General features: G+C 43.7%; 2 protein-coding genes across 2 annotated transcripts; one reads left to right on the top strand and one right to left on the bottom strand.

Moving 5' to 3' along the window:
- Positions 1–17,239: 17,239 nt before the first annotated feature.
- Positions 17,240–37,885, bottom strand: LOC139381698 (CDP-diacylglycerol--glycerol-3-phosphate 3-phosphatidyltransferase, mitochondrial-like). The gene is made up of 10 exons (XM_071125409.1): positions 37,538–37,885; positions 29,105–29,315; positions 28,452–28,626; positions 28,183–28,372; positions 27,884–28,062; positions 26,678–26,880; positions 26,217–26,508; positions 25,045–25,193; positions 24,545–24,683; positions 17,240–17,744 (listed from the first exon to the last, which is right to left on the bottom strand). Exons 1-9 carry the CDS (start codon positions 37,645–37,647, stop codon positions 24,564–24,566), a joined length of 1,629 nt encoding a protein of 542 aa, XP_070981510.1. The 5' UTR covers positions 37,648–37,885; the 3' UTR covers positions 17,240–17,744; positions 24,545–24,563.
- A 1,340-nt stretch (positions 37,886–39,225) lies between these two features.
- On the top strand, positions 39,226–49,551 carry LOC139381219 (suppressor of cytokine signaling 3-like). The gene is made up of 3 exons (XM_071124675.1): positions 39,226–39,450; positions 40,924–41,296; positions 45,991–49,551. Exons 2-3 carry the CDS (start codon positions 41,168–41,170, stop codon positions 46,579–46,581), a joined length of 720 nt encoding a protein of 239 aa, XP_070980776.1. The 5' UTR covers positions 39,226–39,450; positions 40,924–41,167; the 3' UTR covers positions 46,582–49,551.
- Positions 49,552–72,089: the final 22,538 nt, after the last annotated feature.

Genomic DNA, 72,089 nt, shown 5'->3' with positions numbered 1-72,089 from the left:
GATACTGACTGTTACTTTTGATTTTGAGCTCCCCTTTGTTCAGGGACACATTATTCCATTTATATTAGTCACGTCTGTGGAACTTGTTTAGTTTACGTCTCAGTTGTTGAATCTTATGTTCACACAAATATTTACACGTTAAGTTTGCTGAAAATAAACAGTTGACAGTGAGATGACGTTTCTGTTTTTGCTGAGTTTACTCACACACACACACACAAATATAGTGTTGTTTCATGAGCTGAAATAAAAGATCCCAGAAAGCTTATTTCTCTCAAATTTTGTGCACAAATTTGATTACATCCCTGTTCGTGAGCATTTCTCTGCCAAGATAATCCCCCTGACAGGTGTGACATATCAAGAAGCTGATTCCACAGAATTATGATTACACAGCTACACCTTGTGCTGTGGACAATAAAAGGCCACTTTAAAATGTGCAGTTTTGTCACACAACAAATACCACAGATGTCTCAAGTTTTGAGGGAGTGTGCAATTGGCATGCTGACTGCAAGAATGTCCGCCAGAGCTGTGGACAGAGAATTGAATGTTAATTTCTCTGCAATAAGCGACCTCAATTGTATTTTAGAGTTTCGCAGTACGTCCAATCGGCCTCACAACTGTAGACCACGCGTATGGCATTGTGTGGGCGAGCCGTTTGCAAGGTCAACATTGTGAACAAAGTTCACCAAAGTGCATTCGAAGGCAATCTGAATGCACAGAAATACTTTGACGAGATCCTGAGGCCAATTGTCGTGTCCTTCATCCACCGCCATCGCCTCATGTTTCAGCATGATAATGCACGCCCCATGTCGCAAGGATCTATACACAATTTCTGGAAGCTGAAAATGTCCCAGTTCTTCCATGGCTTGCATACTCACCAGACATGACACCCATTGAGCATGTTTAGGATGCTTTGGACCAAAGTGTACGACAGCATGTTCAAGTTCCCGGCAATATCCAGAAACTTCGCACATCCATTGAAGAGGAGTGGCACAACATTCCACAATCAACAGCCTGTGTCACGCTGCATGAGGCAAATGGTGGTCACACCAGAAATTGACTGGTTGCCTGATCCACGCCCCTTACCATTTTTAAAGGTATCTGTGACCAACAGATGCATCTGTATTCCCAGTCATCTGAAATCCATAGATTAGGGTATAACAAAGGTATTTCAATTGACTGATTTTCTTAAATGAACTGTAACTCAGTAAAATATCTTTTAAAATTGTTGCGTGTTGCATTTATATTTTTTATATACAGTGATATACAGTGAATTTGGAAAAGTATTCAGATCCCTTGACTTTCTCCAGATTTTGTTACCTTACAGCCTTATTCTAAAATTAATTACATTGTTTCCCCTCATCAATCTACACACAGTACCCCAGAATGATAAAGCAAAAACTAATTTTTAGACATTTGTGCATATGTCTGGAGGAAACCTGGCACCATGCCTACGGTGAAGTACAGAGTACAAAGTACAGAGAAATCTGGAGCAGGTTTTCATTGATTTCTCTGTACTTTGCTCCGTTAATCTTTCCCTCGATCCTGACTAGTCTCCCAGTCCCTGCCGTTAAAAAACACCCCACAGCATGATGCTGCCACCACCATGCTTTACTGTAGGGATGGTACGAGGTTTCCAACAGAGATTACGCTTGGCATTTAGGCCAAAGAGATCCATCTTGGTTTCATCAGACCAGATAATCTTGTTTCTCATGGTCAGAGTCCTTTAGGTGCCTTTTGACAAACTCCAAGCAGGCGGTCATATGCCTTTTATTGAAAAGTGGCTTTCGTCTGGCCACTCTACATAAAAGGTCAGATATTTGGAGGGTTGCAGAGATGGTTGTCCTTTGGGAAGCTTCCCCCATCTCAAAAGAGGAACTCTAGAGCTCTGTCAGAGTGACCATCGGGCTCTTGGTCACCTCCCTGACCAAGGCCCTTCTCCCCTGATTGCTCAGTTTGGCTGGGTGGCCAGTTCTAGGAAGAATCTTGGTGGTTCCAAACTTAATTTAAGAATGATGAAGGCCACTTGGTTCTTGGGGACCTTCAATGCTGAAGACATGTTTTGGTACCCTTCTCCACATCTGTGCCTTGACACAATCCTGTCTCGGAGCTCTACGGACACTTCCATTGACCTCATGGCTTGGTTTTTGCTCTGACATGCACTGTCAACTGTGGGACCTTAAATAGACAGGTGTGTGCCTTTCCAAATCATGTCCAATTAATTGAATTTACCACAGGTGGACTCCAATCAATTTGTAGAAATATCTCAAGGATGATCAATGAAAACAGGATGCACCCGAGCTCAATTTTGAGTCTCATAGCGAAGGGTATGACTTATGTAAATAAGGTATTTCTGTTATTATTTGTAATAAATTTGCAAACATTTCTGAAAACCTGCTTTCGTTTTGTCATTATGGGGTACTATGTGGAGATCGATGAGGGGAAAAACTATTTAAACAATTATAGAATAAGGTTGTAAAGTAACAAAATGTGAAAAGTCAAGGGGTCTGAATACTTTCCGAATGCACTGTATATTAGAGTACTGAGTCCGTTTGTTCTTCACGTTTGGCTGAGAAATCGACTGGAAAATGCGGTCACTACAACGCAAACTTTTTTCCAAATTAGCTCCATAATATCGACAGAAACATGGAAAACGTTGTTTAGAATCAATCCTCAAGGTGTTTTTCACATATCTACTCGATAATATATCCGTTGGGACAATTGGTTTCTCATTAGAAGCGATTGGAATAATGGCTACCTCAGTACTTTACGCAAGATTTTCTGCGGGAGCCATCATGTGACCACTTGCTCAATGTGGTCCCTTACGGCTATTCTTCAACATAAATGCGTAAAAAGATGTCACAATGCTGTAGACACCTTGGGGAATACGTAGAAAGCGTAAGCTCATTCGTAGCCCATTCACAGCCATATAAGGAGTCATTGGCATGAAGCGGTTTTAAAAAATGCGGCACTTCCTGATTGGATTTTTATCTGGGTTTCGCCTGTAACATCAGTCCTGTTGCACTCACAGACAATATCTTTGCAGTTTTGGAAACGTCAGAGTGTTTTCTATCCAAAGCTGTCAATTATATGCATAGTCGAGCATCTTGTCGTGACAAAATATCCCGTTTAAAATGGGAACGTTTTTTATCCAAAAATGAAAACACTGCCCCTTGAGTCGCAACAGGTTAAAGCACCCCCACATCATCACACTTCCTCCTCCATGCTTCACGGTGGGAACCACACATGCAGAGATCATCCGTTCACCTACTCTGCGTCTCACAAAGGCGTGGCAGTTGGAACCATAAATCTCAAATTTGGGCTAGTCAGACCAAAGGACAGATTTCCACCGGTCTAATGACCATTGCTCGTGTTTCTTGGCCCAAGCAAGTCTCTTCTTATTATTGGTGTCCTTTAGTAGTGGTTTCTTTGCAGCAATTCGACCATGAAGGCCTGATTCACACAGTCTCCTCTGGACAGTTGATGTTGAGATGTGTCTGTTACTTGAACTCTGACGCATTTATTTGGGTTGCAATTTCTGAGGCTGATAACTCTAATGAACTTATCCTCTGTAGCTGATGTAACTCTGGATCTTCCTTTCCTGTGGCGGTCCTCATGAGAGCCAGTTTCATCAAAGCGCTTGATGGTTTTTGCAACTGCACAACTTTCAAAGTTCTCAAAATGTTCCAAATTGACTGACCTTCATGTCTTAAAGTAATGATGGACTGCCGTTTCTCATTGCTTATTTGTCACTCGTTTCAGGAAACTAGGTGTATGTCGTGGGTCACTACTTCACAGGAGAGCCATTTGAACGTAAACGTTTTTTGTCAGAAATGCCTTCTGGAACATGTAAACTTTCATGTGCCTTAATAACTTCTTAAGGCTAGGGGGCAGTATTCTGAAGTTCGGATGACTGACGTGCCCAAAGTAAACTGCCTGTTACTCAGGCCCAGAAGCTAGGATATGATATAAGTATAATATAATTGGTAGCATTGGATAGAAAACACTCTGAAGTTCCTAAAACTGTCAAAATAATGTCTGTGAGTATAACAGAACTGATATGGCAGGCGAAAATCCGAGGAGAATCCATCCGTAATTTTTATTTTGAGGTCACAGGCCATTCCAATGCTTGTCTATGGGATATTCAAAGGAATTCCTCCCAGATTGGAGTTCCTATGGCTTACACTAGATGTCAGTATTTAGAAAGGGTTTCATTCTTGTTTTTTGAAAAATGAGCTAGTAGTTGTAGTTTTTCAAGGTGTCTCTCGTTAGGACTGTAGTCTTGTGGCGCACGTGGATGAGGGCGTGCACTTCGATATTTATCTCTGGTATTGAACATACTACGTTCCGGTTTTAAATTGTATCGTTTATTTACATATTAGGGTACCTGAGGATTGATTAGAAACGATGTTTGACTAGTTTGGACAAAGTTTACCGGTAACTTTTGGGATTCCTTTGTCTGCAAGTTGAATGAGTGGAAAGGGTGGATTACTGAATCAAACACACCAACTAAACTGACTTTCTTGGGATATAAAGAAGGACTTTATCAAACAAAACAACCATTTGTTGTGTAGCTGGGACCCTTGGGATTGCAAACAGAGGAAGATCTTCAAAGGTAAGTGATTTATTTTAATCGCCATTTCTGATTTTTGTGACGCCTCTGCTGGTTTGAAAAATGTTTTTAATGCTGGTGTATGCGGGGAGCTGTCAGATAATCGCATTGGTATGCTTTCGCTGTAAAGCCTTTTTGAAATCTGACAAAGCGGCTGGATTAACAAGAAGTTAAGCTTTGACACTTGTATTTTCATGAATGTTTAATACTGTGATTTTTGTATTTTGAATTTCGCGCTCTGCAATTTTACCAGATGTTGTCGAGGTGGGGTGCTAGCATCCCACCTAGCCCATTAATAACAGACTTGTATGACATCTGTAAATATGAATAAAATTGGTAAATGACTAGCCTAGTTGGTTTAGCCACAGAAAAGGTCAGCAACTTTCCCGCTAGCCATGATTGGCTGAGATAATGAGTGGGCTGGACATGCCGAGAGAGGAGTTCAGATTGGTCTGCCATATAGCAAGCTTCTGTCTATTTGAGCTTAAAACTAAGTTTTTGAGTGTCTGGAGTTTTGAAACCAGTGGAGTTAAGAGTATGATAGCTAAGGACATGGAGAAAACACGTGTCTCCGAATTACATCTTCATACTAAGGGCAACCATGGAATCTATGACAGGGAGAGGCATCCATCCATGATGTAAGAGAGTCTAGCTAGCTACATTCAGATATTACACATTTCTAATTTTGACAAAGTTATTTTAATTTAAAGTTAAAGTATACTGTTAGCTAGCTAACGTTAACTGGCTGGCTCGCTAGCTAACATTATGTTTATGATGTTATTATTCATATCTCAGAGCAATTTGCTTTGCTAGTTATAGGCTAATGTTAGCTAGCTAACATTGAGCCTGGGTGGTTAGCTACCTGCAAATTCATGCAGGGTAGTAACGTCATGAGTTGGGATTATGGTTCATTGTTTACCTAGCTAGCTAGCTACTACATGTCTTAACAAAATACTTCACTATGCAAGAAACCATTTCAATTGAATGTCACTGCAACAACTGTTGAAAGATGTAGCTGGTCAATTCGCCATCTACTCTGATTTCAGAGCACTTTCGTCAGTGTGCCAGAGCGCAGAATAACTGACAAATTTACTAACGCTCAACACCCGTTGGAAAAAGCGTAAATTGTGGCCAGCAGGACAGTTGCAGTCACCAACACTCTGGATAACATAAAAACAGCCTAACCAGCTCTGCTAGGGTGAGTAAAATGGTCAGTTAGCTGTTCTCTCATTTGTGTCTGGAAGTAGCGAGCAAGCTAGCCAACATTAGCCAGTTAGCTTGGGTGCTTGACTGTTCTTGTTGTTAGGACAGAACACTCAGATCAACCCTTAAAGAGATGGGTGGGTATAAAGATTTAGAGGGTGTGAACGATGCTGAATGGGCGTAGAGAAAGAAGAGCTCTCCAGTAGGTACTAAAACGTTCAAAAGGCCATTTCCTAAAAAGTTAGTTTACAAGTTTATCAACCTTCAAAGCACAATTACTTACCATTGTTCCTCAAATACAGTGTATAATATAACATTTTGTAGCTCTGTGTCTTTGCTTTTATCCAATGTACAAAACATAATTTCAAATTTCGCTACATAATTTTATTTTCTTACTTCACCTCTATTTAACCAGGTAGTCTAGTTGAGAACAAGTTCTCATTTACAACTGCGACTTGGCCAAGATAAAGAAAAGCAGTGCGACATAAACAACAACACAGAGTTACATATGGAATAAACAAGCGTACAGTCAATTACACAATAGAAAAAAAAGAAAGTTTATATACAGTGTTTGCAAATGGCTTGAGGAGGAAAGGCAATAAATAGGCCATAGAAGCGAAGTAATTACAATTTAGCAAATTAACACTAGAGTGATAGATGAGCAGATGGTGATGTGCAAGTAGAAATGCTGGTGTGCAAAAGAGCAGAAAAGTAAATAAAAACAATATGTGGATGAGGTTGGTAGATTGGGTGGGCTATTTACAGATGGGCTATGTACAGCTGCAGCGATCGGTTAGCTGCTCGGATAGTTGATGTTTAAAGTTGGTGAGGGAAATATAAGTCTCCAGCTTCAGCGATTTTTGCAATTCGTTCCAGTCATTGGCAGCAGAGAACTGGAAGGAAAGGCGTCCAAAGGAGGTGTTGGCTTTGGAGATGACCAGTGAGATATACCTTCTGGAGCGCGTGCTACGGGCGGGTGTTGTTATCGTGACCAGTGAGCTGAGATAAGGCAGAGCTTTACCTAGCATAGACGTATAGATGACCTGGAGCCAGTGGGTCTGGCGACGAATATGTAGCGAGGCCCAGCCGACTAGAGCATACAGGCATCGCAGTGGTGGGTGGAATAAGGGGCTTCAGTGACAAAACGGATAGCACTGTGATAGACTGCATCCAATTTGCTGAGTAGTGTTGGAGGCTATTGTATAGATGACATCACCAAAGTCGAGGATCGAAAGGATAGTCAGTTTTATGAGTGTATGTTTGGTGGCATGAGTGAAGGAGGCTTTGTTGTCGAAATAGGAAGCCGATTCTAGATTTGATTTTGGATTGGAAATGTTCAATATGAGTCTGTAAGGAGAGTTTACAGTCTAGCCAGACACCTAGGTATTTGTAGTTGTCCACATTTTCTAAGTCCAGAGGAGTCGGGCGGGCGGGTGTGGGCAGCGAACGGTTGAAAAGCATGCATTTGGTTTTACAAGCGTTTAAGAGCAGTTGGAGGATGGAAGGAGTGTTGTATGGCATTGAAGCTCATTTGGAGGTTAGTTAACAGTGTCCAAAGAAGGGCCAGATGTATACAGAATGGTGTTGTCTGCGTAGAGGTGGATCAGGGAATCACCCACAGCAAGAGCGACATCGTTGATATAGAGAGTCGGCCCGAGAAGTAAACCCTGTGGTACCCCCATAGAGACTGCCACAGGTTCGGACAACAGGCCCGCCGGAATTTTGACACACTGAACTCTGTCTGAGAAGTAGTTGGTGAACCAAGCGAGGCGGTCATTTGAGAAACCAAGGCTGTTGAGTCTGCCGATAAGAATACAATGATTGACAAAGTCGAAAGCCTTGGCCAGGTCGATGAAGACGGCTGCACAGTGCTGTCTTTAATTGATGGCGGTTATGTTATCATTTAGTACCTTGAGCGTGGCTGAGGTGCACCCGTGACCAGCTCGAAAACCAGATTACACCGCGGAGAAGGTACGGTGGGATTCGAAATGGTCAGTGATCGGTTTATTAACTTGGCTTTCGAAGACTTTAGAAAGGCATGGAAGGATGGATATAGGTCTATAAAAGTGTGGGTCTAGAGTGTCACCCCCTTTGAAGAGGGGGATGACCGCGGAAGCTTTCCAATCTTTAGGGATCTCGGACGATACGAAAGAGGTTGAACAGACGGGCAATAGGGGTTGCAACAATGGCGACGGATAATTTTAGAAAGAGAGGGTCTAGATTGTCGAGCCCAGCTGATTTGTACGGGTCCAGGTTTTGCAGCTCTTTCAGAACATCTGCTATCTGGAATTGGGTGAAGGAGAAGCTGGGGAGGCTTAGGCAAGTAGCTGCGTGGGATGCGGAGCTGTTGGCTGGGGTTGGGGTAGCCAGGAGGAAAGCATGGCCAACCGTAAAGAAATGCAATGAAATTCTCTATTATTGTGGATTTATCGGTGGTGACAGGGTTACCTAGCCTCTTACCTAACTTTTTGGAGTTAGAGCTACAGGATGCAAATTTCGGTTTGAAAAAGCTAGCCTTTGTTTTCCTGACTGACCGTGTACTGGTTCCTGACTTCCCTGAAAAGTTGCATATCGCGGGGACTATTCGATGCTAGTGCAGTCCACCACAGGATGTTTATGTGTTGGTCAAGGGCAGTCAGGTCTGGAGTGAAAGAATCTGTTCTTAGTTCTACATTTTTTGAAAGGGGCATGCTTATTTAACCTCTTCAACCTATGGGGGCGCTATTTCATTATTGGATAAAAAAAACGTGCCCGTTTTAAAGCGCAATATTTTGTCACAAAAAGATGCTTGACTATGCATACAGCTTTGGAAAGAAAACACTCTGACGTTTCCAAAACTGCAAAGATATTGTCTGTGAGTGCCACAGAACCAATGCTACAGGCGAAACCAAGATGACATTTCATACAGGAAGTGAGCCAGATTTTTGAGGCGATGTGTTCCAATGTCTCCTTATATGGCTGTGAATGCGCAAGGAATGAGCCTACACTTTCTGTCGTTTCCCCAAGGTGTTTGCAGCATTGTGACGTATGTGTAGGCATATCAATGGAAAATTGACCATAAGAGACTACATTTACCAGGTGTCCGCTCGGTGTCCTCCGTCGAAACTATTGCGTAATCTCCAGGTGCGTGCATTTTTCCATTTTGAACAGAGGAGAAACCAAACTGCCACGAGTGACTTATCATCGAATAGATATGTGAAAAACACCTTGAGGATTGATTCTAAACAACGTTTGCCATGTTTCTGTCGATATTATGGAGTTAATTTGGAAAAAAGTTTGCGTTGTAATGACTGAAATTTCGGGTTATTTTGGTAGCCAAACATGACGCAGAAAACGGACCGATTTCTCCTGCACAAATGATCTTTCAGGAAAAACTGAACATTTGCTATCTAACTGAGAGTCTCCTCATTGAAAACATCCGAAGTTCTTCAAAGGTAAATGATTTTATTTGAATGGTTTTCTGTTTTTTGTGAAAATGTTGCCTGCTGAATGCTAACGCTAAATGCTAACGCTAGCTATCAATAGCTATCAATACTGTTACACAAATGCTTGTTTTGCTATGGTTGAGAAGCATATTTTTGAAAATCTGAGATGACAGTGTTGTTAACAAAAGGCTAAGCTTGAGAGCTAGCATATTGATTTCATTTCATTTGCGATTTTCATGAATAGTTAACGTTGTGTTATGCTAATGAGCTTGTGGATAGATTTACACAATCCTGGATACAGGTTTTTTTCTTAGCTAAACGTGATGAACAAAACGGAGCGATTTCTCCTACACAAATAATATTTTTGGAAAAACTGAACATTTGCTATCTAACTGAGAGTCTCCTCATTGAAAACATCCAAAGTTCTTCAAAGGTAAATTATTTTATTTGAATGCTTTTCTTGTTTTTGTGAAAATGTTGCCTGCTGAATGCTAGGCTTAATGCTATGCTAGCTATCAATACTCTTACACAAATGCTTGTGTAGCTTGTGGAGCCAATATATTTATTTCATTTCATTTGCGATTTTCATGAATAGTTAACGTTGCGTTATGGTAATGAGCTTGAGGCTATGATTACGCTCCCGGATACGGGATTGCTCGACGCAAGAAGTTAAGCAGGGGTACACATCTGGCACTGTAGGATTTGAGTCCCTGGCGGCGTAGTGTGTTACTGATGGTAGGCTTTGTTACTTTGGTCCCAGCTCTCTGCAGGTCATTCACTAGGTCCCCCCGTGTGGTTCTGGGATTTTTGCTCACCGTTCTTGTGATCATTTTGACCCCACGGGGTGAGATCTTGCGTGGAGCCCCAGATCGAGGGAGATTATCAGTGGTCTTGTATGTATTCCATTTCCTAATAATTGCTCCCACAGTTGATTTCTTCAAACCAAGCTGCTTACCTATTGCAGATTCAGTCTTCCCAGCCTGGTGCAGGTCTACAATTTAGTTTCTGGTGTCCTTTGACAGCTCTTTGGTCTTGGCCATAGTGGAGTTTGGAATGTGACTGTTTGAGGTTGTGGACAGGTGTCTTTTATACTGATAACAAGTTAAAACAGGTGCCATTAATACAGGTAACGAGTGGAGGACAGAGGAGCATCTTAACCTGTTGCGACGACCAAACCCGGATCCGGGATTCTATTTATAGACCTAAGCTCATTACCATAACGCAACGTTAACTATTCATGAAAATCGCAAATGAAATGAAATAAATATGCTAGCTCTCAAGCTTAGCCTTTTGTTAACAACACTGTCATCTCAGATTTTCAAAATATGCTTTTCAACCATAGGAAAACAATCATTTGTGTAACAGTAGCTAGCTAGCGTAGCATTTAGCGTTAGCATTAGCGTTAGCATTAGCGTTAGCATTTAGCAGGCAACTATCACAAAAACAAGTAAAGCCTTCAAATAAAATAACTTACCTTTGAAGAACTTCTGATGTTTTCAATGAGGAGACTCTCAGTTAGATAGCAGATGCTCCGTTTTTCCAAAAAGATTCTTTGTGTATTAGAAATAGCTCCGTTTTGTACATCACATTTGGCTACCAAAAAAAAAAAAAAAAAAAAAAAAAAAAAACGAAAATTCAGCCCTCAAAACGCAAACTTTTTTCCAAATTAACTCCATAATATCAACTGAAACATGGCAAACGTGGTTTAGAATCAATCCTCAAGGTGTTTTTCCACATATCTCTTCAATGATATATCCTTCGTGGAAGCCTGGTTTCTCCTTGCTCTCAAATGGAAAAATAATTGCACCTGGCTTTACGCTCCAATTTCGACGCAGGGACACCAGGCGGACACTTGGAAAATGTAGTCTCTTATGGTCAATCTTCCAATGATATGCCTACAAATACGTCACAATGCTGCTAACACTTTGGGGGAACGACAGAAAGTGTAGGCTCATTCCTTGCGCAATCACAGCCATATAAGGAGACAATGGAAAACAGAGCTTCAGAAATTCTGCTCATTTCCTGGTTGATGCATCATCTTGGTTCCGCCTGTAGAATGAGTTCTGGGGCACTTACAGACAATATCTTTGCAGATTCTGAAACTTCAGAGTGTTTTCTTTCAAAAACTGTCAAGAATATGCATAGTCGAGCATCTTTTCGTGACAAAATATCGCGCTTAAAACGGGAACGTTTTTTATCCAAAAATGAAATAGCGCCCCTAGAGATCAAAGAGGTTAAAGAAGAAGTTACAGGTCTGTGAGAGCCAGAAATCTTGCTTGTTTGTAGGTGACCAAATACTTATTTTCCACCATAATTTGCAAATAAATTCATAAAAAATCCTACAATGTGATTTTCTGGATTTTTTTTCTACTTTTGTCTGTCATAGTTGAAACTACCTATGATGAAAATTACAGGCCTCTCTCATATTTGTAAGTGGGAGAACTTGCACAATTGGTGGCTGACTAAATACTTTTTTGCCCCACTGTATGGTGTCCAGGGGACAGCTGGGAGCTGAGGGAGGCCAATAACAGGCAGCAACAGTGAGAGACTTATTTCTGGAGAGATTCCTTTTTAGAAGGAAATTAGAAGCTCGAACTGTTATGGCATAGACCTGGAAAGTATGACAGAGTTTTGCAAGCTAACTCCTCCTCCTTTGGCAGTTCTATCTTAACGGAAAATGTTGTCGTTGGGGATGGAAATCTCAGAATTTTTGGTGGCCTTCCTAAGCCAGGATTCAGATACGGCAAGGGCATCAGGGTTGGTGGAGTAAAACAAAGTGAGTAAAACAAACTTAGGGAGGAGGCTTCTGATGTGAAAAACCTCCTAGAGCGGAGATCCCGCTAGCGGGATCAAATTCAACAACATCCGGTGAAATCAGAGCGCGCCAAATTCTAAATCGTAATATTAAACATTCATTAAACATCAAAATACAAGTGTCATACATGATTCTTCAGCTTAGAATCTTGGTAATCAAACTGCGTTGTTAGATTTCAAAAAGGATTTACGGCGAAAGTATAGCATTTGATTGTCTGAGGACAGCACCCCACAACAACATCCTTTTCAAACTAGCACAGGGGACACAAAATCACAAACTAGCAATAAAATAAATCTATCTGTAAATGCTATGTCTGTAGATCTCTGTGTTTCACTCTCTCTTTGTGTCTTAACCTCTCTTTTGTTTGAGCACCTCCATAGCACTTTGTCATCACCTGTGAGTATTGTTTTTGGTTATGGTGTTTGTGTTTGATTGCTGGTGGGAAAAGGGGAAACCAAGACAAGTCGCCCATGGGCATACACTACCCGTAGGTAGACTTTGTTAAATACACTAGTTAGAACTGGGCGGACCACCCACTGTATTTTTGGTTAGTTAGTTAGCTGTTGTTAAAATAGGCTAGTCTAGCTTAGGGTTTTTTTGGATGCTTATTGTTTATTTCCTTGGGTCCAGCTCAGCCCCTTTTCCTGCTCCCCCCATTACCGTGTGTTTTCAAATAAACCTTGAGTTTGACGGTAGATTTCAGTTGTCCTGGTTATTTCATTCACACTTTTACTTTGTCACTATTATAATTTGCACGAGTTATGTTACGGGTCTCATTACCATCCCCCTAGACTGTCGGGCCAAAAGGGATTCGTAACAGCCTGCTATATCAGTTCTGTTATAGTCAGACATTATTTTAACAGTTTTAGAAACTTTAGAGTGTTTTCTATCCAATTCTACCAATTATATGCATATCCTAGCTTCTGGCCTGAGTAACAGGCAGTTTACTTTAGGCACGTCAGACAGGCGGAAATTCAGGAAACTAGCATTACTCGCAGAGAGGTTAACATGCATGAAACCAAGTCTTTTTCAGTTACAGAAGTCAACAAATGAGAGTGCCTGGGGACACGCAGGGCGTGGGTTAACCTCCACATCACCTGCGGAACAGAGGAGGAGTAGGATGAGGGTATGGCTGAAGGCTATCAGAACTGGACGTCTAGTGTGTTGGGGACAGAGAATAAATTGAGCAGATTTCTGGGTCTAGTAGAATAGACTCAACTCATGATGCACAGACAGGGGTATGGTGGGGTGCGGGTACTGTGGAGGTAAGCCCAGGCACCGAGTGATGATAAGAGAGGTTGCATCTCTGGGATGGGCTAGTTATGCTGGGTGAAGTCACCGCATGTGTGGGAGGTGGGACAAAGGAGGTATCTGAGGCTAATGAGTGGGACTAGGGGCTCCGCAGTAAACTAAAACAATGATAACTATCCTAAACAACAGTGTACAAGGCATTTTGACATTTGAGAGAGACATAAAGCGAGGCATAAAGCAATCACAGGTGTTTATTTGGAGAGCTAGCTAAGACAACAGGTAAGACAACAGATAATCAAATCAAATGTATTTATATAGCCCTTCTTACATCAGCTGATATATCAAAGTGCTGTACAGAAACCCAGCCTAAAACCCCAAACAGCAAGCAATGCAGGTGTAGAAGCTCAGTGGCTAGGAAAAACTCTCTAGAAAGGCCAAAACCTAGGAAGAAACCTAGAGAGGAAACAGGCTATGAGGGGTGGCCAGTCCTCATCTGGCTGTGCTGGGTGGAGATTATAACAGAACATGGCCAAGATGTTAAAATGTTCATAAATGACCAGCATGGTCTAATAACAGTAATCACAGTGAACAGGTACGGGTGCCATAGCTGCAGGCAGAACAGTTTAAACTGGATCAGCAGCACGGCCAGGTGGAATGAGGAAAACAAGTAGTCATCATGCCAGGTAGTCCTGAGGCATGATCCTAGGGCCCGACACAAACTACTGCAGCATAAATACTGGAGGCTGAGACAGGAGGGGTCAGGAGAAAGTGGCCCCATCCTATGATACCCCCGGACAGGGCCAAACAGGCAGGATATAACCTCACCCACTTTGCCAAAGCACAGCCCCCACAACACTAGAGGGATATCTTCAACCACCAATTTACCATCCTGAGACAAGGCCAAGTATAGCCCACAAAGCTCTCCGCCACGGCACAACCCAAGGGGGAGGGGGTGCCAACCCAGACAGGAAGACCACGTCAGTGACTCAACCCGCTCAAGTGACGCACCCCTCCTAGGGACGGCATGGAAGAGCACCAGTAAGCCAGTGACTAAGCCCCTGTAATAGGGTTAGAGGCAGAGAATCCCAGTGGAAAGAGGGGAACCAGCCAGGCAGACAGCACGGGCGGTTCGTTGCTCCAGTGCGTTTCCGTTCACCTTCACACTCCTGGGCCAGACTACACTCAATCGTAGGACCTACTGAAGAGATGAGTCTTCAGTAAAGACTTAAAGGTTGAGACCGAGTCTGCGTCTCTCACATGGGTAGGCAGACCATTCCATAAAAAATGGAGGTCTATAGGAGAAAGCCCTGCCTCCAGCTGTCTGCCTAGAAATTCTAGGGACAATTAGGAGGCCTGCGTCTTGTTACCGTGGCGTACGTGTAGGTATGTACGGCAGGACCAAATCGGAAAGATAGGTAGGAGCAAGCCCATGTAACGCTTTGTAGGTTAGCAGTAAAACCTTGAAATGAGCCCTTGCCTTAACAGGAAGCCAGTGTAGGGAGTCTAGCACTGGAGTAATATTTTTGGTTCTAGTGACTGTTTGGCCATAATGACCACAGTTATGTTTGGAGGAAAAAGGGGAAGGCTTGCAAGCCGAAGAACACCACCCCAACCGTGAAGTGCAGGGGTGGCAGCATCATGTTGTGGGGGTGCTTTGCTGCAGGAAGGACTGGTGCACTTCACAAAATAGATGGCATCACGAGGAAAGAAAATTATGTGGATATATTGAAGAAACATCTCAAGACATCGGTCAGGAAGTTAAAACTTGGCTGAAAAATGGGTCTTCCAAATGGACAATGACCCCAAGCACACTTCCGAAGTTGTGGCAAAAGGGCTTAAGGACAACAAAGTCAAGGTCTTAGAGTGGCCTTCACAAAGCCCTGACCTCAATCCTATAGAACATTTATGGGCAGAACTGAAAAAGCTTGTGCAAGCAAGGAGGCTTACAAACCTGACTCAGTTACACCAGCTCTGTCAGGAGGAATGGGCCAAAATTCCCCCAACTTATTGTGGGAAGCTTGTGGAAGGCTACACGAAACATTTGACCTAAGTTAAACAATTTAAAGGCAATGCTACCAAATACTAATTGAGTGCATGTAAACTTCTGACCCACTGGGAATGTGATGAAAGAAATAAAGGCTGAAATAAATCACTCTACTATTATTCTGACATTTCACATTCTTAAAATAAAGTGGTGATCCTAACTGACCTAAAACAGGGAATCTTTACTAGGATTAAATGTCAGGAATTGTGAAAAACTGATGTATTTGGCTAAGGTGTATGTAAACTTCTGACTTCAACTGTATCTTATCTAGGATGTAATCAATTGTCCAACAGTTGCAAATGAGAGTTTCTATTGGACAAATTCAGGTATTTTCCGTTTAAGAAACGTTTTTCAAAAATAATCGGCTGAATGAATACACCCCTGATCACGAATAAACCGTTCACTTTCATAGTAGCCACGTTGTATTCCTTCTCGCCTCTATGCCCTCTCCTCCCCTCACCTTTTCCATTTGTTTGTTGACTTCAATTAACACATCAGCTGTATGTGACCAGGCGAAAAAACCTTTGCAAGTCAAGTCATAACCGCTACACACAGCCTACATAATTGTCCCCATATTAGCTAAAGTAACGTCCTAGTCAACATAGCTAATATAACTAATGTGTTAGTAAACCCACTACAATCATGCAGTAACGTTACAGTGTATAGTCAGTAAGCAGTTACACTGTTGAGACCTGGTGGCAATACATTAATAAAACCAAAAGCTTACCTTGACTTGGAAGAGTTCCAGTATTGTGTTGGATAGTCATAGCATCCCTCTGGATGTCGATTAAGGCAGTCCCCCGCACCTCTAAGATTCTGATGAGTTGGGTTAAATGCATTACACACATTTCAGTTGAAGGCATTCAGTTGTACAACTGACTAGGTTTCCCCTTTCTGTTTAAGCCAGCTGCATTTGCTAGCTAAGGTAAGTTAAATAAATAAAACATTTACACACTCTTGCTTCTCCATTTTTGAAATTAATTTGTTGTTAACTGTTCAACTATGGTCTTTGAGTCAACTACTCACATTTTATGCACTGCAGTACTAGGTAGCTGTAGCTTATGCTTTCAATACTAGATTCATTCTCTGATCCTTTGACTGGGTGGACATGTCAGTTCATGCTGCAAGAGCTCTGATAGAGGACGTCCTCCAACATGGTAGATGTCATAATTACTGGGTAAATCTATGGAAAGGGGGTGAGAACCAACGGACGGAAGCTAGCTGTCCTCTGGCTACACCATGGAGCTACTCTACAGAGTGCTGTTGAGGCTACTGTAGACCATTGCAAAACAGTGTGTTTTAATCAAATATTTGGTGGCATGAATATATTAGTATAGTTACCTAAAAAGAGAAAAAAATGCAATGTTTTACAATTTATGAAATTCAGAGGATGGTCCTCCCCTTTTTCCGATGGGCCGCCACAGCTCAAAACACATTCACTTTTAGGTTACAAAGATAGTCATACACCCACACATGGTCCAGTTCAGTTTATGGGGTGACTCAGTGTATGAGCTGGTTAGAGTAGTAAACACTAAAACTTCAGTTCGCCTCTCAATTGTCCTTCAAGGGAAAATCCACTTAAAAACTATCTTTAGGTATTTTTTCATTACTCCACTGTTGATATGGCCCCAAAATGTTTTGCATGTGAGCAGTCAAGTTTTCAAGAAGCAAAGTGTCACCAGCCACATCATGAAGAAAAATATATTTAAGTGGATTTTCACTTTAAGGCTCCTCCAGGGATCGCAACACTACACACACACACACACACACACACACACACACACACACACACACACACACACACACACACACACACACACACACATATTCAATTTCAGACACACCTGGCTATTTACAGTCACAGACTCATGTACCAGATTCCACTCTGTCAATACAGAACTAATGAGTTTATTGAATGTACAAAACATCCTGTGCTACAGTTCCTCCTGTTGGTCTATATGTAGCGAATGTTTATAGTTCAATTAAAACACATTGTAGTAAAAACTCAGTACTATATCTCAGGCATTGGTAAACTAAGGGATCTGTTTGTACAGCACTGTAGATACACACACACACAATGTGGCGATGTCACAGGGGATGGAGTGATGACAAATGTTTCTATGTTTAGAGTTCAACCCTTTATACAGTGTGTGTGTGTGTGTGCAGGGGCGCGCTGGGACACCCAGACGGGGATGATAGTGGATGCTCGTCTGAAGGAGCTGACACCCAACATGCCGATCTTCATCAAGGCGGTACCGGTCAAAACATCAGGAGACCAAGAATGGGTACGAGGAGTGTCCCATCAACAAGACCTGTATGAGGGGCCCCACCATCTGGACCTTCAACCTCAAGACCAAGGAGAAGCCTGCCAAGTGGGTATTGGCCGCAGTCTGCTTCCTGAGAGAGAGAAAAAAAAAGAAAAAAAAAGACTAAAGTACTTTTATCTGAAATACTTTAAAATAACAAAAACAATGTTTCTAAAAAAAAACATTAAAAAACCCTTGTCATCCATGTCTATTGGAGGGATGTGATGCTGATTACAGTGAGGTAAGAGGATGTGTGTGGGAGAAGGATGTGTCACAGTACATCTTATTCACGGTCCCACGGTTCCTACTCAATCATCAAGTTTGCGGACGACACTACAGTGGTAGGCTTGATTACCAACAACGACGAGACGGCCTAGAGGGAGGAGGTGAGGGCCCTCGAAGTGTGGTGTCAGGAAAATAACCTCACACTCAACGTCAACAAAACAAAAGGAGATGATTGTGGACTTAGGGAAACAGCAGAGGGAGCACCCCCCCTATCCACATCGACGGGACAGTAGTGGAGAGGGTAGTAAGTTAAGTTCCTCAGCGAACACATCACGGACAAACTGAAAATGGTCCACCAACACAGACAGCGTTGTGAAGAAGGCGCAGCAGCGCCTCTTCAACCTCAGGAGGCTGAAGAAATTTGGCTTGTCACCAAAAGCATTCACAAACTTCTACAGATGCACAATCGAGAGCATCCTGTCGGGCTGTATCACCGCCTGGTACGGCAACTGCTCCGCCCACAACCGTAAGGCTCTCCAGAGGGTAGTGAGGTCTGTACAATGCATCACTGGGGGCAAACTACATGCCCTCCAGGACACCTACATCACCCGATGTCACAGGAAGGCCATAAAGATCATCAAGGACAACAACCACCCGAGCCACTGCCTGTTCACCCTGCGATCATTCAGAAGGCGAGGTCAGTACTAGTGCATCAAAGCAGGGACCGAGAGACTGAAAAACAGCTTCTATCTCAAGGCCATCAGACTGTTAAACAGCCACCACTAACATTGAGTGGCTGCTGCCAACATACTGACTCAACTCCAGCTCACTTTAATAATGGAAATTGATGTAAAAAATGTATCACTAGCCACTTTAAACAATGCCACTTAATAATGTTTACATACCCTACATTACTCATCTCATATGTATATACTGTACTCTATCATCTACTGCATCTTGCCTATGCCGTTCTGTACCATCACTCATTCATATATCTTTATGTACATATTCTTTATCCCTTTACACTTGTGTGTATAAGGTAGTAGTTGTGGAATTCTTAGGTTAGATTACTCGTTGGTTGTTGCTGCATTGTCGGAAGTAGAAGCACAAGCATTTCGCTACACTCGCATTAACATCTGCTAACCATGTGTATGTGACAAATAAAATGTGATTTGATGTTGATTTAGGAAGCTCAGAGGGAAGCCTGTACCATTATGGCTAGCACACACACCTCAGTGATAACCCTTTGAATGGGAAAGTGAGGTTTGTTTATTGGCGAGCTTCCAGCCTACTGTTAGCACAGTGTAACAATAGATTTTCTTATCTTCAGGAGTTCTATCTTTAACGCCTCAGCTATTGTTAGAGTGAGGCTTGTTTTTTCCTCTGCCAGATCACCAGATAGCAGTTAAATACTTCAACCACAGACTTACAGTGCCTTCAGAAAGTTCACACCTGGACTTTTTCCACATTATGTTGTGTTACATACTGAATTTAAAATTGATTATTTTTTGTCACTGGCCTACACCCCCCCCCCCATAATATCGAAATATAATTATTGTTTGTCGTTTTACAAATTAATTAACAATGAAAACCTGAAATGTCTTGAGTCAATAAGTTTTCAACCCCTTTGTTATGTCAAGCCTAAATAAGTTCAGGAGTAAACATTTGCTTAACAAGTCACAGTGAGTTCACGGAACTTGTGTGTGCAATACGTGTTCAACAGGATTTTTGAATTACTACCTCATCTCTGTATCCCACACATTCAGCTAATTGTAAGGTCCCTCAGTCGAGCAAGGCATTTTGAACACAGCTTCAAACAACCAGGGAGATTTTCCAATGCTCCAGTTTCAACTGACCTGAGCCCTAGGATCATGCCCAAGGACTACCTGACATGATGACTCCTTGCTGTCCCCAGTCCACCTGACCGTGCTGTTGCTCCAGTTTCAACTGTTCTGCCTTATTATTATTCGACCATGCTGGTCATTTATGAACATTTGAACATCTTGGCCATGTTCTGTTATAATCTCCACCCGGCACAACCAGAAGAGGACTGGCCACCCCACATAGCCTGGTTCCTCTCTAGGTTTCTTCCTAGGTTTTGGCCTTTTTAGGGAGTTTTTTTCTAGCCACCGTGCTTCTACACCTGCATTGCTTGCTGTTTGGGGTTTTAGGCTGGGTTTCTGTACAGCACTTTGAGATATCAGCTGATGTACGAAGGGCTATATAAATAAATTTAATTTTATTTGAATGCCTCGCAAAGGGCAACCATTGGTAAATGGGTAAAAAAAGAAGAGACTTCGAATATCCCTTTGAGCATGGTGAAGTTATTAATTACACTTTGGATGGTATATCAATACACCCATTCACCACAAAGATTCAGATGTCCTTCCTAACTCAGTTGCCGGAGAGGAAGGAAACCGTTCAGGGATTTCACCATGAAGCCAATGGTGACTTTTAAAACAGAGTTTAATGGCTGTGATGGGATAAAACTGACGATAGATCAAAAAACGTAGTTACTTCACAATACTAACCTAATTGACAGAGTGAAATGAAGGAAGCCTGTACAGACTAAAAATATTAAAAAATATGCATCCTGTTTGCAACAAGGAACTAAAGTAAGACTCTAAAAAATGTGGAAAAGCAATTAACACTTAATATTCAGGACAAACAGATATGTTTGCAGCAAATCCAATACAATACCTTTATGCAGGACAATAACCTAAAACAAGGCCAAATCTACATTGGAGTTGCTTACACGACAGCGAGTGGCTGAGTTAGTTGACTTAAATCTACTTGAAAATCTATGGCAAGACCGGAAACAAATGATTTATTCAATTTTGAATTCCATCTGTAACACAAAAAAGTGGAATAAGTCTAGGGTAATGAATACTTCCTAAAGACACTGTTACCAGATACCACAGTGGGGTTGGGATTGCCAGGGACCTCACAATACTTGTGCCGACACGATATGTATCGCGATTCTCATGATTTTATATGCATTGCAAGCCCATACTGTGATTTTACTGCGATGCGATGTTCCAAACCATATGTCCGCTGCAGCTGGACAAGAGAGAGCCATGAGAAAACTAAAGTTTCGATTAGTTAAGATTTTTTTTTTTTTTTTTAAGTGCTGTATACAAAATTGGCACCCAATTAACAAAGATGGGAAACAAGCTATGAAGGAAAAATACTGGCGTTTTGGTGCAAGTACAGTCAGTAATGCAAAAATATTGTGATGTCAAAACGATACGATCAGTGCTAATTTGTACATCTGGAGGTCCCGGGTCACATAGTGAGTGCAAAACGGGCGCTGTTATCCAGGTGGCTCATGAGGAGACGTGACAAACACACACGTAGCAGAACAGCAGACAGCGTAAACAGCCAAGTAGAGGACTATCTATGGTGGTGAAATTGACAGCGAGCTACAAGGTCGGGATTAATTCAAAGCATTGTAGACATCACTGCAGAACACCCACCATTTGCATAAAATACTATTTTAATTGGTCACATTCACATATTCAGCAGATGTAGCGAAATGCTTGTCTCTGGTTGAGTTACCGCCGCTCTGATATCGCAAAAATGTTTTGGGCTAATAATGTGAGAAATAACCAATAAAAAAAATATATATAATAATAATAAAAAAAAGGTTGCTTAGGAGCTAGAAAACAGGGTGGCCATCTCAATTGGCTCCATCTTGAAACTGACCCATAGCCTATAGTTTGCCCACATACTTGTGTAAGCCCCACTGCAATAGTCAAGTCCGAATTTATTATTTGAAGACATCAATATTTTGATGTCACAGACACTGGGCAATGCATACAGAACACCTGCCATATGCATACAGTGCATTCGGAAACTATTCAGACCCCTTCACTTTACCCCACATTTTGTTACGTTACAGCCTTATTCTAAAAGGAATTAAATAGCCCCCCCCCCCAAATCTACACACAATACCCCACGACACAGCAAAAACAGAAACATTTTTGCAAATGTACTACAGTAACAATAAAATTCAGGAATATCACATTTACATATGTATGCAGGATCTTTACTCAGTACTTTGATGAAGCACCTTTGGCAGCAACTACAGCCTCGAGTCTTCTTGGATATAATGCTACAAGCTTGGCACACCTGTATTTGGGAAGTTTGTCCCATTCTTCTCTGCAGATCCTCTCAAGGTCTGTCAGGTTGGATGTGGAGCCTCGCTGCACAGCCATTTTCAGGTCTGGGATTGGGTTCAAGTCCGGGCTATGGCTGGGTGTCGTTGTCCTTTTGGAAGGTGAACCTTCACCCCAGTCTGAGGAGTGCTCTGGAGCAGGTTTTTAATCAAAGGATCTGTCCATTCATATTTCCCTCGATCCGGACTAGTCTCCCAGTCCCTGCCGCTGAAAAACACCACCCACAGCATGCTGCCACCACCATGCTTCATTGTCAGGATGATGCCAGGTTTCCTCCAGACATGAAGCTTGGCATTCAGGCCAAAGAGTTCAATCTTGGCTTCATCAGACCAGAGAATCTTGTTTCTCATGGTCTGAGAGTCTTTTAGGTACCTTTTGGCAAACTCCAAGCTGGCAGTCATGTGCCTTTTGCTGAGGAATAGCTTCCGTCTGGCCACGACCATAAAGGCCTGATTGGTGGCGTGCTGCAGAGATGGTTGTCCTTCTGGAAGATTCTCCCATCTCCACAGAGGAACTCTGGAGTTCTGACAGAGTGACGATCATGTTTTTGGTCACCTACCTGACCAAGGCCCTTTTCCCCCAATTGCTCAGTTTGGCTGGGAGGCAAGCTCTAGGAAAAGTCTTGGTGGTTCCAAACTTCTTCCATTTAAGAATAATGGAGGCCACTGTTCTTGGTGACTTTGAATGCTGCAGAAATGTTTTGGTACCCTTCCCCAGATCTGTACCTTCACACAATCCTGTCTCGGAGCTAAGTACAATTTCTTCGACCTTATGGTTTTCGCTCAGACATGCACTGTCAACTGTGGGACCATGTGCGTGTGCGTGCATACATACATAAAATCACATTTTATTTGTCACATACACATGGTTAGCAGATATTAATGTGAGTGTAGCGAAATGCTTGTGCTTCTAGTTCTGACAATGCAGTAATAACCAACGAGTAATCTAACTAACAATTCCAAAACTACTACCTTATACACACAAGTGTAAAGGGATAAAGAATATGTACATAAAGATATGTGAATGAGTGATGGTACAGAACGGCATAGGCAAGATGCAGTAGATGGTATCGAGTACAGTATATACATATGAGATGAGTATGTAAACAGTATGTACATACATACGCACGCACGCACACACGCACCTTTCCAAAACATGTTCAATCAAGTTGTAGAGACATCAAGGATGATCAATGGAAACACGATGCACCGGAGCTCAATTTTGAGTCTCATAGCAAAGGGTCTGAATTCTTAAGTAAATGTGATTTGTTTTTTATTTGTAATACAATATGGTTTTCACTTTGTCATTATGGGGTATTGTGTGTAGATGGATGTTTAATCTTAGAATAAGGCTGTAAAGTAACAAAATGCCAAACTGCAGTCAGTTCAAGACCCTGGTGAGGATGACGAGTATGCAGATGAGCTTCCCTGAGACATCTGACAGTTTGTGCAGAAATTCTTCGGTTGTGCAAACCCACAGTTTCATCAGCTGGTCTCAGACAATTCTGCAGGTGAAGAAGCCGGATGTGGAGGTCCTGGGCTGGAATGGCTTCAAGTGGCCTGTACATATGTGCATATGGAACATTCCTGGGATCTTTTATTTCAGCTAATGAAACATAGGACCAACAATTTCAATGTTACGTTTATATTTTTGTTAAGTGTAATTTAAGATACCAATGTAGCAGTAGACCAGATATCACACTATTGAAATATAACTTAAAATAAATCAATGTAGGCTACAGCAAAAAAAACACATGAGAATATATAGTCCTTCACCGGGATAATATGAAATGCATATTCAGAATAACTTCCCAGTAAAGAAGTTTGTGAATGAAAAATGTGTTCCTACCTTAGTTTCCAAAACCTCCCACAATGACTCTTTCCATGTCAAGTCCATGTAAATCCTGACAGTCAATTTCTTGCTCAAAGCCATGTGGCTGTGACATAAGGCAAATCTACACAAATCAGGTCACCCTCTTATCCTCCCTCTGACCCCACTCTCTCGTACACTGCATACGCCATCTGTCAAATCATCACCACAATGAGGGGGGATTTAACTAGTGGGAGGAGGGAAACACGCTGCCACATTCCTTTCTCACTCACTCTCGCACAGCTGAATGGGTCCAGATGCTAACTGCAGAATGTTGATGCACTCAGCGGAGGGATCAGAGGCCAGAGAGTTTCTCAGAGCCGGGACATTGAGGAGGGAGTGTCCTCTAGATGTACAATGGATAAAGGTCTGTGTGGTAAGGGCAGTGGGGGTAGGATTCAAGCAGGGGTAGCTCGGTTTAGTTTCTGAGGTTGATGTGGCTTAGGGCAGGGCTAGATTGGAAGCTAGGATTGGAGTTTGGGTTGAGGGCTGGTACACAAAGCAGTAACTGAGGACATTCTGCCATTCTAGACAGCGTCTACTTCTGTGCGTGACTAAGAGATGATCATTCAGTGGTTAGTACACTGTGTGCCTGTGCGCTCTTGTCTGCGTGTGTTACCTGTGTTAGGCGGTGTCTCTCAGAAGAAGTTCTTGATGAGGGGAGTAAGCAGTTTGACCCACAGTTTCACATGGCGGTCTGGCTGCTGGAACGTAGAGCTGGACACCTCTGTAGACCTCTGGTACAACATCTCCTGCTCCTGTGTGGGTGATAGAGAGACAGCGATCGAGATGTAGAGAAGCAGAAAGATAAATAATGTGTGTATGAAGGGGAGTGGCAGGTAAACCCAGCACATTAAAATTGAAGGCCATAGTATAGCCATACATCAGCTCCCACTGTCTCACATACAGGCATTAAGCACAAGTTGCTGAACAAGTTTCCCTCCAAGCTCGATCTCAGTCTGCATTGCATATGCCAGCTCAGTATAGCTTATTATACCAGGAACTATCAGACCAGTTGAATTTTGTAGACAGGCCTTTCGTTGAGAGCTGTATAAAGCAGAGACACAGTATCGAGCCATCAAGTCCGTTTAAATAAAGTTCTCAGTTTGAATGGCCTACCTCCTGCAGCTGGGCCTGTAGTACCTGGTTCTCTGTTACTATGGCGATCTGGGCCTCCAGGTCCCGGTGCACAGAGCGATAGCCAAAGTTAGGAGACCCAATCAGTGTCAGGCATGGCCGCACTTGCCCCCGTAGGTAGTACCACAACCCTGCGTGCACACACACACAAGAGAGAGAGAGAGATATTGGTGGAGGAAGGAAAGAGGGGAGTAGTTTCCCCACATCATTTGTTCTGCAGCTGGGGGTCAGGGTCTGCTCTACTCTAATGGTCATTGATTCTCTACCAGCTGGGTGCTGTGTGTGTTCTCCCCCACTGTTCTCGCTCCTGCAGTGCTTGCTGTGCTTACGGGAAACCGCCGGCCCGCCCTGCTTCATCTAATAAAAGGGACTTCTCTTCACTGTGTGTGTTCATTTCCCGCTCTCCCTCTCCCCTACATTATTTTCAAAGACAGGTCTTTTGAAGAATAAAAAACAACTTACCTAGCTACTAATGCATCACTAACATTTCAGTTAAGTCGAATATTATTTATTTTGTACACATTGCCTTTTTATTCCATAAGTATCAGCGAAAGAGAAGTGCATGTTGGCAGTAGTTTAGATATCATTTGTCAGATCATTGTTTATAAGCTGTTTCAAATGGGGATTTTGGTTCCTGTTTGCCACGCCCACAAATATAAAGAACACACTAAAGCACAGAAACCCCCGAAGTCCATCAAACCCAGAAATGACTGTGTGTGTTTTTTTGGCCCAGGGCTAAGGGTGAACGACTTGACAAGCACTCCCACAACATGTCTAGCTTACCACAGGGACAGAACAGCAGAGCCAGAGAATAAAACAGTAGAACGTGGTCCAGCTAATCTGTCTGTTAGGCTGGAATAGACACTTTGTGCGAGTCCCTAAGGGCACCCTATTCCCTAAATTGTGTACTACTTTTGACCAGGGCCCATAGAGCTATATAGGAAATAGGGTGCCATTGGGACGCACCCTCGGCTTCCCAGCAGCTCACTGTCTGACCGTGGCACATCATAGCAACAACAATCACATCAGTACCTGGCATAACTCACAGCCAAACAGAACTAATCACATTGGAGTAGAATCAATCTAGGCTCTCAGGCCAAGGGTTATATTGTGTGTGTAGTCTACTTTCTCTGCACTGTGTGCGTGTCACCCACCCTTGGCATGGAAGGTCCATTGTGCTCTGTGGTACTCGTGGAGGTGAACCCTCTCCTGCTGTCCCAGCTGACACACTTTGCTGTAGAACTGTCTGGCAATGTGGATGTAGGCGGCTGGGATCTCTCCGGCAATGCCCTTGGCGCCGAAAAACCCATTGACCTCCGGGGAGGCGGTGAGGATCCGGTAGTTGGCGCCCAGCTCGAGAACCAGCGACATGTAGGCCCCGGTCAGGTTGAAATACCCTGACGTCAGAAACACCGTCACACCGGGACCTGCATCAGTCAGCAAACGCTGCAAGGAAAATTGGTGAAGTTCAGATGTAGTGGCCACATTTACATTTTTAAGTCACAAATGAACAAAAAAGACAAAAACATTCCAAGATAACATGTGCAATGGGAGTTATTTGTCCGATATTAGTTGGTGAGGGTAGTGGTATCCAGGTGCATGTCTGTGTACCCACCTGTGTGACCTGCTCATCCACCTGTATTCCCAGAGGTTTCATCTGAACCAGAGGAAAAACCCAAGTATCCTCCTTCCCTCCTTCCTCCCCCTTGCTCTCCCGCACTAAACGTTCTGATTCGGCGATGTGTTGCCGCACGTGAGCAGTGTTGACCACTTCCATGATGTGTTGCCGAGCAGACGCCGAAAAATCATCCCTGTTGCCTAATGACAAAAGAATGCAGTGATGTAATAGAAGAGGAAACAGACCGACCTGGTTAAAGCTAGAATCCATTCTAGGACTTCTAAATTAATGATATATATATATATATATATATATATATATATACACACATATATATATACACACACACACACATACACACACACACATCAATTAATTCATAAAGAACATGACTTATAAATGCCTCATGACCTTAGTTGAACAAAAAACATGGTGAAAATATCATGGTCAGTCCTTGCAACCATAGCAATGTCTATGAATTTAAGGGTGTCAACTTTCTCCAGGCCCATCCCTAAGCTTTTTACCAAAACACATGAGGAGTGACCCCTTTATTACTGTTTCGATGAAGGATTCTAGCTTTAACCATACAGCGTAAACGTTAAACAACATCTTTCACACACAGTGTACAGTAGAGCAGGTGAGTGCATAAAGTACAGTAGGTCCTTTAGTTCTGGGCATGACAGCTGTGGGTCAATATCTGGACTACGCCTGGCGGCTGGGGCCACGCACAGACATGACTCAGAGAGTGAGGGAGGGGAGAAGGGTACCTGTAAGTTCAGCATTTGAGTTCATTCTAAAGACGTGCTTTTACTATAAAGTTAACGCTCCCTTTCAGCTGGGGAACTTCATTCACTAATGATTAGAGTGTGTGTGTCTTCCCACTCCGTATTGCTTACCAGCAACTCTGACATCACTGCTCTATTTCTGGTCTCCGTGCCAACTGCGGTCCAGTTCTGCAGACATGTCATTCAGCTCTCTCGCCTGCCTCCCACTCTCATTCACACACATGCCAGTTCGCCGATTTCACCGTGTGTCTGAACTGGAACCAGACTACATTTGCAGCCAATCTGATTCCATTAACCTTTCCAACACCACCACATTACACTATATTATGAGAGTGTGCGGGCAGAACTGAGCAAGGAGTTACACACTTAGGGTCTGTGTGTGTGTGTGTTACTTCTGTGTTATGTGTGCGTTTTATACCTCTGTAGGGGTGCACCATGCCGTACATCATGCTCACAGAGTTGTCGGTCTGTAGCTGTAACGACACGTCACCCACGGCGCCCACCAGATCAGAGAAGAAGTCGGCCACCTCCCCACAGTTCTCAAGGAGCACGTAGCGGTCCTGTCTGTTGGTGAAGTACGAGTCACTCAGGTTGGCCCTGCGGAAGGAGGGAGGAGACGGAGAGTGAAGGACAGAGAGACAAGGTTGAACGAGAGACGCCAAAAAAACATCAGCTACTGTATGGGAAAAAAAACAACTGTTTTTTGTGAGCGTGTACCCGCTGATGATGAGGTCGTCATCAAACAGGTAAGCTTTGATGTGCTGTACCCCGATGGTCTCGTTGAAGCGCTGTGGGACCAGGAGCCTGAGCAGCCCTCTCAGGTCAGGGGTATGGTACAAAGATACACGCATCTGACTGCTGTACTGCTTCAGCAACGGCAGCAACATGGTCCTAGAGTTAGTCTTACCTAGACCGACAGAGAGAAGGGTTACAGACAGACAACTTTGTAAGAGTAATATGGCATTCTCCCTCGCACACACTCCTACCTCGTGAGCCACGCGTGTAGTCAAGTAGAATGGAGACCTGCAGGTCGGGGTTGTCACCCTCCTGTGAACGCTCCAGAGCTTCCTGCATACAGTCTACCAGCTCCTGTTCCAGCGGCCCTGTACCCAGATACAGGGAGGCCATCACCACCCGCCTCTTAGCAGTCTTGATACGGGCCTGAACAGAAAAAAACAATACATTACAGGAAATTCAAGCATTACAGGAAAAAAACTAGAGTGCTTCATCAGGGGGCTTGAACTCCCTCCAAATAAAATTCAAAGACGTCAAACACACAGAACCTGATATTCTTCCAGCCTAGTCATTATTTCTCAATCAGGTGAGTCACATGCACTGTTTCCTAATGTTCCCACACAGCCAAATAAACAGCTTTTTTTTGTTTGTTGCTGTGCCCGAAAGGGTTGATGTCGGTGACTCAAGCATTATCAAACTCACACATCCTGTACGCAATTCAAACAAATAGTCAACCACGGAAAGAAACAAACACACACACGGTTGAGTGCCACTGTGGTATAAAGAGCACACTGTGTTGGAGGGAACAATCAATTATTTCCTTTCCTCATTTTTTGTTTATTACACCCTCTTTTTTAGCACATCACATGATTTAGAGAAAGCTTCCACCACACACACACCTTACCTTCATGGTGTGGTAGAATTGGTCAGGGGATGTGAGGATGTGGATGTGTGTGCCGGGCACCCTGAAGGCAGGCACGTGTTCTGCCATCCAGCGGAAGCGGGCACGGAGGCCATCGGTGCCCTGAACTTCAGCCGACCCAGGGGACCTGACGACAGGAAGGGGAGAGGGGTCTGCCTCCGCTAGGAGAGGGGCTAAGAGCAACACGGATGACCTGGAAGAGAGAGAGGTAGGGGGGTGGGGAGTGGTGATTGCCTCCCATTGTTAAAAAACAAATCCAACCCCCCCACCTCCATTATCACTGTGACTTATCACACTTACTGAAATCTTTTACAACAGAGGGCTCAGTCATATTGCTGATGTGTGTACGCGTGTCTAACCCCATCCCTAGGCCTAATGTTCAGTAACATACACGTCTTGTGATTCTCAACCAGGCACTAGGGTGCTTTGGTTCATACCAGTATGGCTGTTGTTGCTCGGTCTGTGACCGTCTTCAAAACGCAACTGACAGATAAAAGGATGGAGGACCCAATCTGACCTCTGAGGTTGTGACCCTCAGAGGTCATTTCACATGCAGTAATATCCCTGTATTTAATTCCTGAAGGATCTCACCCCAGCATTCACTAAGTGCATCCCAAATGACACCCTATACTAGGGTTGGGCGATGTCAACCTTTGTCCTATCATGATTGATGATGTACCCATAAAACATTGTGATATACTGATGGGTTCTGACTTATAAACTTGAAATATCCTTAAAATCAACTCACAGAGAGGGGAAAGCAGAACATGTTATTGTTGTTTACAGACAGATTATTTCACTATAACACAATTCCAGTGGGTCAGAAGTTCACATACACTAAGATGACTGTGCCTTTAAACAGCTTGGAAAATTCCAGAAAATGATGTCATGGCTTTAGAAGCATCTGATAGGCTAACTGACAAAATTTGAGTCAATTGAAAGTGTACCTATGGATGTATTTCAAGGCCTACCTTCAAACTCTGTGCCTCTTTGCTTGACATCATGGGGAAATCAAAAGAAATCAGCCAAGACCTCAGAAGAAAAAGAAATAGTAGACCTCCACAAGTCTGGTTCATCCTTGGGAGCAATTTCCAAATGCCTGAAGGTACCACGTTCATCTGTACAAACAATAGTAAGCAAGTATAAACACCATGGGACCACGCAGCCGTCATACCGCTCAATAAGGAGACACGTTCTGTCTCTATGAACGTACTTTGGTGTGAAAAGTGCAAATCAATCCCAGAACAACAGCAAAGGACCTTGTGAAGATGCTGGAGGAAACAGGTACAAAATTATCTTTATCCACAGTAAAACGAGTCCTATATCGACATAACCTGAAAGGCCACTCAGCAAGGAAGAAGCCACTGCTCTGAAACCGCCATAAAAAAGCCCAACTACGGTTTGCAACTGCACATGGGGACAAAGATCGTACTTTTTGGAGAAATGTCCCCAGGTCTGATGAAACAAAAATAGAACTGTTTGGCCATAATGACCATCATTATGTTTGGAGGAAAAAGGGGGAGTCTTGCAAGCCAAAGAACACCATCCGAACCATGAAGCACAGGGGGTGGCAGCATCATGTTGTGGGGGTGCTTTGCTGCAGGAGGGACTGGTGCACTTCACAAAATATGGCATCACGAGGAGGGAAAATTATGTGGATAAATTGAAGCAACATCTCAAGAAATCAGTCAGGAAGTTAAAGCTTGGTTGCAAATGGATCTTCCAAATGGACAATGACCCAAAGCATACTTCCAAAGTTGTGGCAAAATGGCTTAAGGACAACTCAGTCAAGGTATTGCAGTGGCCATCATTTTGTGGGCAGAACTGAAAAGGTGTGTGTGAGCAAGGAGGCCAACAAACCTGACTCAGTTACAGCAGCTCTGTCAGGATGAATGGGCCAAAATTCACCCAACTTATTGTGGGAAGCTTGTGGAAGGCTACCTGAAACATTTGACCTAAGTTAAACAATTTAAAGGCAATGCTACCAATTACTAATCTAGTGTATGTAAACTTCTGACCCATTGGGAATGTGATGAAAGCTGAATTAAATCACTATTATTCTGACATTTCACATTCTTAAAATAAAGTGGTGATCTTAACTAACATAAGACAGGGCATTTTTACTTGGATTAAATGTCAGGAATTGTGAAAAACTGAGTTTAAATGCATTTGGCAAAGGTGTATGTAAACTTCAGACTTCAACTGTAAGTCTTTGTCTTATGCAGCTGTGTGACCCTGTTGGTGAATAAACTTGGTTCGAGCTTTACTAGTCATACGTGAGTTTTTACTCTGATTATTTAGAACCTAACAATACAATGATGTCGCCCCTATGAGGCCACTCCCCCAAATATATATATATATATATATATATATATATATTTAAAATCAGCTAAAAATGACCGTTGGGCTATAGTGCGAATTCAAACGCAACTAGACAAATCATGATGAAAGATATTGTTGAAAGAATGGCAGAGGCTAACTGCAGGCGATGGCAAATCTTCTCCAATACTCCTTTCTGGTGGAGAAGCAGAGCAGGTGTGTGTGTGCACGCACATGATGGAGCAGTGAAGAGGAATGGGCCATCTTACTGAAGTGAGCTAGGTTATAGGCCTACATCATGGGCTGGATAAAAACAGTCTACAGTCTTCAGAACCGGATAATAATTGCTTTTTTTTTTTTAAAAGAAAAATGTATAATATTGTTCGTACTATCCCTCATAAAGCTGTGATTGAGAATAGTCTAGGCTTAAGCCATTTGTTCATTTTGAAAGCCACAACAACTAGGACACCTTCATAGGCTAGAATATAACTTTAACTTGTCTTTCATGATAGGCCTAGGAGGAGGATAGATTGACAATTTGGTTTTCAAACTCGCATTGAGGGATTTTTCCGGCTATGGATATTGTTTGCTTATAAATTAGTCCTCTGGCTACCTTAAGGTTTTAGGCTATTCAAATACCTGAGGTGAAACATTCATTGTTTGATCGGGAAAAAGCCATGCATAAAAACAATGAAGCATAGCCTTCCGTCATATTCATAGCCTATCAAATGGAGAGACAAGGGAATATAGGCTTCTTTAAAAATAAAAAACAGGTAAACAAGCTATTTAAGGAGTGTCCGTTATAAAAATAAGTTTAAGCTATTGCCTAATATCTGACAGATCAATTTTTCTGACAGGACATTTTACACTCCTTTGGTGGAATTCCATCTGGCCTAGATTCCACTCTTGCATTCTGTAGGCTATAGAAAAAGGTATCTCTTCAAATAAGCTAGAGCAAATAAGAATAGGCAAATTATGTTGAATGTCACTTGTGTACTGTACTGCAATACTTTTTTTACTGCGCTGCACCAGTCAAGTTCAAATAGGCTTAACCATAGTCTGTCACATCAATAATAGCTGACAACCATTGTTGATGCTATCGTAATATTGCCCAACCCTACGCAGTGTCACCCTTTACCCTATGGGTCATGGTCAAAAGTAGTGCACTATTAAGGGAATATAGTTCCATTTGGGATGCAGGCCCAGAGTTCAATCAGGACAGAGAGTTGGGCAGGAACAATAGCAGGGGGGGAAATTACAGTGTGGGTTCAACCCACAAACCCATAGGAGACAAAACAATCAACATAAACACCAAAACAGCCGAGTCACACAGATGTGGCTCCACTGTTGTTCTGAACCAATAGCTATAAAGCCTACGGGTTGAACCATCCTTTTATGGAAAAGCAAGGAGGGGGGGTTCCTTATGAAGTACTATCTTTATTATGGTGGTCCAACAACTCGGTGTCCTATCCATATAGGCTAAGTATACAATACTAGACCCCTGTTTTACCACTGGACAAAGGTTGGATGGGTGTAAGTACACTGGAATACAGTGTCTATAGAGAGAACACACTAGATTCACTCTTCGTAGAACAGTGGGAATATCATGAGGAAAGATCTTAGAGAGCTGAGATATGTGCTGGGGAAATGTATGAAAAAAAAAGTGCAATAGGGGTACACCGGTGACAGCTAGAAGAAAGCCAGTTTAGTTGTGAGTACGCCATTGTATGCGTTTGTACCGGGGGTTCATTTAGATCATGTGTCTTCCATCCAAACAGTTTCATATTACTGCTAACAGGCAACACAATCCTCCTCTCTTCCCTCCTTTACCCCACAGTCAGGAGGGCATTGGCAGACAAATGTGTCATTCATTCCCATCAAAAGGAAGAAAACGGACTAAAACATGGAGTGACCACTTGAACAATAATGCTAATTTTTGTTTTTCTCTTCTAAACGTTTTGCTACGTGTGCCCAAATTAATACGACCATGAATAACACAGTTGAAGTCGGAAGTTCACATACACCTTGCCAAATACATTTAAACTCAGTTTCACAATTCCTGACACTTAATCCTAGTAAAAATTCCCTGTCTTTAGTCAGTTAGGATTGCCACTTTGTCAGAATAATAAAGTCAGCAAAAAAAGAAACGTCCTCTCACTGTCAGCTGCATTTATTTTCAGCAAACTTAATGTGTTAACATCTGTATGAATATAACAAGATTCAACAACTGAGATAAACTGAACAAGTTCCACAGACATGTGACTAACATATATGGAATAAAGTGTCCCTGAACAGGGGGGGGGGGGGGGGGGGGGGGGTCAAAATCAAAAGTAACAGTCAGTATCAGGTGTGGCCACCAGCTGCATTAAGTACTGCAGTGTACCTCCTCCTCATGGACTGCACCAGATTTGCCAGTTCTTGCTGTGAGATGTTACCCCACTCTTCCACCAAGGTACCTGCAAGTTCCTGGACATTTCTGGCCCTAGCCCTCACCCTTCGATCCAACAGGTCCCAGACGTGCTCAATGGGATTGAGATCCGGGCTCGTCACTGGCCATGGCAGAAGACTGACATTCCTGTCTTGCAGGAAATCACGCACAGAACGAGCAGTATGGCTAATGGCATTGTCATGCTGGAGGGTCATGTCAGGATGAGCCTGCAGGAAGGGTACCACATGAGGGAGGAGGGTGTCTTCCCTGTAACGCACAGCATTGAGATTGCCTGCAATGACAACAAGCTCAGTCCGATGATGCTGTAACGCACCGCCCCAGACCATGACGGACCATCCACCTCCATCCCACTCCAGAGTACAGGCCTCGGTGTAATGCTCATTCCTTCGACAATGAACGCAAATCCGATCATCACCCCTGGTGAGAGACAAAACAAAAAAAAGTCAAGAGCACTTTTTGCCTGTCCTGTCTGGCCCAGCGACGGTGGGTTTGTGCCCATAGGCGACGTTGTTGCTGGTGATGTCTGGTGAGGACCTGCATTACAACAGGCCTACAAGCCCTCAGCCCAGCCTCTCTCAGCCTATTGTGGACAGTCTGAGCACTGATGGAGGGATTGTGCGCTCCTGGTGTAACTCGGGCAGTTGTTGTTGTTGCCATCCTGTGCCTGTCCCCCAGTTGTGATGTTCGGATGTACCGATCCTGTGAAGGTGTTGTTACACATGGTCTGCCACTGCGAGGACGATCAGCTGTCCATCCTGTAGCGCTGTCTTAGGCGTCTCACAATACGGGACATTGCAATTTGTTGCTCTGGTCACATCTGCAGTCCTCATGCCTCCTTGCAGCATGCCGAAGGCACGTTCACACAGATGAGCAGGGACCCTGGGCATCTTTCTTTTGGTGTTTTTCAGAGTCAGTAGAAAGGCCTCTTAGGTGTCCTAAGTATTCATAACCTAATTGCCTACCGTCTGTAAGCTGTTAGGTGTCTTAACGACAGTTCCACAGGTGCATGTTAATTAATTGTTTATGGTTCATTGAACAAGCATAGGAAACAGTGTTTAAACCCTTTACAATGAAGATCTGTGAAGTTATTTGGATTTTTACGAATTATCGTTGAATGACAGGGTCCTGAAAAAGGGCTGTTTCTTTTTTTGCTGAGTTTAGTAGAGAGAATGATTTCAGCTTTTATTTCTTTCATCACATTCTCAGTGGGTCAGAAGTTTACATACACTCAATTAGTAGTTGGTAGCATTGCCTTTAAATTGTTTAACTTGGGTCAAACGTGTCAGGTAGCCTTCCACAAGCTTCCTACAATAAGTTGGGTGAATTTTGGCCCATTCCTCTTGACAGAGCTGGTGTAACCAAGTCAGGTTTGTCGACCTCCTTGCTCGCACACACTTTTTCAGTTCTGCCCACAAAATTTCTACAGGCTTGAGGTCAGGGCTTTGTGACAGCCACTCCAATACCTGGACTTTGTTGTCCTTAAGCCATTTTGCCACAACTTCGAAAGTATGCTTGGGGGTCATTGTTCATTTGGAAGAGCCATTTGCGACCAAGCTTTAACTTCCCGACTGATGTCTTGAGATGTTGCTTCAACATATCCACAACATTTCTTCTTCCTCATGAGCCATCTATTTTGTGTAGTGCACCAGTCCCTCCTGCAGCAACACACCCCTACAACATGATGCTGCCACCCCCGTGCTTCACGGTTGGGATGATGTTCTTCGGCTTGCAAGCCTCCCCCTTTTTCCTCCAAACATAACGATGGTCATTATGGCCAAACAGTTCTATTTTTATTTCATCAGACCAGAGGACATTTCTCCAAAAAGTACAATCTTTGTCCCCATGTGCAGTTGCAAACTGGCTTTTTTAATGGCGGTTTTGGAGCAGTGGCTTCTTCCTTGCTGAGTGGCCATTCAGGTTTTTACTGTGGATATAGATACTTTTGTACCAGTTCCCTCCAGCATCTTCACAAGGTCCTTTGCTGTTGTTCTAGGATTGATGAGCACTTTTCACACCAAAGTACGTTAATCTCTAGGAGACAGAACGTGTCTCCTTCCTGTGCGTTATGACGGCTGCGTGGTTCCATGGTGTTTATACTTGCGTTCTATTGTTTGTACAGATAAACGTGGTACCTTCAGGCATTTGGAAATTGCTCCCAAGGATGAACCAGACTTGTGGAGGTCTACAATATTTTTTCTGAAGTCTTGGCTGATTTCTTTTGATTTTCCCATGATGCCAAGCAAAGAGGCACTGAGTTTGAAGGTAGGCCTTGAAATACATCCACAGGTACACCTTCAATTGACATAATTTTTCGGAATTTTCCAAGCTGTTTAAAAGGCACAGTCAACTTTAGTGTATGTAAACTTCTGACCCACTGGAATTGTGATACAGTGAATTATAAGTGAAATAATATGTCTATAAACAGTTGTTGGAAAAAATACTTATGCCATGCACAAAGTAGATATCCTAACCGACTTGCCAAAACTATGGTTTGTTAACAAGAAATTTGTGGAGTGGTTTAAAAATGAGTTTTAATGGACTCCAACCGAAGTGTATGTACACTTCCAACTTCAACTGGACATGCAAGTGCCTCCATCATCTGTCGCTCAGCTGCAGTGAATAGAGATGTGATAGTGTGTAGCCAAATCAAGCCTCTAGGGTGTCATGAATATTGAGATAAAACTGTTCTGTCTATGGCCATAAGCGTGCTATACTGGTCCTTGAAAACTATATAAATACCACATATTATTATTATTAAGAGTCACATGTAGCCTAGCTAGTCTAGGTGCCATGATAGCCACCTCAGGTTATAGGAATGACGATAAAGCTCAGTTATGTCCCAAATCGCACTCTAGGCACTACTTGCCCTGGTCAAAAGTAGTACACTAAATAGGGAATTTGGTGCCATTTGGGATGCTACCCTAGGCTGGATGAGGAGTCGTTTTGACCGCCCAGGGTTGATCTCACTCCTGCATGACAGTCTACAACCCTGACCTTGGTACTCACAGCTATGCCTAGGCCAGACAGACTGTCTGCGAGACATTATGGTATTAGCTACTTAAGATGATGTAAAACTGACACATACTATATGAGGTTGTGGACAGACATCAAACAGTCGTTGTTACTTTAGGTTTTCAGGAAACCACAAAAAGACCTTAGATATGTCCTTATTCGAAGAATTTCTGAGTCACTCTTACTCTACACGCAAAGACTTGACAACACAAGGAGGAAGAGGCGAATTCACAGATAAGGGCTAAAGAAACTGGAAAGGAAGTCTCATATCGCGCAATATCTAGCCTACAGAGAATATTTTGCAAAGTTTATATCTACTGGCTGAACTTGACTTGCTCGTGCGTTTATTATGTAACCTTGACTTGAGCATGTAGCTATGTTGTAAGATGTAAACTATTTGCACACAACAGTAATGACAATCAGATCAACGAATGCAACATAAAAAAATGTTTCAATAATATTTGACGCAAGATATCAAATTGACATTGCGAAAAAAAAACATCAGGAAACACTGTGCACGTAAAGACAGGCAGTACGCACACGTCGCTGGCAAGACATGAGAGCTCTGTCATTACGTCTGACGAAGGAAAAGTGTCTGTCTTTTTTTATCCATGTCTACAACAGTCGTATATTACCCTCTCCTCCGATCCCGTGTGCGGAACAATCGGTCTGATATTCGGGTGAAAACCCCGGTGAGGACCGGTGAGTACACAAGCTTCCTCCACGACATGGGAGCCGCCATCATGACAGCCGTTTCAATCAACCCAACTTTATCAGCAAATTGAAACGAAACAAGGACATCCGCACCTCACATGCACAAAATGTTCTGCACACAACGTTCAACGTCTGTGCATCGGGGTACAGCTGGATTATATATCCAAATTTAGTTGAGGGCAGAATCTGGATTAAAGAAATCTATGTATCCACATTATTTCAGCGTAACCGAATGCGCCACACACACACAGTACATTACTTATTTGTCTGTATTAATAAATACAATTCCAGTTCTCGTGGGACCTCTAGCGGTCGAGTTCTGAACTACAGAGCCAGGTGGTTTTGTCCGGGACCTGACTTTGAGGGTACTTTATGGGCACCTTGAAATCGCACCTCTACTATCGGCTACACATTTAGCTATCAGGGGTAGATCAATATTCTAAGGCGACAAATATTTACTTGCCTGATAGCCTACCTAATTCAAGTGGCCTTACAGGCAGAAGGCTTTGGAAATTGCAAAGATAAACTACCCTAACTCGGGTTCCTTATAGCAATGTTTCCCAAACTCGGTCATGGGCCCCTCTGGGTGCAAGTTTTTTGTTTTGTTGCCCTAGCACTACACTGCTGATTCAAATAACCAACTCATCATCATGCTTTGGTTATTTGAATTAGCTGTGATGTTCTAGGGCAAAAAACAAAACGTGCACCCAGGGGTGCCCATGACCGAGTTTGGAAAACCCTACTTTCTAACCTGTACCCTCACGCATTGAGTACCTTGTATATAGCCTCGGTATTATTTTGTGTTACTTTTATTTGTTTACTTTAGTGTATTTAGTAAATAATTTCTTAACTACATTTTTTAAACTGCATTATAAGTAAGCATTTCACGGTAAGGTCCAGGCTGTATCACAACCGGCCGTGATTGGGATGGCTCACAATTGGCCCAGCGTCGTCCGGAGTTTGACCGGTGTCGGCCGTCATTGTAAATAAGAATTTGTTCTTAACTGACTTGCCTAGTTAAATAAATAAAAGGTATACACCGTTTGTATTGATCTGGATTTGATTTTTGGAGTACATTATACCCTACAGAAGGGACAGGCTATACAACTTACCATACGAGGTCCGGAACCTGTTGTTTTTCTGTTCTACATGATTAGTTGCACCCACCTGGTGTCCCATATATAAATCAGTACCTTAGACGGTAACAATGAAAAAACGCAGTGTGACTGGCGTCGATTCCAGAGTTGAGTTTGAGGGGCCTACATTATACTGTGGAAGCTTGAGTTTAAATTGTGTGTTGTGTAACACTTTGTTTATAAGTGCAGTAGGCTAGTCGTCAGTCATGCTTGAATTGTGGTTTTTATCAAGGGTAGTCTAAGCAAACGGCTTCAACTGTTTCACCTTGTCAGAGGAGTGGATGGGAAGGGAGGACTCACCAGCCAATAACTACGGGAATCTTCCCGTAAAAGGTCACGCACTGATTATTTATTGGCAATCTGCCAAAGCGCGCGCATGTGTGTGTGTTTACTGGAAGAACCTCAGAGCTGAGGAGGTGGAGCCTTCGCTCTACTCGTTGACCGCGGTAACACAGCTACCTCCGTTTGCTAGAGAGAGAGAGAGAGAGAGTGAGAGAGAGAGAGAGAGAGTGAGAGAGAGAGAGAGAGAGAGGACACCGACGTCTTTACCGATACATTCCTCTGTCGGTTAGAAGAGGCCGTCTATTCAGAGTTAATGACAAAGTTAATAAATGATTTAACACATAGACATTCGGGGACTTTGGATATTTTCTCCCTGGAGAGGAACGCTGGAGCCCGGGACAGGAACAATCTCCAAGGTAAATAAACTGGCTCCATACCCGGGGCATAGAGTGCTGCTGTTGCTGTACATGGTGCATAAAATAGCATACTGCATATGTGTGTAACAGTGCACATGTTAAGCAAGACGTTGCAATTGCGCAAAAACATGATTATCATAACGGCGATATGAGAAGCCATTTGTGCCTCCAAAAATATCACAGGGAACCAGCTCTACTACAGGCAGCTTAATGGCGCAATGCAGAACAGGACTTTGCTTTTGGGATGTATTCTACTCATTCTCTTTAGTCCAGATAGACAGTGCTATGTTGTACACTCTTGGAAGGAAATATGCCTCAAATAACCTTTTGGTGTTCAACAGATTGCCACATACCTTTTTTTCCAGGTCAAAACTGTTCCTTGAGGAACCTCTCTGAAAAAGTTATTCAAGGAACCCCTGTGTAAAGCATATAACAGTAACCTTTTTGTGATGCAAGGGGTTCAATTTTGAACCTATTCAATAATATATTGTAGTGGCAATAGCCTATCAGAATATTGGAGGCATGACTTTTAGTTATTCTTGTTCCCCCTGTAAGAGTAAATGTTATTCATGTTCATCATGTTAACCCTTTGCTATATTGAAACATTAAAGGTTGTTCCAAGAACCCCTCAACAAACCGAAGGTGCAAATATGAACCCATTGACTGCAATGGCTCCTTGAGGAACTCCAGGTTTCCTCGAGTCAGCCTACACTCTTGGCTGGTAGGGGCCCCAGCTCAGCTCAGACAGACACCATGTTTAGCAGCTGCAGAGCGGGCAGTTATGGCTTCTCTTGCCGATTCAACTAACAACTAGCATCGGTACTTGGTGAATGGAGATCTATTCAATATGGAGCTGGGCCCATTACGTCTTGCTCCAAATGCACTGATCAGCAGCACAGTGAGACGGCCAGACCCACCCACCCGGGGGTAGCCTATTTACCACGAAACCCAAAAGCACTGATCAGCAGCACAGTGAGACGGCCAGACCCACCCACCCGGGGGTAGCCTATTTACCATGAAACCCAAAAGCACTGATCAGCAGCACAGTGAGACGGCCAGACCCACCCACCCGGGGATAGCCTATTTACCATGAAACCGGAGAACCATAGAGCTCTGCTGGTGAAAGCAGCAGGCTGCATGGGAATGAGGTTATTTATTCAGAATGAACCTGGACTCATTCATAATAACCCCTGTGTGTGTGAACACAGTTATTTGGACCTTAACGTCAGAGATGATAATGACCTGACTGACAACAGGGATCAAGGTTCAAACCTCTATCTGAATGTTTGTCGGTGTGTAGCTATGTGTGTTTTTGTGAATGTGTTTTATATACAGACGATTTACTCCACCATGTGTTGGCCTCCATATAGAATCAGTGGAAAAAGACTACTTCACACCTTTGAAGTGTTCACGAGAAAATGTATGATAACACATTTCTGCCCCCTGCTCTCTCTCTCGCCTTTCTCTCTGCAGCTGTCTGCAGTGGGTGGTCTCTCTGAGGTCCTCTTTGGACTGCTCCTCAGTGTCATCGCTCTGGGAAACGTGTGTGCACCCCTCTCCCCCCCTCCTTCCTCACGCCCTCACCCTTTCCCCACATCGCAAACCCTCTTCATACCTTCTTCTCTCTCTCCCTCCTGCCCCCTACTCTCCCTCGCCCCTCCCTGCTCTGGAACCCCCACCCCTCGGTCAACGAGCCGAGCGTGGGGGTCAGGGCGCCATGGTAACCCACAGCAGGCGCGACCCCCCCACCATGAGCAGCATGACCCCCCCAGATCCCAGAGGTCAGGGGTCTCGTGTGCACCCCCTGCGCTATAAACCCTTCAGCTCACATGCACACTACCAACAGGTCAGTTAAATACGTCATGACTGTGTCAGTCAGCTCCACATGTACTCGAGGTAAACTAGCTAGCCTTTTACTGAATGCAAACCCATTATTCCTCCCCCAGTCTCTTGGTTTGTCCAATTGTTGTCTTTACAACATAGTATAATATGGTTCCTCTTGTTGATAAATCAATCCACTTTTATTGGTCGCATACACATATTTAGCAGATGTTATTGCGGGTGTAGCGAAATGCTTGTGTTCCTAGCTCCAGCAGTGAAGTAATATCTAACAATACAGACATCTAAAAAGTTAAAAATATAATTAATAAATATAGAAACATTAGGATACATATACATTGTCCTCGGAAAGTATTCAGACCCCTTGACTTATTCCACATTTTATGTTACAGACTTATTCTAAAATTGATTAAATAAAACAATTTCCTCAGCAATCTACACACAACACCCCATAATGACAAAGCAAAAACAGGTTTTTAGAATCTTTAGAAAAACAGAAATTACTTTGCTATGAGACTCGAAATTGAGCTCAGGTGCATACTGTTTCTATTGATCGTCCTTGAGATGCTTCTACAACTTCATTGGAATCCACCTGTGGTAAATTAAATTGATTGGACATGATTTGGAAAGGCGCACACCTGTACATATAAGGTCCCACAGTTGCATGTCGGAGCAAAAACCAAGCCATGAGGTCGAAGGAATTGTCCATAGAGCTCTGAGACAGGATTATGTTGAAGCACAGATCTGGGGAAGGGTACCAAAACATTTCTGCAGCAATAAAGGTCCCTAAGAACAGTGACCTTCATCATTCTTAAATTGAAGAAGTTTGGAACCACCAAGACACTTCCTAGAGCTTGCCTCCCAGCCAAACTGAACAATTGGGGGAAAGGGGCCTTGGTCAGGGAGGTGACCACCAACCCAATGGTCACTCTGACAGAGCTCTAGAGTTCCTCTGTGGAGATGGGAGAACCTTCCAGAAGGACAACCTTTCTCTGCAGCACTCCACCAATTAGACGTTTATGGTAGAGTGGCCAGATGGAAGCCACTCCTCAGTATTTTATTATTTATTTTATTTAACCTTTATTTAACTAGGCTAGTCAGTTAAGAACTAATTCTTGTTTACAGTGACGGCCTACCAAAAGGCCTCCTGTGGGGACGGGGACCTGGGATTAAAAATATATGACAAAACACACATCACAACAAGAGAGACAACACTACATAAAGAGAGACCTAAGACGACAACATGGCAAGGCAGCAACACATGACAACCCAGCATTGTAGCAACACAACATAACAACAACATGGTACCAGCACAAAACATGGTACAAACATTATTGGGCACAGACAACAGCACAAAGGGCAATAAGGTAGAGACAACAATACATCACACAAAGCAGCCACAACTGTCAGTAAGAGTGTCCATGATTGAGTCTTTGAATGAAGAGATGGAGACAATGGTCCAGTTTGAGTGTTTGGAGCTTGTTCCAGTCGCTAGCTGCAGCGAACTGAAAAGAGGAGCGACCCAGAAATGTGTGTGCTTTGGGGACCTTTAACAGAATGTGACTGGCGGAACGGGTGTTGTATGTGGAGGATGAGGGTTGCAGTAGATATTGCAGATAAAGGGGAGTGAGGCCTAAGAGGGTCTTTCAAATAAGCATCAACCAGTGGGCCTTGCAATGGGTATACAGAGAGGACCAGTTTACAGAGCAGTGTTGAGTGCAGTGATGTGTCCTATAAGGAGCATTGGTGACAAATCTGATGGCCTAATGGTAGTCATACCTTGTGGATTGGTAATAATCTAAGAAAGATGTAGGGAGTCCCATTGCTTTAGGACTTGGGTCAGGTGGTTTAAGCATGTCCCAGTTTAGGTCACCAAGCAGGCCTAATTCAAACTTAAAATAAGGGGCCAGGAGAGTGCTTAGGGCAGGTAGGGTACAGGCCGGTGCTGATGGAGGACGATGGCACCCAGCAACAGTCAACAAAGAGCTATTTGAAAGTTTTTAATGCTTAAAACTAGCAAATCAAATTGTTTGGGGACAGACTTGGTGGAGACAACCGAGCACTGAAGGTGATTCTTGGTAAAGATTTCCATTTCTCCACCTTTGGAAGATCTGTCTTGCCGAAAAAGGTTATTACCAGAAAAGTTAACATCAGTATTCAAAACACACTTCCTTAATTAACCACGTCTCAGTAATGACAAACACATCTGGATTGGAGCTGTGAACCCACACTTTCAATTGATCAATTTTAGGTAATAAGCTTCTAGTGTTAACGTGCAGAAAATCCAGGCTTTTACGAGAGCAGAAATTAGTGAAGCAGATATCTGAGCACAAGTCAGAATTGGGACTAGCAACAGTAGATGGGTCCAGGATGTACATGCACATTTCCAGATATCATCAACAGTAATACAATCAAGGCACAGCATAGTGAAAGGCACATGACAGCATGCTTTGAGTTTGCTAAAAGGCTTCTAAGAAACAAGATTCTCTGGTTTGATGAAACCAAGATTGAACTCTTTGGCCTGAATGCCAAGCGGAATGTCTGGAGGAACCCTGGCACCATCCCTACGGTGAAGCATGGTGGTGGCAGCATCATGCTGTGGTTACGTTTTTCAGCGGCAGGAATTGGGAGACTGGTCAGGATGGAGGGAAAGATGAGCGGAGCAAAGTACAGAGAGATCCTTGATGAAAACATGCTCCAGAGCACTCAGACTGGGGTGCTAAGGTTCACCTTCCAATAGGACAATGACCCTAAGCACAAAGCCAAGACAACGCAGGAGTGGCTTTGTACAAGTCTCAATGTCCTTGAGTGGCCCAGCCAGAGCCTGGACTTGTACCCGATCAAACATCTCTGGAGAGACCTGAAAATAGCTGTTCAGGTCTCTCCAGAGATGGATCTGCAGTGAAGAATGGGAGAAACTCTCCACATACAGGTGTGCTAAGCTTGTAGGGTCATACCCAAGAAGAATCTAAGCTGTAATCGCTGCCAAATGTGCTTCAACAAAGTACTGAGTAAAGGGTCGTAATACTTATGTAAATGTTATTTCATTTTTTTTTTATTTGCAAAAATGTCTGAACCTGTGGAAAAAGTCAAGGAGTCTGAATACTTTCTGAATGTACTGTGTGTGTGTATGATGGGATGTACAGACATTATGGAGAGAGTATGGTTAGAGTATGTAGTATATCTGAAGAATAGTATATGTACAGCAATAGTTAAATAGGATAGGCCTTGACTAAAATACATTATAGACGTATGAATTGGGTAAAAAATTGTATGTAAACATTTATTAAAGTGACCAGTGTTCTATGCCTATAGGGCAGCAGTCTCTAAGGTGCAGGTTTGAGAAACCGGAGGGTAGCCGGCTAGTGACAGTGACTAAAGTTCAGGGCAGGGTACTGGGCAGAGGCCGGCTAGTAGTGACTATTTAGCGATCTGATGGCCTTGAGTGAGAAGCTGTTTTTCAGTCTCTCTGTACCAGCTTTGATGCACCTATACTGACTTCACCTTCTGGATGGTAGCGGGGTGAATGAGTGGCTGAGGTTCTTGACGATCTTCGTGGCCTTCCTGTGACACCGGATGCTGTAGATGTCCTAGAGGGCAGGCAGTGTGCCCCTGGTGATGCCAACATTGGGCAGACCTCACCAACCTCTGGACTGTGCAGTTGCCATCCCAGACAGTGATACAGCTCGACAGGATGCTCTCAATGGTGCATCTGTTAAAGTTTGTGAGGGTCTTAGGGGCCAAGATGAATTTCTTCAGCCACCTGAGGTTGAAGAGGGGCTGTTGCACCTCTTCACCACACTGTCTGTGTGGGTGGACCATTTCAGTTTGTCAGTGATGTGTACTCTGAGGAAACTTGAAGCTTTTCACCTTCTCCACAGTGGACCTGTCAATGTGGATGGGAGCGTGCTCCCTCTGGTGTCTCCTGAAGTCCACGATCAGCTCCTTTGTCTTTTTAACGTTGAGGAAGAGGTTATTTTCTGGCACCACTCAGCCAGATGCCTCACCACCTCTCTGCCGGCTGTCTCGACATTGTTGGTAATCAGGACGACCACTGTTGTTGTGTTCAAACTTGATGATTGAGTTGGAGACGTCCGTGACCACTCTGTCATGGGTGAACCGGGAGTGCAGTGAGGGTTGCGCACACACCCTTGTGGAGCCCCCGTGTTGAGGATCAGCGTAGTGGTGTTGTTGCCTACCTTCACCTCCTGGGGGCAGCCCGCCATGAAGCCCAGGACACTAATTTAGTTTATTGGGTACAGGAACAATGGTGGACATCTTGAAGCAAGTGGGGACAGCAGATAGGAAGAGATTGAATATACGACAGTGTATGTATACGACAGTGTATGTATCGTAGTTATTGTCATCAACTATTTTTAAGCAATAAAGCACGAGTGGGTGGGGTATATGGCCAATATACCGTAGCTTAGGGCTGTTCTTATGCACGAGGCAATGTGGAGTGCCTGGATACAGCCCTTAGCCATGGTATATTGGCCATATACCACAAACCCCTGAGGTGCCTTATTGCTATTATAAATTGCTTACCAATGTAATTAGAGCAGTAAAAAGAAAGGTTTTGTCCCGTGGTATACCTGTGGTATACAGTCTGATATACCATGGCTTTCAGCCAATCAGCATTCAGAGCTCGAACCACCCAGTTTATAATATACAGTAAGTAACCTATTCTTCTCCTTGCTCCAGGTGCTGTGTGCGGTGCGTAAGCTACAAGAGAGTGGGTTCTACTGGGGTGCGGTGGGGGGTCGTGAGGCTAGTTCTCTGCTCCGCTCCCAGCCCCCCGGGACCTTCCTGGTTCGAGACTCATCCGACCACCACTACTTCTTCACACTGTCGGTCCAGACGGCCCGCGGGACCAAGAACCTCCGTATCCACAGCCAGGGGGGAAGCTTTTACCTGCAACCCGACTCGTGCTGCACACACATGCCCCCGCGCTTCGACTGTGTGCTCAAACTGATTGGACACTACATGGGGAAGGAGGGGCGAGGTGGAGAAGCAGCAGGGGGAGGGGAGGCTGGGGTAAGGGCGGGGGGAGGCACGGCTGCGGCGGCAGGGGAGACTGTGGGGTCGGGGACTGGGAGTGTGTATCTGATACACTCAGGGGGAGAGAAGGTTCCGTTGGAGCTGCGTCGACCCCTCCCCTCCTCCCTCTCCTCCCTCCAACACCTGTGTAGGAGGACCCTGAACGGACACCTCGGGGGCTCTGCCAGCCCCGACACACACCAGCTCCCTCACACACTCAGGAACTTCTTGGAGGAGTACGATGCCCCTATCTAACACACACATACACACAAAAACACACACACTCACACAGTTCAGGTTTGGGGTTTTCCCCTCTAACGGTTGAGGATAGGATTTGGAAAGGGTAAGCTGTTCCAAATCGATGCCACTGCTTTCTTACCAAGGGGAGCCTAACATAGGTAACCATTGATACTCCTCCACTCCTGGACAGACCGTTAATGGGAGTTAAGATGAGACTGGGGGGGGTTAAAAGTCGTTGCCCTCTCAGCCAGTGACCCAATCTCCCAGCGGGTGCTGTGATTGGGTAGTGATTGTGATTGGGTAAAGATTGATAGGTCGATAATGCAGACCGTGGACACGCCACACATGCATGCAAACACACACACAGTGACGTATGTGGCTTTAGGAGTATAGCCAGAAGGTTGTTTGGGGTTTGTTGTGCTGCTGTGGCTGAGGTATAGCTCCTTCTATTGATCAATAGAGGCTTTCATCTCCTCCCTTTTTTCTCCTGTTTGACATGTAGAATGGGCTCAATGGACTGTGAGAGGGAGGGAAAGGAAGCGAGAGACAAGGAGAGAGGCGTAATGAGAGTGTGTGGAGAACAGCAGTGTGTCAAACGAAGGGGCCAAAAGCAGAGTGAAAGTGTTTGTGGTGTCGTACACATTTCCACTGCTGTATGCCAACTAGCATAGCCTCATAGGAGGGTGTGGGGGATCATGGCTGAAGACAGCCACGAGCCTCACAAACATACACATACACAAGACACCACTTACAGTGCTGTGAAAAAGTATTTCAAATTTTCTCCACTTTTGCATATTTTTTTATTTTTTTCTCCCCAATTTCATGGTATCCAATTGTTTTTTTAGTAGCTACTGTCTTGTCTCATCGCTACCACTCCCGTACGGGCTCGGGAGAGACGAAGGTTGAAAGTCATGCGTCCTCCGATACACAACCCAACCAAGCCGCACTGCTTCTTAATACAGCGCATCCAATCCGGAAGCCACCCGTACCAATGTGTCAGAGGAAACACTGTGCACCTGGCAACCTTGGCTAGCGCGCACTGCGCCCGGCCCACCACAGGAGTCGCTGGTGCGTGATGAGAAAAGGATATCCCTAACGGCCAAGACCTCCCGAACCCGGGCGACGCTAGGCCAATTGTGCGTCGCCCCACGGACCTCCTGGTCGCGGTCGGTTACGACAGAGCCTGGGCGCGTACCCAGAGTCTCTGGTGGCACAGCTGGCCCTTAACCACTGCGCCACCCGGGAGGCCTACTTTTGCATATTTTTGATACTGAATTATCAGATCTTCAACCCAAACCTAATATTAAATACAGGGAACCTGAGTGAACAAATAACAGTTATATACTTATTTCATAAACACAGTTAGGCAACACCCAATGCCCCTGTGTGTGAAAGTAATTTCCCCCTTACACTCAATAACTGGTTGTGCCATCTTTAGCTACAATGACTGCAACCAAATGCTTCCTGTAGTTGTTGATCCGTCTCTCATGTCGCTGTGGAGGAATTTTGGCCCACTCATGCATGCAGAACTGCTTTTAAGTCAGCGACATTTGTGGGTTTTCAACCATGAACTGTTCGTTTCAAGTCCTGTCACAACATCTCAATTGGGAATAGGTCCGTACTTTGACAATGCTTCAAATTTGTTTCTTTTTAGACATTTTAATGTAGACATTGTTTGTTTTGCATCATTGTCTAGCTGCGTGACCCAGCTGCGCTTCAGCTCACAGACGGATGGCCTGACATTCTCCTGTAGATTTCTCTGATACAGAGTAGACTTCATGGTTCTGTCTATTAAGGCAAGTGGTCCAGGTCCTGAGGCAGCTGAGTCATGCAGCAAGACAATGATCCAAAACACACAATCATGTCTACATGAAAATGGTTAAAAAGCAACACATTTTAAGTTTTGGAATGGCCTCAAAGTCCAGACCTAATCCAAATTGAGATGTTGTTGGAGGACTTGAAACAAGCAGTTTATGCATGAAAACCCACAAATGTGGCTGAGTTAAATCAGTTCTCCATGCAAGAGTGGGCCTAAATTCCTCCACAGCGATGTTGGAAAAAATATGCAAAAATAGAGAATCCAAAATGGGGCAAATTATTTTTCACAGCACTGTAACTGCAACTTTGGTAGCTCTTCTGTTAGAATGTGATGGAGAATCCTCTGTGTCTTTGTCTTTCTTCCCATCTCTCCATCCATCTACTCGGATGTATGATAACACTAACACCGCTTGCTTGCTTATTTATATAAATAGATAGATCTCTCCCTCACTCAACCCCAAAGCTAACAGTGGATATTATTTTAGTTCCTGGCAGGCAGGAACAACATGTGTCCCAAATGCCACCTTATTCCCTTTAAAGTGCACTAGCCCTGGTCAAAAGTTGTGCACTGTATATATAATTGGGTGCCATTTGGGACACATTCAGAAACAAAAACTGAAGCCGAACATAGTCAGTAGTCCGGGGGGGGGGGGGGGGGGGGGGGGGGGGGGTGAGTGCTGAAGACGAGTATGGCTGAGGCTGGATGAGGGGGGGACATGCAAGGATGATTGGGGGAGAAGCGGTAAGAGTGAGTGAGGGATGAGGAGGATGAGTAGGCAAGATTGTTTTCACACTGGGCCACAGAGACAACAAATCCTTCATTTGAAGATGATGATGATGTTGTGTTTAGATAAATCTATGTCTTCCTGATAGGAGCCTAGTTAGTAGAAGAGCAACGGTTGTCATTTTTAACATCTATTATCGTAATATCAACCTAATGTGTAGCACCAGCTCAGCTACATGTGTGTGTCAGAAGTATTTGTCTTTTATAAAGACTGCTCATAACCTCGCCACTAGACTGGCAGACAGTGCAAGCCCAACTATCTGGAACAACAAAAAACGAAAAGCATTTCAGAAGAGAAATTAAAGATTGAACTTTGCACATATTTATATTTCTAAGATATTTCAACAATGTATATTAAAGAGTACTATTTTTACAAAATTTAACTGATTCTCCTTGTGCCTTCATTTGTCTGTTGGATACACACATTTCTGTCTCTGCTTTTTGAGTATCACACTTACACGGTGTAATCAGAAAACAAGTGCTATGGTTTAAACACATACAATGAGGTTTCCTGTACTGAGAATGCACACAGATGAATAAACACAATCACACTTACACAGAACATCTCGCAGCTTTCTCACACCATAAATGAAAAAACACACCTACACAGTTTCATTTCTACATTGTGGTTTCTACCTCAAGTTTTTTAACTCGAAGGTACAGCTGCTTTAGAGCTCTCATGCAACTAGCTAAACTCACACAACCACACGCCTGCATGCACACACACACAAACAAACCCTCACACACACCTTTACCGATACTGCCTCCCCTTCTCCATGAACCGATTAGATTACATAATTTACCATTTGTTTATGTTTTTCTACTTCACAAACGTAACACAAAACAAAATGCCATGTAGGGGCAGCGATAGCTTAGCTTTAGGCTGTATGGTAGACGCGCATCACTCTAACAAACACAGATTCCAAAACCAAATTACTTTTTTCCACAGGTTTCCAGTGTGTACAGGTATCCACAGATCTTCAAGTAAGTAACAATACAAAAGGTAAGTATCTTCAGGTATGCACAATTATTTCCACAGAGATAACAATTAGGATGTGGTAAGAAAACCGTATGACAACAGCTGAAAAGTGTCCGTTACAACTAGAGATCTAAAATGTAAATAAACCCACAAGCCCAAATAGAGTGGACATGAGCCACTGCATGGTCTCTTAAGACAGTATCCCATAACAAAAAACAATGAGACTTTTTTAATTTTTTTTATTTAATTTGTATTTATTTTTTTACCCCTTTTTCTCCCCAATTTCGTGGTATCCAATTGTTTAGTAGCTACTATCTTGTGTCATCGCTACAACTCCCGTACAGGCTCGGGAGAGATGAAGGTTGAAAGTCATGCGTCCTCCGATACACAACCCAACCAAGCCGCACTGCTTCTTAACACAGTGCGCATCCAACCCGGAAGCCAGCCGCACCAATGTGTCGGAGGAAACACCGTATACCTGGCAACCTTGGTTAGCGCGCACTGCACCCGGCCCACCACAGGAGTCACTGGTGCGCGATGAGACAAGGATATCCCTACCGGCCAACCCCTCCCTAACCCGGACGACACTAGGCCAATTGTGCGTCGCCCCACGGACCTCCCGGTTGCGGCCGGTTACGACAGAGCCTGGGCGCGAACCCAGAGTTAAACAATTTAACATGAAGTAAACCAAGACATTTATTTTATACTAATGTTGACAATCCTAAATTGGCTCCCACATTACCGGCACCTAATTGATATCTTAAACATGAAACAATTACTCAAAACTACATACAGAGCCATGTTTGTGATGTTCTTCATTACGGCTGTACTATCCGTCCACAAAACGGAATCTTCAAGCTGCAGCTCTCTTTTCAGAATCTTGTCCATGCGTCCTGCCATGGTGGCTGCTGTGAGCTCCATAAGGGGAATTATGGAATGTTTGAGCAGAGCAACTCTAGCCTTCACAATGATGAAGGCACAATGTACTTCATCGTGCCTGTTCCGTTGCAGCAGGTAGCTCACTGTACCGTAGCCTTCTTCACTTGCATCTGAGAAGTGAAACAGCTGAACGAACGGTGACTCTCCAAAGCCTGAGGGTTTAAAGCACTGACCAACTCAAGTCTTTCTATTGATGGAGCACCTTCATCCGGTCGACCATTCGTGAGCAAGCTGATCTGGCACGAAGTCATCACAGCCTAGGTTCAGTCTGCACAGCTCTTGCAGGATCTTCTTCACTGGCAGAACCACTGGAGCCATGATCCCCAATGGATTGTAGATCAAGCTCACGATGGATCCCTCTTCTGGTGAGGGTCTTGGATGACAACTCTGAACTTGAAGGTGTCAGACTGGACATTCAGTCACTGTAGTAGCTGACGTGTATAGTGTTGAATCATCCGCATACTTAGACACACTGGCTTTACTCAAAGATTGAAAAAGGTAAGGGGCCTAGACAGTTGCCCTGGGGAATTCCTGATTTTACTTGGATTATGTTGGATGGCTTCCATTAAAGAACACCCTTTGTGTTCTGTTAGACATGTAACTATTTATACACAATATAGTAGGGGTGTAAAACCATAACATACGTTTTTTCAGCAGCAGGTTATGATTGCTAATGTAAAAAGCTGCACTGAAGTCTAACAAAAGAGACCCCACAATCTTTTTATCATCAATTTCTCCCAGCCAATCATCAGTCATTTGTGTAAATGCTGTGCTTGTTGAATGTCCTACCCTATAAGTGTGCTGAACAGCTGTTGTCAATTTGTTTATTGTAAAATAGCATTGTATCTGGTCAAACACCCTTTTTTCCAAAGGTGTACTAATGGTTGGTAACAAGACTCAGTTATTTGAGTCAGTTAAGGGGGCTTTACTATTCCTAGGTAGCGGAATTACTTTTGCTTCCCTCCAGGCCTGGGGGCACACACGTTCTATTAGGCTAATTTGAAAATATGTCAAATAGGAGTGGCAATATCATCTGCTATAATTCATTTTCCATCCAAGTTGTCAGACCCCAGTGGCTTGTCATTGTTGATAGACAAAAAAAAATTCACCTCTTCCACACTCACTTTTCAAAATTACAATGCTTGTTTTTCATAATTTGGTTAGATATCCTTGGATGTCAGCTATGTGAAATGTAAAACAATAAAAATAAAAGGATGCCACCTCAAGCCTATAATCCTCAGCAAGCAAACAATTTCCATATTGGAACTCCAGTTTGACCCGAAACAAAGTGTAGTACATACAACTCCTACAGCTCCTATTTCTCCAGACAAAGAGGGCTCCATTGCAAAACTCATCTGGGAATAACTTTGTTAGCTTGATGGCTAACTGAAGTTCACAAGCGAAGGGAAAAAGTGAGAGGTGGAGAGCGCGTAGATGCGAGAAGGAATTCTACACCGATCAAAGGCTGCTATTAAAGTGAACTGTGTTTACGTGTGATCAGGGGTGTATTCATTCTTCCGATTCTGTTGAAACATCACTTTTGTTTGCAACTGTTGGACTAATGATTACACCCTTGAAGAAACCTCATGACTGATGTAGGGAAAACATGAGAATCATGTAGTAGCCTAAACTTACTGAGCAAGGTGAATGGAATATGAATGACAGTCATTCAATATGCTGTAATAGAATAAGGCCATGCTCATAAAAAAAATGTCCTTTAGATTTCCCATTTTTTTCCTAATGGTTCTGAACCAATCAATCAATCAACCCTTGATATAACTTGGCAATCGGCTTCTTTCAGATATTCCTCTGTTCAGTTGTGCAGCCCATTAATATATCTTAATATGACGTAGTCCAAGACCTCCAGCTTCATAGGGTAAGTGTAAAACAATCAATTTGACTTGAGGTCTTTCCATTCCAAAACAAGTTGGAGAGCAGGCCATTTACAGTGGGGCAAAAAAGTATTTAGTCAGCCACCAATTGTGCAAGTTCTCCCACTTAAAAAGATGAGAGAGGCCTGTAATTTTCATAATAGGTACACTTCAACTATGACAGACAAAATTTGAAAAAAAATCCAGAAAATCACATTGTAGGATTTTTTATGAAATGGCTGGGTCTTTCAGCATGACAATAATCCCAAACACACCGCCCGGGCAACGAAGGAGTGGCTTTGTAAGAAGCATTTCAAGGTCCTGGAGTGGCCTAGCCAGTCTCCAGATCTCAACCCCATAGAAAATCTTTGGAGGGAGTTGAAAGTCTGTGTTGCCCAGCAACAGCCCCAAAACATCACTGCTCTAGAGGAGATCTGCATGGAGGAATGGGCCAAAATACCAGAAACAGTGTGTGGAAACCTTGTGAAGACTTACAGAAAACGTTTGACCTCTGTCATTGCCAACAAAGGGTACATAACAAAGTATTGAGATCAACTTTTGTTATTGACCAAATACTTATTTTCCACCATAATTTGCAAATAAATTCATTAAAAATCCTACAATGTGATTTTCTGGATTTTTTTTTTCATTTTGTCTGTCATAGTTGAAGTGTACCTATGATGAAAATTACAGGCCTCTCTCATCTTTTTAAGTGGGAGAACTTGCACAATTGGTGGCTGACTAAATACTTTTTTGCCCCACTGTATTTTATTTTAAAAGTTGGATGGAATTTCAACTGGCAGGGCCAAGAATAAATACATCAACCTTGGTAAGATTTGAATTTTGATTATGTTGAGCCTACCTAACTAGAAATAGGGAGAGATCTCCATCTCTGAACATCGGATTCAATATTATCTATTAAAAGGAAAGTAATTGATTTTATACGCCTCCTCCAGATTGCATGGTATCAGAACACTCAGGTATTTCATGTGTCTATTTCCACTTAAATTTACTTTAAGCTTGAAAAGTCATAATTAAAAAAGGGCATTGTAAAAAAAAATCCCAATTCACTTTGAATCCTGATAAGTAAAATAAATGTCACATGTTCATCTCCACCAATCTCTATGCCTGGATTGAGCCATGGGTTCCAATTATTGATGCTAGGGGTTCTGTGGCTAAAGAAAATAAATAGCTAGACAGAGGGCATCCAAGTCTCTCTTGATAACTTGAATGATTCAGAGATCTGTCCATTTGTTCATATAGATTTTATTTTTATTTTTAACTAGGCAAGTAAATTAAGAACACATTTTTACTTACAATGGGGGATTTGTACAATAGCTCAATCCAGGAAATAAATATCGGACCAAAACATGTTTTTTTTAAACAGCCACCAAATGTCTCCAATCCCCTCTATCAAATGCTTTGTCAGCACTTTTGGAGCATTCTTGGTATATATTGAAAAAAGTCAGATTGTCTGAAGACATCCTGTTCCATATAAAACCTGTTTGAGCGAATCAACGTTTGTATTACTGTTTCTATGTGAAAAGCTAATGCCTTAGCAATGATTTTAGAATCCACTTTCAAGAGTGATACTGGGCGAAAGGATCCGCACGACAATGTATCCTTATCTTTCTTTTTAAGTAAAGTGACTGTAGCCAAACATAGTGACTGGAGAAGATAATTTCTTGGAGCTGCTGTGAGCATACTGTATGTAACATAGGCTTTAGAAGTTTGGGATGCAAGTGTCTATAAAATTACACTGAGAATCCATCATTACCAAGAGATTACCCATTTTGTAAATGATTGATGGGCTAATGTTTCTATTAATAATCATTATCTCTGGTTCACTTATACTTGGTAAGATTAGAATACCTACGGAGGGCATAGCCGCCGTTTTATGGGCTCCAAACCAACTGTGCTATTTTGTTCGTTTTTTCGCATTGTTTGTTACTCATTTTGTATATAATGTTGCTGCTAAGTCTCTTATAACCGAAAAGAGCTTCTGGACATCAGAACAGCAATTACTCACCTCGAACTGGACGAAGGTTTTTCTTTAATGAGTCCGACGCGAAGACCAACATGTCAAATGTGTGTAAACTCTAGACCACCATTACTCCACACACAGAGACGTATACAAAGCTCTCCCTCACCCTCCATTTGGCAAATCTGACCATAATTCTATATTCCTGATTCCAAGCAAAAACTAAAGCAGGAAGTACCAGTGACTCGCTCAATACAGAAGTGATCAGATGACACGGATGCTACGCTGCAGGACTGTTTTGCTAGCACAGACTGGAAAATGTTCCGGGAATCATCCAATGGCATTAAGGAGTATACCACCACAGTCACCAGCTTCATCAATAAGTGCATCGACAGCCTCCCGGGTGGCACAGTGGTTAAGGGCGCTGTACTACAGCGCCAGCTGTGCCATCAGAGACTCTGGGTTTACGCCCAGGCTCTGTCGTAACCGGCCGCGACCGGGAGGTCCGTGGGGCGACGCACAATTGGTCTAGTGTCGTCCGGGTTAGGGAGGGCTTGGCCGGTAGGGATGTCCTTGTCTCATCGCGCACCAGCGACTCCTGTGGCGTGCCGGGTGCAGTGCGCGCTAACCAAGGTTGCCAGGTTTACGGTGTTTCCTCCGACACATTGGTGCGGCTGGCTTCCGGGTTGGATGCACGCTGTGTTAAGAAGCAGTGCGGCTTGGTTGGGTTGTGTATCGGAGGACGCATGGCTTTCAACCTTCGTCTCTCCCGAGCCCGTACGGGAGAAACAAGATAGTAGCTACTAAAAACAATTGGATTCCACGAAATTGGGGAGAAAAAGGGGTAAAATAAATTTTAAAAATAATAAAAAAATAAGTGCATCAACAACGTCATCCCCACAGTGACCGTAAGTACATAACCGAACCAGAAACTATGGAACACTGGCAACATCTGCACCGAGCTCAAGGCTAGAGCTGCCGCTTTCAAGGAGTAGGACAATAATCGGGACATTTAGAAGAACCCCTGCTATGTCCTCAGACAAACCATCAAAGAGGTAATGTTTCAATGCAAGACTAAGACTGAATCCTACTTCACTGGCTATGACACTCTTCGGATGTGGCAGGGCTTGCAAACTATTACGGACTACAAAGGGAAACCCAGCGTCGAGCTGCCCAGTGACCCGAGCCTACCAGACGAGCTAAATGCTTTTTATGCTCGCTTTGAGGCAAGCAACACTGAAGCATGCATGAGAGCACCAGCTGTTCCGAACGACTCATCACGCCGTAGCTGATGTGAGAAAAACCTTTAAACAGGTTAACCTTCACAAAACCGCTGGGCCAGACGGATTACCAGGACGTGTACTCAAGTCATGCTCACATCAACTGGCAAGTGTTTTCACTGACATTTTCATCCTCTCCTTGACCGAGTCTGTAATACCTACATGTTTCAAACAGACCTCCATTGTCTCTGTGCCCAAGAAAGTGAAGGTAACCTGCCTAAATGATTATCACCCGTAACACTCATGTCGGTAGCCATGAAGTGCTAGTCATGGCTCACATCAACACCATCATGCTGGAAACCCTAGACCCATTCCAATTCACATACCGCCGCAACAGATCCACAGATGGCAATCTAAAATCGCACTTCATACTGTCCTTTCCCACCTGGATAAAAGGAACACCTGTGTGAGAATGCAGTTCATTGATTTTTGCTCAGCGTTCAACACCATAGTGCCCTCAAAGCTCATCACTAAGCTAAGGACCCTGGGACTAAACACCGACCCTCTGCAATTGGATCTTGGACTTTCTGAAGGGCTGCCCCCTGGTGGTAAGGGTAGGCAACAACACATCTGCCATGCTGATTTGGTTTGGCTTTTTCAAGAGAGGCTTTATTACTGCACCTTTTAGTGAGTTTGGTACACATCCGGTGGATAGAGAGCCGTTTATTATGTTCAACATAGGAGGGCCAAGCACAGGAGGCAGCTCTTTCAGTAGTTTAGTTGGAATAGGGTCCAGTATGCAGCTTGAAGGTTTAGAGGCCATGATTATTTTCATCATTGTGTCAAGAGATATAGGGGACGCTGTCCCCATTAAACGTTTTTATTGTCTCATTGGAGAACCTACGTCACTTGGATTCAGCGATTAAGTACATGCTAGTTAATGATATCGCTGTACCATCATTCTCCAGTTTGGCCTCCCTGTGTCTCTTGATGAGCAAGCCAGATGGTTCTTAGATTTTGCACTGACTACCGGAAGGTTAATAGTGTGACAACCTGACTGTTACCCACTCACACGGATGGAAGATTGTGTTGACCAGGTTGATGCTGCCAGGTTTGATTTGCTAAAGTTAATGGCAGGTGCCTTTGTCATCAAGAGCTTGTGAAATATCTGCTTTTATTACTCATTCAGATCTCCTTTACGGTCATGAGTTTTGGCCTACGCAACGCTCCTGCTACGTTTCAGCGTCTTCTGAATGGGGTGTTCTCTGGTCTTGAAAGCTGTGCTGTTTATCTTTTTTAATTTTTAATTTCACCTTTATTTAACCAGGTAGAGCAGTTGAGAAAAAGTTCTCATTTACAACTGCGACCTGGCCAAGATAAAGCAAAGCAGTGCGACAAAACCAACAGCACAGAGTTATACCAACAAACATACAGTCAATAACACAAAAGAAAATAAACAAAAAATATACAAATCTATGTAGTGTGTGCAAATGTAGAAGAGTAGGGAGGTAGGCAATAAATAGGCCATAGTTGTGAAAATAGTTACAATTTAGCATTACTACTGGAGTGATAGATGTGCATATGATGAATGTGCAAGTAGAGATACTGGATTGCAAAAGAGCAAGAGGGTAAGTAATAATATAGGGATGAGGTAGTCGGGTGTGCTATTTACAGATTGGCTGTGTACAGGTGCAGTGATCGGTAAGCTGATGCTTAAAGTTAGGGAGGGAGATATGAGGCTTCAGAGATTTTTGCAATTCGATCCAGTCATTGGCAGCAGAGAACTGGAAGGAAAAGCGGCCAAAGGAAGTGTTGGCTTTGGGGATGACCAGTGCAATATACCTGCTGGAGCGCATGCCATGTTGCTATGGTGACCAGTGAGCTGAAATAAGGCGGGGCTTTACCTAGCAAAGACTTATAGATGACCTGGAGCCAGTGGGTTTGGCGACGGTAGTATATGGGGCTTTGGTGATAAAACGTGATAGACTACATTCAGTTTGCTGAGTAGAGTGTTGGGGGCTATTTTGTAAATGACATCACCGATGTCAAGGATCGGTAGGATAGTCAGTTTTACGAGGGTATGTTTGGCAGCATGAGTGAAGGATGCTTTGTTGCAAAATAGGAAGCCGATTTCTAGATTTAATTTTGGATTGGAGATGCTTAATGTGAGTCTGGAAGGAGAGTTTACAGTCTAACCAGACACCTAGGTATGTGTAGTTGTCCACATATTCTAAGTCAGGACCATCCAGAGTAGTGATGCTGGATGGGTGGACAGGTGTCGGCAGCGATCGGTTGAAGAGCATGCATTTAGATTTACTTGCATTTAAGAGCAGTTGGAGGCCACGGAAGGAGAGTTGTATGGCATTGAAGTTTGTCTGGAGGTTAGTTAACAGTGTCCAAAGAAGTGCCAGAAGTATACAGAATGGTGTCATCTGCGTAGAGGTGGATCAGAGAATCACCAGCAGCAACAGCGACATCATTGATGTATACAGAGAAGAGAGTCGGCCTGAGAATTGAACCCTCTGGCACCCACATAGAGACTGCCAGAGGTCCGGACAACAAGCCCTCCGATTTGACACACTGAACCCTATCTGAGAAGTATTTGGTGAACCAGGAGCCTATGTGAAGTCATCCTGCCCCAGTAGTTGTGGCATTACCCTTTCCAGAAATTCTTCTTTCGGGGAAATGTTTTGGAAAACTACGAAAAGAAGATTTGACAGGCAACTGAAGTCCTCCATCCCATAAAATGTTTCAATAAGCCCTATAATTGTTTTATTTATTTTTTATTTTCACCTTTATTTAACCAGGTAGGCTAGTTGAGAACAAGTTCTCATTTACAACTGTGACCTGGCTAAGATAAAGCATAGCAGTGTGAACAGACAACAACACAGAGTTACACATGGAGTAAACAATATACAAGTCAATAACACAGTAGAAAAAAAAGAAAGTCTATATACATTGTGTGCGAAAGGCATGAGGAGGTAGGCGAATAATTCCAATTTAGCAGATTAATACTGGAGTGATACATGATCAGATGGTCATGTGCAGGTAGAGATACTTGTGTGCAAAAGAGCAGAAAAGTAAATAAATAAAAACAGTATGGGGATGAGGTAGGTAAATTGGGTGGGCTATTTACTGATGGACTATGTACAGCTGCAGCGATCAGTTAGCTGCTCAGATAGCAGATGTTTAAAGTTGGTGAGGGAGATAAAAGTCTCCAACTTCAACGATTTTTGCAATTCGTTCCAGTCACGGGCAGCAGAGAACTGGAAGGAAAGGCAGCCAAATGAGGTGTTGGCTTTAGGGATGATCAGTGAGATACACCTGCTGGAGCGCGTGCTACGAGTGGGTGTTGCCATTGTGACCAGTGAACTGAGATAAGGCGGAGCTTTACCTAGCATGGACTTGTATATGACCTGGAGCCAGTGGGTCTGGCAACGAATATGTAGCAAGGGCCAGCTGACTAGAGCATACAGGTCGCAGTGGTGGGTGGTATAAGGTGCTTTAGTAACAAAACGGATGGCACTGTGATAAACTGGGGGGTGGGGTGGGGGGGGGGTGGAGCTGTTGGCCGAGGTTGGAGTAGCCAGGAGGAAGGCATGGCCAGCCGTTGAGAAATGCTTGTTGAAGTTTTCGATTATCATGCATTTATCGGTGGTGACCGTGTTACCTAGCCTCAGTGCAGTGGACAGCTGGGAGGAGGTGCTCTTGTTCTCCATGGACTTTACAGTTTCCCAGAACTTTTTGGAGTTAGAGCTACAGGATGCAAATTTCTGCTTGAAAAAGCTGGCCTTTGCTTTCCTGACTGACTGCGTGTATTGGTTCCTGACTTCCCTGAACAGTTGCACATCGCGGGGACTATTCGATGCTATTGCAGTCCGCCACAGGATGTTTTTGTGCTGGTCGAGGGCAGTCAGGTTTGGAGTGAACCAAGGGCTATATCTGTTCTTAGTTCTGCATTTTTTGACAGAGCATGCATATCTAAGATGGTGAGGAAGTTACTTTTAAAGAATGACCAGGCAACCTCAACTGATGGGATGAGGTCAATATCCTTCCAGGATACCCGGGCCAGGTCGATTAGAAAGGCCTGCTTGCAGAAGAATTTTGACAGTGATTAGGGGTGGTCGTTTGACTGCGGACCCGTAGCGGATACAGACAATGAGGCAGTGATCGCTGAGATCCTGATTGAAGACAGCGGAGGTGTATTTGGAGGGCCAGTTGGTCAGGATAACGTCTATGAGGGTGCCCTTGTTTACAGATTTAGGGTTGTACCTGGTGGATTCCTTGATGATTTGTGTGAGATTGAGGGCATCTAACTTAGATTGTAGGACTGCCAGGGTGTTAAGCATATCCCAGTTTAGGTCACCTAACAAAACAAACTCTGAAGCTAGATGGGGGCGATCAATTCACAAATGATGTCCAGGGCACAGCTGAGGGGGGTCGGTAGCAGGCGGCAACAGTGAGAGACTTATTTCTGGAGAGATTCATTAAAAAAATTAGAAGTTCGAACTGTTTGGGTATGGACCTGGAATGTATGACATTACTTTGCAGGCTAACTCCTCCCCCTTTGGCAGTTCTATCTTGATGGAAAATGTTATAGTTGGGTATGGAAATCTCAGAATTTTCGATTATGTATTTTCTAAGGCTTTTCTTGTGTGATTTCCTCCAGAGTGTAACGCTTCTCCTCTTCGTCTGAGGGGGAGTAGGAAGGATCGGACCAATATGCAGCGTGGTAAGTGTCCATGTTAATTTATTAGAACTGAACACACAAAACAAAATAACAAAGTGAATGAAAGAAACGAAACAGTCCTGTCAGGTGAAACAACACACTAAACAGAAAACAACTACCCACAAATCATAGTGGGAAAACAGGCTGCCTAAGTATGGTTCTCAATTAGAGACAACGATTGACAGCTGCCTCTGATTGGGAACCATACCAGGCCAAAAGCAGAAATACAAAACAGAACAAAAACATAGAATGCCCACCCCAACTCACGCCCTGACCAACCTAAAACAGAGACCTAAAAAAGGAACTAAGGTCAGGACGTGACACAGAGTTAACCCATTTTCAGCCCTCAAACGTTTGTCCAGTTCAGTCATATTAGCTTTTATATTTTCTGATATTTTCTTCATCTGCTTAGACAGTTTCTCATTATCATTGCAAATTTCTTTTTGTGGTGTCTCTAAACTCACTTTAGATGATTTGTCAACTACTTGGTCCATGGTCACATTGTTTCACTGTGTTTGTTTGTCCCTATTTCTAGATCTAGTATTTGCCATAGTATGTACACTGAACCAAAATATAAACGCAACATGTAACAATTTGAAAGATTTGACTGAGTAACAATTCGTATACGGAAATCAGTCAAATGAAATCAATTCATTAGGCCCTAAATATATGGATTTCACGACTGGGAATACTAATATGGGTCTGTTGGTCATAGATATAGTACCTAAAAAAAAAGGTAGGGGTGTGAATCAGAAAACCAGTCAGTATCTGATGTGACCACCATTTGCGTCATACAGCACGACACATTTCCTTCGCATAGATTGGATCAGGCTGTTGATTGTGGCCTGTGGAATGTTGTCTCACTCCTCTTCAATGGCTAGCCCGAAGTTGCTGGATATTGGTGGGAACTGGAACACACTGTCTTACACATCGATCCAGAGCATCCCGAATATGCTCAATAGGTGACATGTCTGGAGAGGATGCAGGCCATAAAAGAACTGGGACATTTTCAGGGTCCAGGAATTGTGTGAAGATCCTTGCGACATTGGGCCGTGCAGTATCATGCAGAAACATGAGGTGTGATGGGGGCGGATGTATGGCACGGCAATGGAACTTAGGATCTCACCATTGTATCTCTGTGGATTCAAATTGCCATCGATAAAATGTAATTGTGTTAGTTATCCATAGCTTACTCCTGCCCACACCATAACGCCACCATGGGGCACTCTGTTCACAATGTTGACATCAGCAAAACAGCAAAACACTCGCCCACACAACACCATACACGCTGCCTGACATCTGCCCGATACGGTTTAAACCGGGATCAATGAAGAGTACACTTCTCCAGCTTGGCAGTGGCTGTCATCAAGGCGAAGGATGGCTACTTTGAAGAATCTAAAATCTAAAATCTATTTTAATTTGTTTAACACTTTTTTGTTACTACATGATTCCATATGTGCTATTACATAGTATTGATGTCTTCACTATTATTCTACAATGTAGAAAATACGTAGTAAGAATAAAGAAAAACCCTTGAATGACTAGATGTGCCCAAACTTTTTACTGGTACTGTGTATTTGTTCAGTCAAGTTATTTCCTATTTCAGAGGCATGTTTACATAAAGAAAGGGAATGCCAAACGGATCACCTTCACCTGACTACCTCCCAGTCACCATACTTGGAATCCTGATTACATAATAGAGTTACAGAGTCAGCAACATTGATGGGAATAGGGTAATACACTATTACAGTAATGTTTAGTATCTGGCGCCCATCAGGAGGACTCCACTTCCTGGTTCCAACAAATACAAAGACCCCACTGGTTTAGGCAATTCCCAGAAGCCTGCATGATAACAATATCCAGAGCACTACTGTAGATGATGGCAACAGCCTTGTAGCTGATGCATTATGCCTGAGACCAAAAGTTTTTAATGACCACATGACTAGTCAAACCTCTGGACCCTAACTTCAAAGATGAGATATAAAGAAATGTGTTGTTGCCCAAGGGATATTTAGAATAACACAACTCATATGTATAACAAGCACACAGCCGCATGTAAGTGAGGTCCAGTCTGACAGGACAGTGCCTTGCGAAAGTATTCGGCCCCTTGAACTTTGCGACCTTTTGCCACATTTCAGGCTTCAAACATAAAGATATAAAACTGTATTTTTTTGTGAAGAATCAACAAGTGGGACACAATCATGAAGTGGAACGACATTTATTGGATATTTCAAACTTTTTTAACAAATCAAAAACTGAAAAATTGGGCGTGCAAAATTATTCAGCCCCTTTACTTTCAGTGCAGCAAACTCTCTCCAGAAGTTCAGTGAGGATCTCTGAATGATCCAATGTTGACCTAAATGACTAATGATGATAAATACAATCCACCTGTGTGTAATCAAGTCTCCGTATAAATGCACCTGCACTGTGATAGTCTCAGAGGTCTGTTAAAAGCGCAGAGAGCATCATGAAGAACAAGGAACACACCAGGCAGGTCCGAGATACTGTTGTGAAGAAGTTTAAAGCCGGATTTGGATACAAAAAGATTTCCCAAGCTTTAAACATCCCAAGGAGCACTGTGCAAGCGATAATATTGAAATAGAAGGAGTATCAGACCACTGTAAATCTACCAAGACCTGGCCGTCCCTCTAAACGTTCTACTTTCGCAAGGCACTGTAACACCTGGATATGTTTATTTTTGAACCATTCCATTGTAGATTTTGCTTTATGTTTTGGATCATTGTCTTGTTGGAAGACAAATCTACGTCCCACTCTCAGGTCTTTTGCAGACTCCATCAGGTTTTCTTCCAGAATGGTCCTGTATTTGGCTCCATCCATCTTCCCAAGAAAAGCAGGCCCAAACCATGATGCTGCCACCACCATGTTTGACAGTGGGGATGGTGTGTTCAGCTGTGTTGCTTTTACGCCAAACATAACGTTTTGCATTGTTGCCAAAAAGTTCAATTTTGGTTTCATCTGACCAGAGCACCTTCTTCCACATGTTTGGTGTGTCTCCCAGGTGGCTTGTGGCAAACTTTAAACAACACTTTTTATGGATATCTTTAAGAAATGGCTTTCTTCTTGCCACTCTTCCATAAAGGCCAGATTTGTGCAATATACGACTGATTGTTGTCCTATGGACAGAGTCTCCCACCTCAGCTGTAGATCTCTGCAGTTCATCCAGAGTGATCATGGGCCTCTTGGCTGCATCTCTGATCACTCTTCTCCTTGTATGAGCTGAAAGTTTAGAGGGACGGCCAGATCTTGGTAGATTTGCAGTGGTCTGATACTCCTTCCATTTCAATATTATCGCTTGCACAGTGCTCCTTGGGATATTTAAAGCTTGGGAAATCTTTTTGTATCCAAATCCGGCTTTAAACTTCTTCACAACAGTATCTCGGACCTGCCTGGTGTGTTCCTTGTTCTTCATGATGCTCCCTGCGCTTTTAACGGACCTCTGAGACTATCACAGTGCAGGTGCATTTATACGGAGACTTGATTACACACAGGTGGATTGTATTTATCATCATTAGTCATTTAGGTCAACATTGGATCATTCAGAGATCCTCACTGAACTTCTGGAGAGAGTTTGCTGCACTGAAAGTAAAGGGGCTGAATAATTTTGCACGCCCAATTTTTCAGTTTTTGATTTGTTAAAAAAGTTTGAAATATCCAATAAATGTCGTTCCACTTCATGATTGTGTCCCACTTTGTTACGAATCCCTTTTGGCCCGACAGTCTAGGGGGGATGGTAGTGAGACCCGTAACATAACTCATGTAAATTATAATTGTGACAAAGTACGTGTGAACGAAATAACCACGACAACCGAAATAATACCGTCAAACTCAGGGTTTATTATAAACACACGGTAATGGGGGGGAGCAGGAAAAAGGGGCTGAGCTGGACCCAAGGAAAGAAACAATAAGTATTCAAAACACCCCTAAGCTAGACTAGCCTATTTCAACAACAGCTAACTAACTAACCAAAATACAGTGGGTGGTCCGCCCAGTTCTAACTAGTGTGTGTTAACAAAGTTTACCTACGGGTAGTGTATGCCCATGGGCGACTTGTCCTGGTTTCCCCCTTTTCCCACCAGCAACAAACAAACACCATAACCAAAACAATACTCACAGGTGATGACAAAGTGCTATGGAGGTGCTCAAACAAAAGAGAGGTTAATTAATACACAGAGAGCGAGTGAAGAACCGAGATCTACAAACATGGCATTTACAAAGATTGAGCTACCCTGAAATCTACAAAGAACAGCTATCTACCAACATGGCATTACAAAGAGATTGAGCTCTTGAACAAACAAATGATGGGGTTTTTAAACCATGGGGAAGGAACTGTGATAGGGTAGGAAACAGGAGGAGGTGTGTCTTCTGATTGATGGGTTGATTGTTGACTGATTGGGGAGTAATGATTTTCACCTGTGAGGGGAGAAGGAGAGAAAAGAAACACACACAGGATACACACAGACACAGGATACCTGTATCCGTAACACACTTGTTGTTGATTCTTCACAAAAAAATACAGTTTTATATCTTTATGTTTGAAGCCTGAAATGTGGCAAAAGGTCGCAAAGTTCAAGGGGGCCGAATACTTTTGCAAGGCACTGTATGTTCCGGGATTCATCCAATGGCATTGAGAGGTATACCACCTCAGTCACCGGCTTCATCAATAAGTGCATTGACGGTGTCGTCCCCACAGTGACCGCACGTACAAATCTCAACCAGAATCCATGAATTACAGGGAACATCCGCACCGAGCTAAGGGTAGGAGCTGCCACTTTCAAGGAGCGGGACACTAACCCGGACTCTTATTAGAAATCCTGCAATGCCCTCAGACGAACCATAATACAGGCAAAGCTTTTAATACAGGACTAAAATTGAATCGTACTACACTGGCTCCGATGCTAGTCGGATGTGACAGGGCTTGCAAACTATTACGGACTACCAAGGGAAACCCAGCCTCTGCCCAGTGACGCTAGCTTATCAGATGAGCTAAATGCCTTTTTATGCTCGCTTCGAGGCAAGCAACACTGAAGCATGCATGAGAGCACCAGCTGTTACGGATGAATGTGTGATCAAGCTCTCCGTAGCCGATGTGAGCAAGACCTTCAAACAGGTCAACATTAACAAGGCTGCGGGGCCAGATGGATTATCAGGACATGCACTCAGAGCAGGCATGGACCAACTTGTATGTGTCCTCATTGACATTTTCAACCTTTCCCTGAGTCTGTAATACCTACATGTTTCAAGCAGACCACCATAGTCTCTGTGCCAAAGAAAGTGAAGGTAACTTGCCTAAATGACTACCGCCCCATAGCACTCACCTCAGTAGCCATGAAGTGCTTTGAAAAGCTGGTCATGGCTCACATCAACACCGTCATCCCGTAAACCCTAGACCCACTCCAATTCGCATACCACCCCAACAGATCCCCAGATTATGCAATCTCAATCGCACTCCACACTGCCCTTTCCCACCTGGACAAAAGGAACACCTATGTGAGAATGCTGTTCATTGACTACAGCTCAGCGTTCACACCATAGTGCCCTCAAAGCTCATCACTAAGCTAAGGATCCTGGGACTAATCCTGGACTTTCTGACGGGCCGCCCCCAGTGGGTAAGGGTAGGCACCCTCAATGTGAGCAATACAAAGGATCTGATCGTGGACTACAGGAAAAGGAGGGCCGAACAGGCCCCCATTAAAATTGACGGGGCTGGCCTCCCGGGTGGCGCAGTGGTTAAGGGCGCTGTACTGCAGCGCCAGCTGTGCCATCAGAGTCCCTGGGTTCGCGCCCAGGCTCTGTCGTAACCGGCCGCGACCGAGAGGTCCGTGGGGCGACGCACAATTGGCCTAGCGTCGTCCGGGTTAGGGAGGGATTGGTCGGTAGGGATCTCCTTGTCTCATCGCGCACCAGCGACTCCTGTGGCGGGCCGGGCGCAGTGCGCGCTAGCCAATGTTGCCAGGTGCACGGTGCGGCTGGCTTCCGGGTTGGATGCGCGCTGTGTTAAGAAGCAGTACGGCTGGTTGGGTTGTGTATCGGAGGACGCATGACATTCAGCCTTCGTCTCTCCCGAGCCCGTACGGGAGTTGTAGCAATGAGACAAGATAGTAGCTACTACAACAATTGGATACCACGAAATTGGGGAGAAAAAGGGGTAAAATTCAACAACAAAAAAAAACCATTGGACGGGGCTGTAGTGGAACGGGTTGAGAGTTTCAAGTTCCTTGGTGTCCACATCACCTACAAACTATCATAATCCAAACACACCAAGACAGTCGTGAAGAGGGCAAGACAACAACTTTCCCCCCTCAGGAGACTATTTACATTGACACACCCCCTATTTGTTTTTACACTGCTACAACTTGCTGTTTATTTTCTATGCATAGTCACTTTACCCCTACCTACATGTACAAATTACCCCAACTAACCTGTATATAGCCTCGTTATTATTATTTTATTGTGTGGCTTGTTATTTAATTTTTTACTTTGGTTTATTTAGTAAATATTTTCTTAACTCTATTTCTTGAACTGCATTTTTGGTAAAGGGCTTGTAAGTAAGTGTTTCAGAGTAAGGTGTTGTATTCAGCTCATGTGACAAATAAAATAGGATTTGATTTGATCCTTACCTCCAATGAACTCTCACATCCCAGCCAGCTTAGCCAGTTACATGCCAACTGCTCCTGCTGTGGTTTGGCACCTGGTCTTACCAGCTGAGACCCTCTCCTAGATCGGTGAGACAACTGCCTCTGTTCAAGCCTTAAACTGCCGGGCCACAGCTCAGCCTCACCCAAGGCCGCCCCACACCCCTCGTCGCCAACCCATCACCATTGACATCCTGTCTTCCTGCATCCAGATGCTGAGACTAGGTTACGTCTCCATCGCAGTCTCTCCGCTGGTGTTCTTTCGCTCCCTGTGATGTTACGAGTTTACGTTTTCATCTTCTAACTACATCGTTTCTGATCATCTCTGCATGTCAGACACATCACCATCCTAGACAAAGATACCTTCAAACACCATAAACTGATCAGTTTGGAAGAACCACACCAGTCTACCTGTTCCCTCTACCATCTACCCTCCGCCCTTACGAACCACTCACCTACTTCCTACAGCTCAGATAATCTCTACATGCTTTTCCATCCAATTCACTATTCATCACCGAATATGGTTCCATTGCCAAGCCAATGGTTCCCATCTAAGACATATATTATCCCTGTACAGCTATCCAGCTAGCCAATTCTCCGGACACTCCTTCCACATCGGAGCTGCATCCATGTCATCTCGACAGGAAATCCCAGCCCACAACATACAACTCTTCAGATGCTTGTACTCTGAAGCCTATCATTCCTACATCCGCTTTGACATCAACAGCCCACAACATTCTCACACACTCTGAATCCTATCCCCCCAGCCAAAAGAGCTGAGCCTGGTTCCACAAGATTTTCTTCCTTGCCACCGTCGCTTATGCTTGCTCTTCTGGGGTCTAAGGTTGGGTCACTCCTTTGGCATCTCGTCAGTAAGCCTGTACTACCTCAACTATATCGGCAACCATTCAGCACCTGCTGTCCAGAACAGCTCACTTCCTCTCCAGGGTCCGGCTAACTTGGAGTGCACTTTTTGGGGATTGCCATCACCACAACAGTCTAACTATGACAGCCTGACGATGATGTGTACCTGAGATTCCAAGCCACAGAGTCCACCCCTCCGGATCCTTCATCTGCAGCCCTCTGCTTCATCCGGTCCATTCTCATTCCCCTCCGGAATCCTAATTTGTCATACCCATTCCATTTCCTCAATAAATATAATACAATATTGCACACTCTTGGCATTCTCTCAACCTGCTTCACCTGTAATGCTTTTCCAACTGTCTTGAAGGAGTTCCCACATATTATGCTGAGCACTTGTTGGCTGCTTTTCCTTCACTCAGCGGTCCAACTTATCCCAAACCATCTCAATTGGGTTGAGGTCGGGTGATTGTGGAGGCCAGGTTACCTGATGCAGCACTCCATCACTCTCCTTCTTAGTCAAATAGCCCTTACACAGCCTGGAGGTGTGTTGTGTCATTGTCCTGTTGAAAAACAAATGATAGTCCCACTAAGGGCAAACCAGATGGGATGGCGTATGCAGAATGCTGTGGTAGCCAGGCTGGTTTAGTGTGCCTTGAATTCTAGACAATGGACAGGGATTGCAGCATAATAGTCTCAATTAGCTAGCTTCTTTACAACAATTTGATGCAGTCAAGACAGGCACTGCTAGATGTAAGTATCCTTGCACGAGCCAGAATGGCTCATAGGGCAGGAACCTATCTCCTGTTTCTATAGTATGAGGCAGTTTGATGTACAAGTACACCCCCTGGACAGGACACAAGCCTATCAAAGGGCCTTTACCCCAAATCTATCTCCTTATTGCTGAGAGCCAAGCAGACTCATCAGTTCCCGTTTTGACAGTCTTTGGTACAACTAGGCCAGGGATCGAACTCACTACCTTCCAATCTCAGGGTGGACACACTAGCCAGAAGGCCACTGAGTTGGCACTACTAGGTGGTATGATAGAAAAACTTGTTGCTGCCATAGATTGTCTAACTAGCATGAGTCAGTTTGGCTACTTTCTCTCCCTCCATGCCACACATAGCCTGTCAGAGCGCAGCGCACCAATTCACTTTCTCGAGTCTCAATTGAAGTAAAAAATATATAACTTTAAAACACATGTATTTCAACTATCCGGATATCCGAAGAAATATCATGATATTATTTGAATACAAAAGTCATTTCAAATACCCATTTCTACGTTCCAGCATCTACCCCCTTTTTCTCCCCCTCTTTCCCTATTTCCTCCCCCTCTTTCTCTCTTCTCCCCTTGTCCCCTTTTCCCCCATTTAACACATTTTCAATCCTCCTCTCTCTATAGCTAGCGCCCTCTCTCCCCCCCCCCCTCTCTCTCTCTCAATTCTCTCACTCTCTCTCTTTCTCTGGTAAGTCATGTGACTTCTCTGAAGTGGAGACCTATAAACCAGCTGTACTGGGGGCTCAGTCTCCATACTGCTCCCTGATTGGCTCTCAGAGGGTCAGGTGATGTTCTCTCCTCTGCTGGAAACAGACCCTGTGTTTCTCGTCCTGGGAGCAAATGACATCCCACAGTAATGTGTGTGCGTGTGTGTGCGTGTGTGTGCGTGCGAGCGTGTGTTAGGGGGAGAGGGAAATGAATGACATCCCTCACAGTAAAGAGCCCTCTCTCTTTACTGTGGGGGAACAGGCCATTTACCCTTATAGGAAGGTTAATACACACACACACACATTCCACAGGCGTACCATAAGTGATAAACCAACATACTGGTGGAGAAACTAATTTCAGTACCAGTAGTTAGATTGTCTCATTTGATAATGACACTAAACTGAACAAACATATAAACACAACATGTAACGCATTGGTTCCATGTTTCATGAGCTGAAACAAAAGATCCCAGTAATTTTCCACAAGCACAAAAAAACGTATTTCTAGCAAATTTGGTGCACATATTTGTTTACATCCCTATTAGTGGGCATTTCTTCTTTGCCAAGATAATCCATCCACCTGACAGGTCTGGCATATCAAGAAGCTGATTAAACAGCATGATAATTGCACAGGTGCACCTTGTGCTGGGGACAATAAAAGGCCACTCTAAAATGTGCAGTTTTGTCACAAAACACAATGCCACAGATGTCTCAAGTTTTGAGGAAGCGTGCAATTGGCATGCTGACTGCAGGAATGTCCACCAAAGCTGCTGCCAGAGACAGCTGATAAAATTGAGGAGTATTTCTGTCTGTGTTAAAGCCTTTTTGTGAGGGAAAACTCATTCTGATTGGCTGGGCCTGGCTCCCCAGTCGGTGGGCCTATGCCCTGCGCCCCTATCAAGTGGGCGCAGGGCATGATGATTTCCTTATATGAACTGTAACTGGAAATTGTTGCATGTTGCGTTTATATTTTTGTTCACTATATATGGAAATGCTGTACAGTCCTCTACATGTCTGTTGGAGCATACCAAAGCATGCACATGACCAACTGAATATGCTTCCCATTTGGTCTACATGGATCTGTCTCTTTGTACACCCCTCTCTCTCTCCTCACTCTCTCTATCCCCTCTCTCTCTCTCTCCATCCCCCTTCCACTCCCCTCTCCCTCCCTCTCTCTGCTGATGTTGTGCTGTGAGTGATGGAATGTTGCGGACGGTAAGTCCAGATTCCTGGAATCCCTCTCCAACTTTCTCAGAACCGGCTGTAACTGAGAGACTGATTATTGGCAAATCAAACGGCTTTCCCGTAACGGCTTTCCCGTCAGAACTGATCGGCTAACTAAGACTCTTTACTGGAACCCCATAGTGAGGTCCAGATTCATAGTTAAATGGGGGATTCATCCTACCGGCCCCCATATTCCTGGGCATACCAGCATAGAAACACGGTTGATGTGTTTTGAATTTGGGTTTGAGTCCCTGGTCAGCTGAATAAGGACTATGTTACATACTACAGTATAGGCCTGTAAAGGATTCAGCCATGTATTGATATTGTAGGAAGGACACAAGATGTTAGCAGTAGTTGACTTTGGTACCGGCACCTCAAATTTTCTACTGCTTTAGCTCCTGTTCCTCTTATAGAATATTGCTTCAAAAGTATTGAGGAGCTCCTGCACCTAAATATAAACAGTACAGGCACCCAAATGAAGTACCAGCACCTATTTCAGTCCAAGTCAAGCACCGGATGTTAGGGATACATTACTGTATATATCCATGCAGCTGCATGGTGGAATGTGTAAAATGTCAGGGTGTCCAAACCCTCCTCCTGGAGTGCTAACCTCCTGCAGGGTTTTGTTCCAGTCCAGTAGTTGTGAGGGGAAGAGAGAAGTAGAAATTCTCTCAGCTATAGACTATAACCTAGATTCCATCACCATTATCCAGATACTTTAGGGAAATATGAAGTTAGTCACTATTAACCGGCCTGTGTAGAGAGCGTGAGATTGTTTGTGCATGCCTGCGTGCATGTGTGTGTGTATTCTCGCTTCAGGGTTATTTTGGTGTGTTTTAGGAAGGAAGGCTGATTGTTCTTGTTTGGTAGTCTGTGTGCGTCAGTAGTGCCTGTGTTGCTCATCAGACACACACATTCCTCATCATCGGTTACTGGGAAGAAGACAGGAAATGGAGGAACCGAAACTAGAAAAAAGAGA

Source organism: Oncorhynchus clarkii, chromosome 23 (assembly GCF_045791955.1).
Source record: "Oncorhynchus clarkii lewisi isolate Uvic-CL-2024 chromosome 23, UVic_Ocla_1.0, whole genome shotgun sequence".
In the NCBI taxonomy this organism is placed as follows: Eukaryota; Metazoa; Chordata; class Actinopteri; order Salmoniformes; family Salmonidae; genus Oncorhynchus; species Oncorhynchus clarkii.
Note: the sequence above shows the minus strand (reverse complement) of the source record. Positions and strands in the feature narration are given on the sequence as shown.

Excerpts from the sequence above, each read along its gene's own strand:
- LOC139381219 (XM_071124675.1), top strand. The coding sequence starts at position 41,168 with ATGGTAACCCACAGCAGGCGCGACCCCCCCACCATGAGCAGCATGACC. Across the intron at positions 41,297-45,990 it reads CACATGCACACTACCAACAG|GTGCTGTGTGCGGTGCGTAA; the intron begins GTCAGTTAAATA and ends TCCTTGCTCCAG.
- LOC139381698 (XM_071125409.1), bottom strand. The coding sequence starts at position 37,647 with ATGATGGCGGCTCCCATGTCGTGGAGGAAGCTTGTGTACTCACCGGTC. Across the intron at positions 26,509-26,677 it reads TGGATGAGCAGGTCACACAG|CGTTTGCTGACTGATGCAGG; the intron begins GTGGGTACACAG and ends TTTTCCTTGCAG. Across the intron at positions 25,194-26,216 it reads ATGGACCTTCCATGCCAAGG|GGTTGTGGTACTACCTACGG; the intron begins GTGGGTGACACG and ends GTGTGCACGCAG.